The sequence below is a fragment of the Castanea sativa genome, chromosome 3 (genome assembly GCF_040712315.1).
Source record: "Castanea sativa cultivar Marrone di Chiusa Pesio chromosome 3, ASM4071231v1".
Taxonomy (NCBI): Eukaryota; Viridiplantae; Streptophyta; class Magnoliopsida; order Fagales; family Fagaceae; genus Castanea; species Castanea sativa.
In genome coordinates this window covers 18649767-18721855 of record NC_134015.1, presented here as the reverse complement: position 1 = coordinate 18721855, position 72089 = coordinate 18649767, and the positions used below count along the sequence as shown (strand labels likewise).

The window sequence follows — 72089 nt, the reverse complement described above, 5'->3', positions numbered from 1 at the left end:
ACAAACAGTTTTCTTATCTTTTGTCCAAGATGAATCTAATAAACATATATAGTTCATCTTGAGGGAGAGTGTTAAAGATTGTTTAGTTTATAAATTGTTAGCTTGCAACATTGTGTACATCAACTACATGTAGTATAGTTTAGCTAATAGTAAAACTGTTTGTAGTTTAACTAATACTCAAAGTTAGTTTGTTAGTCACTGTTGTTGACACGTGTAAGGCAGTTGTAGATTCAATAGTTAATTAGATTTCTGTTATTACTTTCCCGCTTCTGTACTTGCTATATAAAGAACTGAGGAAGATATTTATCAATATAGAAGATTCATTTTCACAATCTTTGTTTCTTGCTCTCTGCCTTTCTTCTTCATGTGCTTTGCAATCCACCATTGTAGGAGCTTAGGTCTGAGAGTAAATTTCAACAACTTTCTTATTGTTTTCCCTGAGATTGATTGTTGGGTTTTTGAACATTAAGTAATTACTTGTTTAATGTGTTAATTCTGGGATCTAAGTTGTTGTTTTTAAGCTTTTTTTTTGTTCCATTGTTGTTGGGAAAGCAGAATAAAGGAAAAGAAAATGGCTTCCATTAGCCACGTTATCAAATCCTGTATCTTAGATGACACTAAGGTTGCATTTGGTATTAGTTGAAAAAGACAACTTTTTTTTTACTATTTAGCTTATTTTTGCTACTATTCATGAGTCTTATTGCATTTTTTGTACTATTCATGAGTTTCACTGTATTATTTTAGCTAGCTTTTAGCTTTAAGTTTTATTTATAGTAATTTTAGCCAAATGCTTTCAATTTCAGTTAAATAAACTATTCCCAAACAGATTCTAACAACCAAAATAAAAACACCCCCTAATATAGGGATTAAAAGTAAAATTTTCCCTTTTTTAAAATGTTATTCGGCAATCTTAAGTCAATGACGTAGACAATGAAATGGACCAAAATTATTCTCTCTCTCCTCAACTGTATCTGAACTTGGACACTGTCGGACTTGCATGGACCTTGGAAAGACACAGGCTTCAATAGGAATTTCTTCGTTGGTACTATAAGCATTGGTTTACCATAAGCTGCTTCAACTCCGCATAATGCTTTCCAAGCTTTTAAAAGGGCCTTCAAATTCACATAATTATTAGCCCAGGACAAATTTATAATAGTATAATAATACCCTCCTCTCTTTTTTATTCTTTAAAGGTGGAAAAAAATGTTAAGTTGCAAACTACACCCTTAAAATTTGAAGTGTTTAGATTTTACATCATGAAGTTTAATATTTGGATTTTGCTTCCTACAATTTTGAAGTGTTTGAACTTTACACTTTGAAGTTATAAAGTTTAGATTTTACTCTCCTAAAGTTTGGGGCTGTTCATATTTTACCTCCTAAAGTTTGGATGTATTTAGATTTTACAACCTTAAGTTTAAGAATTTGGATCCTTGAAGTTCTTTTTTGTTTGTATCAACAATCCCTTTGCATATATTTTTTGTTAAGTGCCACATAAACTTGTCACGTGTGTTTAATTAATTTAATAAAATGATGTTATGTCATTTTTATTATGTCATACCAATTTTAATTATTTAATTTTTTTAGGCTAAAAAAATGATGTGACATCATTTTATTGGATAAACTAAACACATTTGACTAGTTTATGTGGAACTTAACAAAAAAATATGAATGGATGAAGGATTGCTCATGCAAACAGAATAGAACTTCAAGGAGTAAAATTCAAATTCTAAAATATTAGGGTGCAAATTCTAAACACCCTCAATTTTAACTTTAGGGCTAAGATCCAAATTTTGAAATTGCATGGTGTAAAATCCAAACATCCCCAAACTTTAAGGAGTAAAATAGAACTTTTGAAAATTTATGGTGTAAAATCCAAACACCCTCAAACTTTAGGGGTGTAGTTTGTAATTTACCCAAAAAAGAAAATGCAAGCACAAACAAATAAACGAAATGTTGAGAGGTTTACCTTGGGAGTCATCAGTTTTGCCATCTCCAACAGCACCATAACTAATCACGTTAAAATGCTTTGAGGCTTCACTCACAAGGCTATTGCCTAAACCAGTTGAAAAAATAGAAAGTACCAAGACAATGCTAAGTAGTTCCTGCATATTTAACAAAACCAACTTTTTCTCAAAAAAAAAAAAAAAAAAAAACTTTAGAATACACAATAGCGCTCACGTAACCCTTTGGAGATTTGTAGTAGAAAGGGTGGCTATTCAATGTAAAGTAAAAACCGTGGATGACTCACCATTTTGACCATATTGTACTATAAGAAAGATACAAAAAAAGAATTATGATTCAAACCCAATAGATATTTTGTAATATGCATTTTGCCTCAATCATTGTGTTGCCAAATATATCATCAAAATTCAAAACCAATATCTTTGTGAAATGTGAAACCCAATTTACTCTTGTTAAAGAAGTTATCTTTTCGTAATAGTCAATATTTAAAACCTTATCTGGATGTCAACAATCTCTTCAAATCATGAGATCAGGGGGCGGTGCTACATGTTTATCAGGGAACCCACTGACTTGAAAAAAAAAAAAAAAACTTATATATATTTTATTAATTTAAATTATCTTAATTTACAAATATTTTTGAATAGTCTAACTTAAATCATACACACTCTATCTTTCTGATCTTATTCTCATCTCATCTCCCCTCTTTATTTGATTAAAGAGTGAGTGTAGATTTATATGAGAAAACATAAGTAAACGAGTCTCCACTTGAGCCTCCAAAGATAAAGGTATATCAACCGCCATTTGATCCCTATCAAAATCTGCATTGAATACCTTACAAACTAATGGAATGCCTATATGCCTAATCTATGCAAAGTAGGTGCTCTATTCAGCAATATGGGGTGCCCTTGCATAACTTCTTGAAGTATTTTGTGAGTCATGTGAGTATCTCTCTCTATACTATAAGTTTATATTATAGAGAAATGATATGTCTACAACATTTTCACAATATTTTTACAACAAATCTTAAGTGACAGATTGTTACTGGTTGTTATTGTTGGGGGCAAAAAAGTAATCTTAGTGTTAAGTTCAAATTTGAACCAATAACAACTAACCACCTGTGATTTGTTGTAAAAATGTTGTGGACATAGCATCCCTCTTATATTATATGTGTGTCTATCTGATATTGATTGTGTGTGTTATTGTTGTTTTAATTTTATTTGTGTGATTTGTAATGTGTTTGTATAGTATAAATATAGTATAATTTTCTATAATTTAATAATTAGAAAATACAAAATTTTTGTTATATATATATATATATATATATATATATATATATATAAACCTAATTTGTGTGTTATTGGCCATTTGATCTTTCTTTGGTCTGGTGCTGGTCTATCCTAGGTGCTGACTTCTAGGTCAAATCCCTTTATTTTATTGTTGTTTTAGTTTTGTTGTGGTTGTCCTGCATTAGTTTTGGTATCAGAGCAAACATCGATCTGTTTGTAGCATCCTCGCAGTCAATCCAAAACCAGAAAAATCACAAAAAAAAAAACCATCACTGCGGTGTTTTCCACCACTATAACGTTATCTTTGTCATTTTTCTACTTAGTACTAGAAAGCTATCATATAGTTGTGTTACTGAACTGAAAACCAAATATTCAAGCCAACCAGAAACCTCCAATCCAAAACCCACAATCAAGTCTCCAAATCCCTTGCAACCACAAAGACAAAGAAAGAAGAGAGATAAGAGCTCATCGTTGTTGTCACACCACACCACCGTCAACAAATTCCCACAGTTAGATCTGGTCAAATTCTTTGCACACCACCACCATCCCTTTCTAGATGTTGCACCGACATTGCCCTCACTTGCCCAGTGCTACCGCCACCGACGCAATCCCACCAGCAGCCTTATAAGGTAATCGTAACCAAGCTTTTTTTGTTTTAAAAACCAAGCGCATTTACCTCTCAAAATTCTACCTGACCCATTAACTACTTGAACACAATTTTACCTAGCCCAAATAAAGACCCCAACACAGCCCATTATAAACTTAGCTCAATCCAATAGCCTAGCACCCAATAAAAAAAAAGTCATCCTATTGCAAAATCCACAGCCCAATCCACGTTGATGCATTGGTTTTTATATTGGTGTTCAAACAGTAAAGCTTTATTTGGTTAATGCCATGACAATCCCTTCTTTAGTGGGCCGTACTTAGCAAGTCAAATAGGTAAAATCTTTTTGCCTAGTGAGGTATGGTAATATTAGAAGCACCTTATTTTGATGGTTGTAAAAATAGCCCAAAATATTTTGTCAACTGGATGAATGGGATGGAGCAATTCTTTGAGCAAGCGAATTTTGTAGATAACAAAAAGGTTTGGTATGCAAAGTTGAAGTTAAGAGGTGGAGCACAAATGTTTTGGGAGGATCTTCAATATTTCCACTATCTAAAGTATGAACCTACCATTAGTGTGTGGGAAGATATGAAAGAAAAGCTTTGTGATGAGTATTTGTCACCATACTTTCAAGGGATCCGGATCCTCTCCATTTCCCTTTGAAATGGAGAGTGTCCATTTCACGGACAGGATCATTTTGAAGAAAGATCACCGCTCAAAAACGTGCCACGTCATAACTTAACCCATACCACACTTAACTATGGTTAACACTTAAACTAGAGGCTCTCTCACCAAACCCATCTGAATATTTCAAACTCTCCTTCTCACTCTCTTCTCCAATGTTCGACTTTCTCTCTCTTTCTCAACCAACATCACGACCACCATCAACAAAAAAAAGCTCAACCACCTAGCCACCACTTCCACCCCAGCCACCATCAAACCCACCACCAAACAACCATCACTAAGACCCACCCAAACAACCATCACCCAATTCCAGCAAGCACCGATCCAAATTCTAGAAAGCACTGATCCAGCAACCAAACCAGCAAGAACCGAAACCCACCACCTAAATCTGACCCAAACACCACCAAACCCACTGATCATTGCACCATGGCCTTGTGGACCTGTGCCTCCGCCAGCAGACTGAAGCTTTCTTCTGTCCACTACGTGTTCTGGTAGATCTTCGATTTGGCAGTAGTTATGTTGCAGAGAGAGAAAAGAAAGAAGCAAAAGAAAAAACCCAGAAAATTTGCTATTGAAGCTGTCATCCAAACCCAGGAAAAAAAATTAAAAAGAACTTTGGCCGTTGTGTGCAAACCCAAACCTAGAAAAATTGCTAATGAAGCTGTCATCCAAACCCAGAAAAGAAAAACCCGCAATCGTTTGCTAAAAAAAAACCCAAGAACTCATTCTCATTACACTTCTAAAAAAAATAACAAATCCTGTGCAAAAAAAAACCAGGAAGAGAGAGATGTACTCTTTGAGAGCACATTTCTTTTTTTCTTTTTTTCTAATCAGTGATGTTGGATTTTCTTTGATGAAGAAAATTGGGTTTGATGTTTGGGTTTTTGATTTTCTTTGAGAGAGAAGGATCAGACAAAACAGAGATGAATGTGTGATAAATAAAGTGGGGTTGACGTGGTTTTATTTTTGACCATTGGATTTGTCATTTGACAGGTGTCTCATATCTATTTTAAAACGGGAGGTGATGAGAGGGTTCTTAACGGGGGTGAGCCGGTCCTTTTTTGTTTTCCAGTAGTTGTTGTATCCCTCTAGTTTAAGTCTTTAACCATAGTTGAGTGTGAGTTTACATTTTAATTGAGGTGGCATCATTTTGACCGTTGATGATTTTTAAACAAATCCGGACCCTCAAATGGACACTCTCCATTTCAAAGGGAAATGGAGAGGATCCGGATCCACTTTCAAGCTAAGTATCTACCACAATCTCAGTGTGGTACTTTTCAAGTTGAAGAAAATAAAATGAATTCTCATCCCATTTCATGTCCTCTAAGCACTTTTGAACAATCTACCAAGGAATTAAAGAAATTATCTAAAAAGCTCATGAAAGATGTTCAGGACATGATTGCTCAGATAAAGCAAATGAAGACTCAAACTGGTTCAATAGGGAAACCAAGGATGATAGGTTCGTAGTGGAGAAACCTCAAGTGACACCAAAGCCTAATGTTGACAAAGACGTACATGCCTCGACAAGTGTTGCTTTAACATGTGTGCAAGGAAACGAATCTATTGAAGAGCAACAAGGTGAAGAGATGGTTTCTAAAGAGAGTATTATGTTAGAGGGTGCACATGATGTGATATTGGAAGCTAATGAATCTGCTTTTGATCAGCCTTCCATGGTGCATGAAGACAAACAATTTGCTAAAGTAGAGAAAATAGATAACATAGTGCTTCCAATGGTTCAAGATAAGATTGTGTTGATTCCACACATTAATTTTGTTATTCCAGAAGAGTTTGACATGGTGAAATTTAAGGTTTTTCTTTTCTCTGTGCTCCATAAGGTGATTCCAGACTTGAAGTAAGTGTTATTTGTCGGCATTCTAATCCTTCAATGCTTTAGAACTCGAGGTCAACTTTTCTCCAACCAGAGGAGAGTGATGCTGGAGACGTAAGAAAATTATTATTTAGTATTATTTATGTTTACAAGTCAATTGTATTTTTATATTTTAGGTCCTAGTAGTTTATTAGGCTATTAGTATTTTAATTCGGAAGCAAGGTTATTTTCGTAATAAGGCAATTAAGGTTTTCTACCCAACTAGAGTTAGGGTTTAGCAATCCTTTATAAGCAACCTATTGTACTCTTTGAGGAGATAGTTGATATTTTGATGAAGGAAAAAAAAAATGGTCGTTTGATATTTCTTTGGTCTGGTGCTGACTCTAGGTCTACCCTATGTGCTGACTCCTAGTGGTTTCCCACTTGCTGCTGACTCCAAGCTAGGCCGAGCTGTTGACTCCTAGGCCATATCCCTTTATTTTATTGTTGTTTCAGTTTTACGGAGTCGAGTTATTTTCAAAGGGGGAGAGTTGATGGTGGAATCATTACATGGTTAAAGAAATGATATTCTCTTTGGAAGCCTAAGGATAAGACAAAGCCCAAGAATAAGTGTCCATGGTAGTTAATTAAGTTTTAATATTTTAATTTGGTTATTCTTAAGTCAAGGGTATTTTAGTAATTTTACAATTGTTAGGTATGGGCCATAGTTACAGGCCATAGGTTTTATTAATGAGTTTTATTTAATTATGAGTTTTTATGTATGGGCTTTGGTTTAATTTATTAGGGTTAAATAGTAGTCCTTGTACAATTAGGAATCCTAATACTACTAGTACAAGTAAGAGTCTTTATATATATAGGGTGCTCAATGTATTGAAGGAGTAGAATGATTTGATTAATCAAATTGAGCGTTTTGAGCAATAGGCACGTTGGCCTTTGTTGTTTGTTTCTCTTTTCTCTCTTTTCTTTATTTTCTCTTCTTTCTTTCTAGGGTTATTGTTCACGGTACCATTCACACAGCCCCTAAACAGCCTTAACTTTTTTCTAATGCTTCTTCTTTCCTACCCTAAATCCACCCCAACTAAAAGTAGACAAATCTCTAATTTGCCATGCATCAATTTATATATATAGGTAAATTACAAGTTTGGTCCTTAAGCTTTATACTAAATGTCAATTTAGTCTTTAACGTTTCAAATGTATTAATTTAGTCTCTAACTTTTTGGTATTGTGTCAAAATAGTCCCTACCGTTATGTGATGGATGAAAAAATATTGACGTAGTTAATGGTTAAAATAAAAAAATTATTTTATGCCACATCATATGACCCACGTGGAATAAACAATAATTAAAAAGAAAAAAGCCAGTTTAGAAAAAAATTGCATCTCAAAATCCCAAACATCCACAAGAGCTTCATACTACTGCCACCAAGGATTCCGATTTCCAAATTCTATATTTTTGCAAAATCGAATAAGAACCCAAAAATTATATATCCAAGATAATCACAATCAAACTAATATCCCAAGCAAAACAAAAGGAAAACGATATTTATAGCAAAATAATTTTTTACTGACACCAACAATTGACACATGATGAGCCACTCTCCCCTAGTCTAGCAAAATAAAAAACCAGCTAAACATGCCAAGGAATTTCATCATATAAACATATTAATTTAGACCCTAAATTATTTAACTGAATCCTAAAGAGTAGTCTTGCAATTTCCAAAAATTTCATTGCATAGCCACCTAAAGAAACCAATACCTAAATCATTAACACATTGAAAATTTAAGATAAATAGATGCCCAATTAATCTTTGAAGCGTGCTTTTGCAACAAATAATTATTCGAAGTAGCAATATCCCACTTTGGCTCATTGGCTTGTACCTTTGTGTCCACCGGGGAATGAAGAGGTTGGTACTCACTGAAGCTATTCAGGGTATTTGAGATTTTTACTTTTGAGATCCAATTTTATCATAAACTGTTTTTTTTAATAGTTTTTTAAATTTTATTTTATGTGGCATTACACGTGTCATTTGATGTGGCATAAAATAATTATTTTATTTAGGCCATTAGTCACGTTAATTTTTCATCTATCACTTAATGGTAGAGACTATTTTAACAAAATACTAAAAGGTTAGGGATTAGATTGACACATTCAAAATGTTAGGAACTATTGACATTCAGTGTAAAGGTTAGGGACCAAACTTGTAATTTATCATATATGTGTGTGTGTGTTTGCGCATGCGCATATATTGTTATCATGTTATAATAACTTTTAATTTGAAAATTAATGATTCAAGCAAAAAAATAGAAAAGTTAGTGATTGTTCAAGAATTTAATTGGTTAAGTAGATACTTATTTTCTCCAAAAAAAAGAAAGAAGAAGAAGTAGATACTTGATGTATTATTTTTGTATGGGTGGGTATAGCTGTGTGGGTTAATAATTAATACAATGGATTGAGTTTTGTCATTTAGTTTAAAATATTTTTATAAAAACAATATCAAGTAGATAATGACAGTTATATAAAAAAATATCAAGTCCACATTGACAATACACAATGACAATTAACAAAAAAAAAAAAAGATAATGACAACTGATAATGAACTATCATGTAACAATTTCAAAATATGAAAACTCGTAAAGAAAATTATGAAACTCAATGTATATTTGCATGTGTTTATTTATTTTTGTCGATAACTTGATATATTCCAATTATGTTTTATTAAATTATATTAAATTTACGTTTCTTAGTTACTCCTTAAAAAAAATTCTTGGAGCCGTTGTTAGGAACCCCTATAAGCATAGAGATAATAATTATTGCAATGTTGCATTTAGTAAGTTAGATGGTTGTTTAGTTACAATTCCAAGCATGCTCATCACATGTAAAATAAGTTAGAATTATTAATTCACATGAGAATAATAGAACCAATAAAATAAAGTCATGTAGACAATAAAATAGTTTATGGTTCTATAAATATATAATTGTAATCACATTCGTTTCATTGATTAATACTACAATTTTTTTCCTCAGTGTATTTTCTCTCAATTTCTTAATCTTTCTAATGGAGGGTGACTACCTCAAATCTAGTCAAAATCTTATACAATTCCCACTCATTTCAATATATACACTCCTCATCCATTCCCTTCGAAACTAGTTAGTTGGTTCCTAACACTGCCATTCCATGAGATGAAATTTCCAAAACACAAAGAACTTATAAATGCTCATAAAGGAAAAACAATACTAAAGCACACTCTATCATATAAGTGCATAGTTTAAATTCTACATTGTATTCTCAATCACATTACTAGGCGAAAATGGGCTTTTGCCCATTTCGTTCAAAAAAATTAGCGTGTTGCCTCATTTCCTAAACTAATTAGAGAAATGCTCCTCTTTTGAACCTTAATTTTTTCAAAATAGAGTCAAGCCCTATAGTGGCGTTTTAAGGAGCTTATAGTGACGTTTTGGAACTCGAGCTCCATGAAATCGAGTTATAGGTAAAAAAAAAACTTGCATGGAACTCGAGTTCATGGAGCTCGAGTTCCAAAACGCCACTATAGGGCTCCAGTATTTTTTTTTTTGAAACTCGATTTTGAGAAAATCGTGTTTCAAAAGAGAGACATTTTCCTAATTAGTTTGGGAAAGGGAACAACATGCTAATTTTTTTTGCATGAAATGGGCAAAAGCACATTTTCGCCCACATTACTACATATTGTCTCATCAACTATTCAAATAATTAATAACAGTTTCTCATGAGGATACACAGCCACTAATCAAGCTCAAACTTGGTGCAATGATATGTATCTCCCTCAACATCATTTGTAGCCCATGACACGAAACATTTTCCCCCTTATAATCAAAAGCATAATCCAATATAAATACATCCTAAAATAGATGACAAGAAAGCTTTCTATATAACTTTATCATCCAAGTAAAACTTTAACCGTTGTATTTTCCAAAAATACCATAGCCAAGAAGGATTGTCATTGCCAAAGTTCCCTATCAGCAACAAAATAACAAATTTTTCATCTCTATCTTGCCGCCACTTTCCGCAAGTGCATGCATGAATTTCCCTCCATCTTATGTGACTATCAACAGCGACATGCAATATAGTTGCTACAAGGCACCTTATTTTGGCTACAAGTATGCATGACACACAAGGTCGTCACTAAGAGGTCCCTATCTTGATGACAATGGTTGTTGCTGATGGAAATCTATCTTATTTTAGCGACGAATGTATCGTCTCTAATATCTTCCTGCAACTTCTCACTGGTGAAAAAAAATTCACTCCCTCGTATTAACAACAACTTATAATCGACGACATTATTAATAAAAATATTTTTTGGGGGCCTTTAGCAAGGATCATGAATTTTTGTCATTTAATGCATACTTGGTCACAAGCGACTCAAATATTTTGGTGACAAACGACCAAAATTTTTGTAGTGACTGTAGTTTTACACAAAATGCAGTTATTGTAGTTTATAAAGGAAATGTGCCAAAATCAAGGTAGTGAATCTCGTACCGTACCGGCCGGTATGACCGGTAATTTTCGTACCGGCACCTACTCCGGTACAGAAATGCCTCTGTTTCGTGCCGGATTAAATACCGGGTTGATCCGGTCATACCGGAGCAAATACCGGATTCCGGCCGATAAATGCATACCGGACCGAAACAAAAAAGAGTTAACTATCAGATCTAAAACTAAAAGTCGCTCTCCCTCCTCTCAATAACTTACTAGATTAGCGCCGATCACGTTGCCTACGCAGTAAACATGCTTCTTTGTCACCCTCACCTTGTTGATCCATCTCTCTTCTTCGTCATCGTCTTTTTCTTATTCATTTGCTCTGCTCCTCTGGTTTATTTTCTTCTTTATTTTTGTTTTACATGGGTCTTAATTTAAGTGCTGGTTGCTGTGTGAGTGTGTGACTGGCAGACTCACTGACCCCTCACGTGATGGGTAATTATTTTTGAATTGAAGTGAATAGTTAAAAAGCTTTCTTGGAACTATAAGAAATTGTACAAATAGTCAAACATTACTCCAATAGCTGTCAGCCACTCTTGTTCTATGGGAAATTGTTTATCATTCAATATCAATGCTGTGCTCTGAAATTTTTATTGGGTAGTCAAATAAAATATTGGGCTTGGATAGAGGTTTAAAATAGCTTGGACATGGGCTAGTAGCATAAACAAAATAAATAGGAATTTAAGTTTTAATTAAATATATTAAGTTATGTTTTAAGATAATAAGTTCTAATTATTTATATAAATTCATATATATATAAATTGCGGTAAATCCGAAACGGTACACCGATATTGACCGGTATCCGAAATATATCGTACCGCTGGCCAAACCGGTACAGTCTCCGGTACGGTATTGACTTCCTTGGCCAAAATACTAGATGGCAATTGATTTAAGGTCAAATTGATACTAAATTGTCTTCTCAAAAAAATTGATACTACTTTGAACCATGCATTAAAATATATTACATTTTGCACATCTTTTTAGTTACCACACTGAAGAAAATTGAGTCAGCTTCTTTTATGCTAAACCAATTGCTCCACTTGTAAATCACACTACAAAGCAACATTTACAACCAAAGAAATACTTAACCGTGTGTTTGGATGAAGAAATTGTTGAATACATACATACATACATACATACATATATATATATATATATATATATTATGAGATTTACGTTCTCAATATTTAATGTCTCTTAAATCACAAATTTTCATTGCTAGGACATAACACTTTGTTTTTTTGTTTTGTTTTGTTTTGTTTTTTTTTTTTTGTTGATACCAAACGCTCTAGTATTGTAAACTTTAATGCTTTATTTTTTTTTAATATTTATTTATTTCCATATTACTCTCAATAAACAAAAGTTGCTCTAAGTTGGTGAGCGCGCCTTCGGGCAACGGTAAACGAGTGTTAGCAAACCACTGATTTTCATGGCACTTATTGTCGAGGATTCACTTTTGGGCTAACTGCAAGCGCAAACACAAACGCGCATGGGAGGCCAACTTCTGCCTTGCCAAACTCTAGTTCAAGGAACAACAATGCGTGACACCCAGATTAACGTGCCTTGGCCAAATGGCTTTCGGCTTCCCAAAGAAAAATCTCAAGCCATAGCAAAATCTTCAAAGCTTGTTGCATCAAGTCAAAGGACTTTTGAGGGTGGGACCAAACATTGAACTTAGATCTCCTTCTCTTATGTGTCATCTAAAATTATGACATCAAAGCTAGACTTGGTTTCATGTGGGCACATTTTAATTGGATCATATAGAGAAATTATAGGTTTAGTTGTCATTTAACAGCCACATCACTGAAGGGAATTAACGAAATTGTGACACTAAATGCTATGTCAAACGATGAGGACTAAAATAAGAAAATTGATTGACATGTCTTTTGGACCTGGATTTAAGTTAATTGGGAGAGTCACTTCCCATTCAACATTAGAGATGATGATGGCCATCTTCAAATCCCAAACTCTACTATTGTAAGGAAATTATACATGATTTGTCTAAGCAATAGAAAGGTTTTTTTGAAATTCAACGATCCATTACCAGGCTGTCCCTTTCTTTAGTAATTGAGAAAATACTACTTTTCTAGTTTCTAGGCCAGGGATGGATCTTTGTATGTATGAGATACTGCCCAATGCATTTCATTTTAATTTTTTCTTTTGTTGAACTAAATTACTAATTAATGACTCAAGTGGACTAAATAGCTTCCAAACTAGTCCACGCACGAAAGAGAAAAAAAATGGAAATTTACTTCAACCATATGAAAGAATTCAACATTTGGTGAATCTCTTTTGTTAAAAAAGAGAATTGTTACATCCATAATATTTTCAGAATAAAATTACAAGTGGTAAATTGTTACTTGTTATTGGTAATAGATGAACTGTTACATCCACAATACTTGCAAAATAGAATTACAAGTGTTAAATTATTACTCGTTATTGGTAATAGATGAATTGCTACATTCATAACACTTTCAAAATAAAATTATAGGTGGTAAACTATTATTCATTGTTATTGGTGAAGAAAAAATAAGTAATTTTAGTAATGGGTTTGAATTAGACATCCTCATTTTAATAGGCGAGTCGGGATTTGACTCATGATCTCTTACTCTAATATCAATATTAAATTACCAATTGTCCTAAAAAGTTAAGCCGATAGGAAATAGTAAATTTAATAATTTAACCATATAATTCTAACATTAATTCACCATTGGAGGGGGAAATAGGTTTATGTTTTTTTTTTTTTTTTCTTATGTATTCATCAACAATGATCATAATGGAAAAAAATGACAGAACGATTCTGATCTAGGATTTTAGAACAACATGAGTAAGCATGAGAGACAAGGCAGACTTGTTGTAGCATATCTTCATATCTTCGATGGAGATCATTGCTAGAGGCAATTATCTTACTCTCGATTATCACATTCATCAACGGTTAAGCAGGGCACTTCCGGTATGGTGCATTCGCTATTTCCCTCGGCGTTTTCGCAACTGGCGACGACTGATTTTTCAGGGTCAGATGATGTTATGTTGATGTGCTTCATTGTAATGTTAGTGCACATTATTTCATCACAGTTGAAAGTAATCGCATCCAAACCAACACAAGTTCCTTCAATACCTATATATGTCACATTGCTCACTTGTACTGACGATGTCTACCTCATCATTGCAAAATAAAAATTGAATGACTGGTAAAATTGTTTGATTGAATAAAATTTTGAGACATAAGTTGTATCTTCTAATAGGACTTTAAGAAAAAATTCAATTACCTCACTGTCGCAATCGTGTTTACCATTGCAGTAAAACTGATCTATAATTATTGGGTTTTTGACATCCACGAGTGTGATTTGCTCAAAGAAAATATTTCTTGCATAACCCGAACCCCCCTAAGAAAATATAGAGATTATTTAAAGGGGGGAAAAAAGAAAAAGAAAGCCATTGAAATATTGAATAGGTTAATTTTAATTGAAAGCCTTTTACTCTTTATAATGTCTAAGCACTTTACCTGCCATGTCTTGATCCTTGCTCCATTCAAAGTTCCATTAAAGCTACAATTGTTCACATATACCTCTTCTACTGTGGCATATGGTCCATTTGCTCCCAGGCTTCCCACGCTATATGAGCCATGAGGTTCACATCAATAAGTATTAATTTGTAGTATATCTTCAATGGTAAAAAATGTTTGAGTTGATCTCCAAAGTGTTTTCCTTTTCTTCTGTGGCATGGATATTTAATATTTTTCATTGGGTGTTTTCATAAGATGAAATTTTTTTAATTGTAGATTTTCATTTTTTTTTTCTTTTTGTTATTCTAAATACTCTAGTATTTTTTGGTATTGTGCCATAATGTGCCCAAGTAAATGAATTGTACTACAAAATGTGGATTTCAACAAACCTTATACCATGACCAGGTCCACAAACAATTCGAGTGATGTTGATACTAGTCGTTTTATCATTGACGGCAATACAATCATCTCCTATAAGCATTGCAAAGCAAATGCATATATGAAAGGCATAAAACACAATTAGGAGTACATGAATTTTTCATTTTAATCGAGGTTTTAGGAAATGTGGTAAGAATCTAATACAAAAACCAAAAAGAAGTTCATTTATATTCGAATAAGAATTTCATAACTAAAATCATTAAAAAAAATCATGGTTATACATGCTATATTATATGTTTTACTAGATGTCGATTTAATAACAAATAAACTAATTAATGTAATCTTACTACAATCTCGTATGATATTTTCAAATATAAAATAATATTAATTCAGTACTTTTCTATGCAATTTCATGTAAAGCAACAAATTGAAAATGTACTATTTAATATCAAATTATTATAATTTAAAGTACTTATATTTTTTATTTATGTTTAATATGATCAACAAAACTTGGAATTTAAAACTATTTTTTGTATGAATAATAAAGAATTTTTTTTTACGCGCATTATATTAATTCTTAAATATAAATCCTTTATTTTGTAAATGATTTGAGTTATGAATGGTAACAATTAAGATAGGTAAATATAGCAAAAAAAAAAAGTATATACGTAAGGTAGAATTCTCTCAATATAATAATGAAAATGAAGATAATGTGAAAAGGTGTATTAATGATAAATAAATAAAATTACCAGTTCCAATATAACTATCGTGGATGCTAACATTGGTTGAAGAAGAAATATCAACTCCATCAGTGTTAGGACTAGATTCGGGAGCAGATATGTTTAGATAAGAGAGAGTTGCATTATCACAAAAAATTATACTAATATGGTTTCTTGGACTATCAAGATGAGTAAGTCCACTGTGCTGAAGATTACTGCAATTATAAAAACGTAGTGCCTGCAATTTTATAACTCAATTAGTTAGATAATTAATGAAATTAAAAGTTGAACAGCATCAGTAACTTTTTTTTTTCTTAATTTTCAAATGTTATATATATATATATATATATAACATTTGAAAAAAAAAAAAAAACAATTCCTCCAACCATAATCATTAATTAAGAGACACACACTCCCTCTCATTCAAGTACATGACAAATTATGTAGCTTTAAAGCCTCCTAGAGTCCTAGTACATTATTTACTACCATAATCAACATTTTGTGCACATCAGTTTCCCCAATATTTTATTTATGAAAATAATCATAATTTCTTCGAGTTGAAAAGTTTTCAATGTCGGAGTCTTACCGTGGGTTTATAGCAGTGTGGCCGATACCGTACCGGTACCGGCCGTACCGGCCGGTACGTACCGTACCGGTCAGTGCACCGGTACCGGTACACTTCTATATTGTACCGGAAAAAATACCGGCCGTACCGGCCGCGTACCGGCCATACCGGCCAATTTCGGGTAATACCGGCCGGTACCGGGCGTACCGGCCGGTACAGAGAAAAGCTTTTTTTTTTTTTTTTTTTTTTTTAGTTTTGTAATTTTTGAATTTTTGTAAAGGCATAATGGTAACTTATTTACATTAACTTCTTAGTATTTTTTTTTTCTTAGTATGCAATGAACAACTAAGCTTTCTATTTTTTATATTGTGTTTTTTTTTCTTTTATTTGATACTAAAGTCTAAAACTATGAATAATTTATTCTGAATTGAGGTAATGTTTTATAATAAACTTTTATATTTACTATAATATAAGTAAAATATTATATTTTTATAAACATAGTTCTAGAGATTTTGGTATGTGTGTGTGTGTGTGTGTGTGTGTATATATATATATAAAATAGCGGTAAACCCGAAACGGTACACCGGTATTGACCGGTATCCGAAATATATCGTACCGGTGGCCAAACCGGTACAGCCTCCGGTACGGTATTGACTTCCTTGGTTTATAGCAGTTTGCATTCCCCTGTCAAAAAAGAGTTTAATTTCTAATTTATTTTTTGAGCTTTCAAGAAAATCCTAAAAAAAAAAGTATATAATATGTCTGCACAATCTGATACTTCTCAGTATACATAATAGGTCAAAAGAGGTTCTTAAATATTCCATTATTTTTCATACCAAGAAAAGTATAATAAAGATAAAAAACGAAATCAATATATCCCAATCTCAAAGAACTAAAAATTCCCTTTTCCATCCACTTTAATGCCTTAATTGGCTAGTAAATGGAAATTATTGTGGATCTAGGAGAAAGAACGTTTAATTCTCATGCATATATGTGTTAAACAATAATAATTATACGAAGATCTTATAGATTAGTGGCATTACTTAATTTTTCCAATAAAGTGAACTAAGGTCAATTCATAGTCCCATCCCCACTTATTGTGAGGAAAATACATAATCAGAAAATTTTGGACCATCGTTTGATGAGTGATCTTCAAGGAGTCAATTGAAAATGATATTGAGACAAAAAGTCATCAATATCCTGTATTAATTATATATACCTAGACCGATCCAGCCGATTAGACTAAAAATTCAATGACCTAGCACTTAGACCAATTTGGGTGTTTAAATAGATCATTTCTGCATATGATCCAGTTAAATTTAGCAGGTTTGTGGCGACTCGAGCAGGATAGGTTTATATAAACTGGTTGGGTTTGTGAAATTTGTAAAACTACATCTATAGATCAACTTTGTTGACTTCTTTACAGTTTAATGTGTTATAATTTGGTAATTTAAAAAAGAAAAAACCTAAATATTTTTTTTTAGATGCACTTATCAAAAGACTCCCATTTTATCAAAAGACTACAATTTTATTGTGAGACCTTGATTTCAAAATATAATTTCTGGTTTAATTTGGGCATATGCCTATTTTTTTAATTTACATATTTATATTATTATTTTTCAAACTTATTTATATATTATTTATTCTATAAAAATTTTTATTTAACCCTGCCGTTCGACTTGTAACCCACTGGTTGAACAAATGACCTATTTTATAAACTGGGTTAATGTCGGGACCAGGTTTAATAACTATATATGTGTGTGTTAACATAGAAAGAATTCCATACTTGAACACTGAAATTGTTCCACCAAATTGAACCACTGCCGTTGATCTCTCCTGTACCGTTGACAATGAGATTACTCACATTCCAGAAGCCTAACCAGGTATTTGCATAACAGTTTGTCCATCCTTCTGTGGTATTGGGTGCTAAAATTGTCCCCAAAACCTGTCCTCCACAAAAACTAATTAATTAGAAGTGTATTAATCACGTAGACAAAGAAATCAAAGCAAAATTCTGTCTCACAACTGTACCTGAACTTGGACACTGTCGGAATTGCATGGACCTTCGAAAGCCACTGGCTTTAATAGGAATTTCTTCTCCATTGGTACTATAAGCATTGGAATGTCAGAAGCTGCTTCAACTTCACATAAAGCTTTCCAAGCTTTTAAAAAGGCCTTCAGATTCACATAATTATTAGTCCATAGCAATCAAATATGATACCCTCATCCTATTAATTTTATTCTTTAAATGCGCAAGAAAAAAAAATATAAACAAAAACAAATAAATGAAATGTTGAGATATTAATTTATATACTTCGGAGTCATCAGTTTCTCCATCTCCTATAGCACCATAACAAGTCACATCTCCAACTGCACCTTCACAAGTCTCGTTAAAACCCTCTGATGCTTCATTCACAAGGCCATGGCCTAGTCCAGTTGAAAAAACTGAAAGTACCAAAACAATGCTAAGTAGTTCCTGCATAAACGTACATATAACAAAAAAACTTTTAGAATACAGACTAATCCATTAGCAACCTCACAGAAAGTGCAAGAATCGACCTACATTGTTGTCTAAAATAGAGTGTAGTAGTTAACGGTAGCTATTTTTAAGGTATAAAATCATGCATGAATTACCATTTTGAACATGCTACAGTACTATATGAAAGACATAGAGGAAAACATTTTTATGACTCACATCGTATTTTCCATTTTCTTTATATAATAGGGAAAATTATTAGATACTCTCGGAATACCATAAATACGTACTTCTTCCTCTCACATGAATGGTGGGTCCCACCATGAATTTAATTAGTGGGATCTACCATTCATGTAAGAGGAGGGAGTACGCATTTATGGTACTCTGGGAGTACACAATAATTTCTCTTATAATAGATATTCTGAAAAATACATCTTCCTCAATCACTTTCTTGCCAAATATATCATCAAAACCAATCTCTGTTATGTATGTGTCAAATATGGGAGTCTTAAATAATATGTTCTTGTTGACTTTATAGAACGAGAGTGTAATGAATGCCAAATACAATAAATATTTTACATTAATTAATTGAGATTTGAACTTTAGATATCTCTATTGAAAACACCAAAATGTACTAATTGATCAGACACAAAGCTTTTAACTAAGGAAATATGGATACTTCATTTGGGGTATTGTACCCATATTGGACACTTAACACTCTACGGACACTTCTGCATGCATGTCCTAGCTATGTCATTTTTTAAACATTAAAAAAACAAATATTAGACACAGCTAGGACACAAGAACCCTAGCCCTTGCCCCCCTAACCCTACACCCCACAGACACTTATATCTGTAGAGTGACCATTGTACCAAGATGGTGTAGTAGTAATAAATATCTTTATTCTTGATTTGTATTTTAATATCTGAACATCATTTAATAGCAATGAATGTGCTTTATTTTCCATTATTACTCTTAATTTGATTAAAAAAATGATTAATAATATATAGAAATAAAATATTCATTATTTCTCTTAAATTGATATAGGATAAATAAATGCTTAACCATATATAGGATAAATAAATAAAAATATATTTAATAATTAATTAATATACATATACCCACCGTACCCATGTCCTACTTTTCAAAAATTGTTCTGTCGCCACATCATATCCATACACATATCCTACACCTCACAAACACTTATACTTGTAGAATGACTATTGTAGCAATGGAGTGCAGTAGTAATAAATATCTTTATTCTTGATTTGTATTCTAATATATGAACATCCTTTAATAGCAATGAATGTGCTTTATTATCCATTATTACTCTTAATTTGATAAAAAAATGATTAATAATATATAGAAATAAAATATTCATTATTTCTCTTAAATTGATATAGGATAAATAAATGCTTAACCAGATATAAAAATATAAATAAAAATATATTTAATAATTAATTAATATACATATACCTTCCGTACCCATGTCCTACTTTTCAAAAATTGTTGTGTCGCCATATCATATCCATACCCATAGCCGTGTCTATATACATGCAAGTGCTTCCTAGCTCTTAACTAATCGGTTATGATTTTATTGGCACTTGTGGATGAATTTTGGATCAACAATAACCAAACCAGATCAATTATGGAATTCATGCATCCATTTGTTAGAGCAGTTTTTTGTTGCCAATAAAAATTTGGGAAACCGAGACCGAGACTCAACATGGGCTTAGAATATGGTCCAAAGGCTATCGATAAAATGTGAAAGGCACATTTTTAGTTCAAGGTCCGGTTTGCACCCAACAAAAATTATAATAAGGCCCCAAGAATATCTCTTGCAAAGATATTCCAGCAGTGAAACAAGAGAAATGTCTAGCAGTTAGTTATTTGACAAAGCAATAAATGTGTTTACATCAGAAAAATCATGTATTTCATTCATTATTATTAAGTTAACATGAGGTAAGAACTCCATATATAGTTACAAATACATTATAAGTTCAAAAAAAAAAAAAACACTATAGCCTTCAATGGAAAAGTAATAAACAATTATTAAAGGCTCCATAATTACAAGTAAAATAATAAAAATTTGGATGGAATAAAGGGCGAAAAAGAGTATCCAACTAGTGTAGCAAATGCTTAAACAAGATTTATATGTGCCATGTCATGCCCATAATGATGAATATATGTTTTTTTTTTTTTGAGAAGAATGAATATATGTATATATTAAATGGTGGAAGTGATGTTATGGAAAGGTATGAGTGAATATATGGAAGTATGGAAGAGAGGTGGAGTATATTTAGCTACTTTTAGTTATAGTGTAAAAGGAGCTATTTATGGTGTTGGGATTTTATGAGGAAATGAAAGGGAGCATTTGTGGGTAGGTGTACATGGACATTTATGAACTAAAAGCTAATTTTTGAACTAAAAGGCTTACTTATGAGCTGAAAATGGCATGATTGGTGAGGAATTTTATGAGAAGATGGTGTCTTGAAGAGTTGGTGGAGAGTTCCTTTTATAATGAACTTTAAGGGAGTAATTAGCAAAATCAAAGAGGATTAGTTTTGATTAGTAAGGGAATATCATTATATCTATCCTAGGATTTGAATAAAAATGGTGTGATTCGCTTTTAAAGTTTTTTTCTTCTTAGTAAATGGGATAAGGACATGGGTTAAGGCTAGAGATCTTGTTAGCTATAACTAGGATCAGAGCTCCAAAGTCTAGTTATGTTACCCTATTAAGACCATTACAAGAAACTCTATTGGACAGCTCCTTATACTCCCCAAACCACTTCTCCTAAATTTCCCCTTTTTACATTCATGGGCTTCATTCATGAATTAATTAAAATACATTTTTAGTAGGAAAAAGTAGATTAGTTGAAGCTCAAGTGGCATGGTGTGAGGACCGGGTGTCCTAAGGAACAGTATGAGTTCCAAGCGGTACATCCCTCTTCAAAGCCATGCCATCCTCACCCTCGTGTTTCCTAAAAGCCTTTGCCGAATGATTTGTTCAAAATCAACATTGATGGAGCCATCTTCACATCCATGAATAAATTCGGGATTGTGGTGGTTATAAGAAATAACCAAGGTTTGGTGATTGCATCTCTCTCGAAACAACTCCCACAAGCTTACTATCTCGAGAAAATTGAAGCCTTAGCTACTGCTCAAGCACTCCAATTTGCTTCAGAAATCGAAAACAATCAAGCTGTCTAGTAGGGAGACTCTCAGGTGATAATGAGAGCTTTGATAATATTATTATTGTTGTTGTTGTTATTATTTCAATTGATTCAGTTTTATTTATTTGAAATCTCATATATATATATATTTATGAAAAAGATCTAATTATTCAAATTATAGAAATATTCAAAAATTGCAAGATTATAATAAACATGTAAATAGTAAAACATAGAGCTAAAAATATTGGTTTTGATGTTTTCAATGCAAGTATAAAATTTCTATCAAGTTTAATAATATTTTTACAATTATAATACAGAAAAAATTTAATATTTGTTTAATAAGTTTAACTAGAAAAGTGTATTTTTAAAATATTTTGTTGAGTACAGTAAACAGGAAATTTTCAAATGAAGGGAAAATACATACACACTTGCAAATATATGGTATTGTAGACATTTTATTAAATTATTTTATATTACCGTATTTTATTACTATATAAAGCATAACTAAGTATTGTACCTAAGTTTTGCTCTTTTTATTTTGTCCTCTCAAAAAACAAACTTTTAACTCCACCAAGGCTCACATATGTGTACATAAGTGATCATAAAGGGAGCAAAAAAGAGTTAAAAGATCATGATCCTAGATTTAAAACTAATTAACATGGATTTTGAGACACATGGCACAATATTATTGGCTCAGTGCAGCTTCATCTTCAATGGAGATAATAATTGGTAGGAGCAAATATGTTCCTTTTTTTATTATCACAATATCATTGATGTTGTTACTGCTTAGGCAAGGCACTTCAGGTGTGGTGCAGCTAGACTGTCCCTTGACATTTTTGCAAGTGACCGAAACGTTACCTCCATTGGACGATCTTATGTTGATGTGGTCCATTATAATGTTAGTGCACACTTCTTGGTCACAATTGAAAATAATCCCTTGCTGATTACCGCTTGTTCCTTTGATATCCAGGTATGTCACATCGCTCACTTGTACTGCTGATGAATGCCTCATTATACAAAAATAAAAACAAAATGACTATTAAAATTTGTTTTGCTTGAATATAGATTTTAAATTGTATGGACTTTGAAAGTAAAAGTAGAGTGAGATAATAAGCTTGGAAAGTGTTCGGGAAAAACCCCCACACACTAAGATCAATCCCTACTAAGTACTAATACCTTTGTAAGGTTGAGATAACGGTTATGGTCTATAAGTTCTTCTGTTTTTGCAGGCTCTGAACCGATAAGTAAGGTGCTCTATTATGGTAACGTCCAAGTAGAAAAATTATTTAGCCGCTCTTTCTCCTAACCTTTTATTTATTTAAAAAAACAAAGGCCAAATATAATTGCATTACCTTTCCTGTGCAGCCTTGGCCACCATCGCAGTAAAACTGGTCAATAATGATGGGGTTGGAGGTTTGCTCAAGTTGGATATGCTGAAAGTAGATATACCTTGCATAACCCGAACCCCCCTAAGAAACACATGGAGATCATTTAGTAATTGTTTCACTAACTTTTTTTTTTATACAATTGTTTCACTAACTATTTAAAACATAATTAAGTACATTATTATTATTAACGATGGAAGAAATTATGAAAGGTTATAAGAATGAATGCTCAGAATTACCAGTTGCAATGTCACTGTCATGGATGTTAATATTGGTTGAGGAAGAAATATCAATTCCATCAGTGTTTGGACTTGATGCAGGAGCGGATATGTGCAGATAAGAGAGAGATGCACCATTGCAAGCGATTAGACTAATATGGTTTCTTGGACTATTAAGATGAGTCAATCCACTTAGCTGAAGGTTATTGCAATAATTAAACTGTAATGCCTGTCATTTTATAACACAAATTATTAGATAATTAAAATCTGATTTTACTTTTAAAATTCTCTCAAAAAAATATTTTAAAAATTTTCTCAAGTTTTGTCATAATTATTACAGTACATTTTTCTTTTTATAAATAGTTTTTCTAATGTTTGCAATAAAATTAAGGAGTCCAAAAAATTTCTCCAACTTCTAAAATGCTTTTTGAAGGAAGAAATAAATTACTTTTTTTCTTTTTCATAAAATAATTCTATTATTATCCTTTAAAAGTAAACTTTCAGCCCACCATGTCAAGGAAAGAATTTTATATATCCTTCCTTTTTTTTTTCAAATTTAAAAAGTTCAAACTAAAGGCAAATTTGTAATCCTGAAAAAAAAATTAAATGAATTACAAACATTTAAGAGCAGGATTTCCCACAAAATATATTTTTGTAAACTTCAGATATATCTTGTTTCTTAGGTTCAAGATCAACTTATATCTAAGGTAACTCTTGCTTAATATTACATCAATTAATAATTTTTAATTAATTAGATTAATTTTTTTTTTTAAGTCTCACTATCAAATTTCATGTTTCCTCCATCTTAACATGCACATTAAATTTCTTTTCAATAAGATATTTTATATTTAATTCATAAACTTATTTTCTTATTCAGTTTTAAAGTTCATAAAACTTAAAAAATATTCCTAAAAAAACCTTAAAATTTTAAAATATTTTTTAGATGAGACAATTAATAGTTGATGATCTTAATATTTTGCAAGTATGTAGGATATAAAAAAACAATGTAATTCATTGGTAAAATTGTTAAAAAAATGTGTCTAACAAAAATTTATAGAGTGATATAATATTAATAAAAATTACACAAAAAATAACTTGAGTATTCCAGATTTATAATAATCACCAATCATTAAATTAGAAGTACGTTTTCAATATACAGTTGTCTTGCCGTGGGTTTGTTGCAGCTTGACATATCCTGTAAAAAAAAAAAAAAATTTTAAAAATTTAAAAAAGTTAAATTTCTAATTTAAATTTTTTGAGCTTTTATATGCACAACCCAAAAAATGTATAATGCCTGTGTACTAAGTCAGAAACAAACACGTACATTTCTTTGTAAATTCGTGTGTTTATGAATATAAATACATTATCGACAACATCCCCTCCATGTTAACACTCATTTTATGCAAAAAGCAGGTTCAACATAATCTTACAAGAGAAAGAAAAAAAGAAGAAGGAAAATCAAAATAATTATGGATGAAAAAAAATTATGTTCCTTTATTTGTTTAACAAATAACCTGAATTCTTCATGATGAATTATTTAACTAATAATCAAACTCAACATTGATTCTTCAATTATTTAGCACATAATAACCCAAAGATGTGAGATAAATGGATTGTTAGATGATGAAGAGATTTATTGGGGGCAGCATTCCAAGGTGCATTGGCTTAGGGAGGGAGACAGAAACACGAAATTTTTTCATGCCAGAGCGTCTGAAAGAAGGAAGCAAAAACACAATTTCTGGGATTTGGGACAAGTATGGGAGGTGGTGTGAGGACAGTAGTAGTATCGCCAATGCTGCAATTGCTTACTTTGAAGACATTTACTCCACCTCTAATCCAAGTCTGATTGAGGAGGTTATAGCAACTATTCCTACCAGGGTTATTGATGAAATGAACATGGAGCTGACAAAGAATTTCACTAGGGAGGAAGTAGTGACTGCTCTCAAACAGATCCATCCCACAAAATCCCCAGGGCCCGACGGTATGTCAGCTGTCTTCTTTCAAAAATATTGAAATATTGTTAGTACTAGTGTCTCAAATATGGTCCTAAATGTTCTTAACTCTGGCATGTCTTTAGCTGCTATTGATAAAATCAATATTGCCCTCATCCCTAAGACAAACAACCCTAAAAGAATGACTGACTTCAGACCGATTAGCCTATGTAATGTAATTTATAAACTTATTTCAAAAACCTTAGCTAATTGCCTCAAAGTTTTTCTTCCTCTTATTATCACAGAAAATCAGAATGCTTTTACTGCTGATAGGCTCATCATGGATAATGTTCTTATAGCTTGAGTTAATGCACTACCTAAAGCATAAAAGAGAGGGGAGAGATTACTATATGGCAACAAAGCTCGATATGAGCAAAGCCTTTGATAGGGTTGAGTGGGGCTTCATTGAAGGGGTCATGAGGAAGTTGGGTTTTAATGAGAGGTCGATTAACTTGGTTATGAGATGTATCTCCTCTGTTTCATATTCTGTCATTATTAACGGTGATACTTTTGGAAACATTGTTCCTACCAGAGGTCTTAGGCAAGGCGACCCCCTTTCCTCCTACATTTTTCTTCTTTGTGCCAAGGCCTTTCGGCCCTTCTTCATGAAGCTACAAGAAATCAACTTTTAAATGACATATCAATAAGCAGAGAGTGCCCAAAGATCACCCATCTTTTCTTTACTGATGACGATCTCCTTTTTTGTAAGGCTAACAGCGAAGAATGCAGGAAGCTTAAGGAAATCCTTGGAAAATATGAAGCAGCATCTGGGCAAAAGGTAAACTCAGATAAGTCTTCTATTTACCTCAGTCCAAACACCCCTCTAGGTCTAAAGGAGGCAATCTTTAATACTCTAAGGCCTATGCAGGACTCGAGGCACACAAAATACCTTGGGCTTCCTTCCATCATTGGAAGATCTAAGAAACAAGTCTTTGCGGAAATCAAAGAAAGGGTGGGGTTGAAATTGGCTGTTGGAAAGGAAAATTGCTCTCTTCGGGTGGTAAGGAGATTCTCATTAAGGCAGTGGCCCAAGCCATCCCCACCTACAGAATGAGCTGCTTCCAACTTTCGAAAAGCCTTTGTGATAAGCTTGAAAGAATGATTAGGAATTTTTTGGTGAGGGCAGAAAAATCAAGAGTCGAAAATTGCCTGGATTAGTTGGAGAAGAATGTGCAAGCCAAAATCTCTTGGGGGTTTAAGGTTTTGAATTTGCAAGCCTTCAATCTTACCCTTCTAGCTAAGCAAGTGTGGAGAATTCTCACAAATCCAAGCTCACTAGTAGCATGTAGTCTCAAGGCTAAATACTTTCCCTATTGTGATGTGCTCAGTGCTAACTTGGGCAGCAACCCTTCCTATACCTGGAGGAGTATCCATAATAGCCTTGAGGTCCTTAGAAGAGGCTCCCGTTGGAGAGTTGGGAATGGCCGAAGGATTCATATTTGGGATGATAAATGGCTCCCTACCCCCTCGACTTTTAAGGTCATTACCCCCCCCCCCCCTTAGGATTACTGATGACTATCTCATGGTTTCCTCACTCATTGATCTAGACACTAGGTGGTGGAAGGCCAATACCGTAAGAGATCTTTTCCTTCCCTTTGAAGCAGACACCATTCTTAAGATTCCTCTGAGCTAAAATCTACCCGAAGAAAAGATTATCTGGACTGGGAATAAAAATAGGCGAATTTTCTGTCAAAAATGCTTATTTCATTGCAACCAATCTCATTGAATCGCCCATGGAAGGTGAGTGCTCCTCTGGTGACCCTAATTCCCCTCTATGGAAGAGTCTATGGAAGCTAAAGCTCCCGGAGAAAGTTAAAATATTTGCTTGGAGAGCTTGTTTAAATGGCTTACCAACCTTAGACAATATGCAGATTCGGGGTCTTTGCACCAACTATACTTGCTCGGTCTGTGATGAGGAAGTTGAGTGTTTGTCTCATAGCCTAATAACTTGTGACTTTGCCCTCTCTATTTGGGCCCTCTGGCAGGACTGCCCGCTTAGTTTTTTGTTGGAAAAAAGAGATTTCAAAGACCTTGCTTTCCATTTCCACTCGAATTCCTCTTCGCAGCACCTAAAACTCTTCTTTGCCGTCTCTTGGTCGATCTAGCATAGTAGAAACCTGCTGATTCACAATGAGGGTTGCCTTACCCCTCTTCAAACTTGGGAGTTGGCAAAGAGAATGGTAGAGGACTTTCACAGCGCAATCATGTTGGATTTTCCCCCTAAGCAGCCCAACCAAAGGGGCTGGTCTGTTCCCCCTCCTAGAGTTTGTAAGGTAAATGTTGTTGGGGCTAGCTCCTTTGATTTGGGTGTGAATTCTGGGGTTGGAGTGGTGATTAGAGACGAAAATGGCAAGGTTATAGTAGCCCTCAGTAAGTCTCTCCCTGCTCCCTTTCCCCCTGATTGGACGGAGCTGTTTGCCTTAGAGCAAGGCCTCTTACTAGCGCAGGAAATGGAGCTCTCCCGGGTCATTTTTGAGTCTGATGCTCTCGCGGCCATCCAAGCTATCAATTAAGGTATTATTGGGAGTGAAGCTGGGCATTTGGTAGAAGGTATTTTGCAAGCTAAGACTTCTTTCTCTTGCTGCTCTTTTATTCATTTGAAAAGGGACTACAACAAGGTTGCTCATGAGCTTGCTCGGTTTGCCATGATCAATCACAGCACCCAAGTTTGGAAAGGTGTTTCCCCTCCTTTTGTATCTCATTTGATTCTCTCAGACTTAGAGCCTTCCTCTTAGTTGTTTGCTAGTGGCTCTCTGTTGTAATCCTTTTCTTGTTGAATGAATATATTTCCCTTTCAAAAAAAAAAAAAACCCCCAAAGATGTGATTCAATCGAAGGCATAACAACATGACATGCTTCTCATGTTTGAACAAGGTTTCATGATGAATTAAGAGGCACCACATCATAGAAAGCTTATACAAATTTGCTTTATATAATTCAATAATTTCTCTATTGAAAATATTAAAAATGTCAATTAAGTTACAAAATTTGTAGCAATACATGATACATTAATGTTAATTTTCATGTTCATGTAATAATATATATGCAAATTAAAAATCTCATACTTTATCATTGTAGACTTGGTTCCACCAAGTTGAACCCCTGCCGTCAATCGTTCCGGAACCACTGACAATGAGATTGCTCACACCTGAGAAGCGTGACCAGCAGTTTGTAGAACAGTTTGTCCATCCATCCATAGAATTGGGTGCTAACATTGTCCCTAAAATCTGTCCCCCATAAAGAACAATTAGAATTGTACATTTTACCTCATATATAGTTCAACTTTCTTTCTTTCTTTCAATCAATCTTTTCTTTTTCTTTTTTTAATTTTAATCTTTCTCTTTTCTAAAATAGTCAATAACGTATATATAAATATCTTTTTTCTTACTTTTAAGTGTTCCACATTATTATAATATCTAGAACTGTGATTTCTATGATCGTCAAGATGATCGTAGATATCTAGAGCTACGAATTTGGATCTAGAGTTTTCTGTGAGAAAGATGGTGAACAAAAACAAATTTGTGAAATTTGTGGGGTTTTACTCTTTTTAAAATAAAAAAAATTGTGGACTTTTTTTCTAGGCTTGAAAATTTTGGAATATTTTTATCAAGAGTTGTGATTTGGAGGGTTGGACATGTATACATTTTGGTGACAAAACTCACCCACCTTTTTTTTATTTGTTTACATTTATTTCAAATGTGTTTTAACTTAAGGAAATTAATAACCTTTGAGATTAAATTTAGTAATATAACCAAGCAACTTTGTAGGGGGAAAATGGGCTTTTCCCTTTTCGCGAAAAAAAATCAGCGTGTTGCCCTCTTTTTCCAAACTAATTAGGAAAATACCATTTTTTTAAACTCAATTTTCTCAAAATTGAGTTTAAAAAAAAAAAATTTGGAGCCCTACAACGGCGTTTTAAGAAGCCTATAGTGACGTTTTAAAACCTATAGTAGCATTTTGAAACTCAAGCTTCATGAACTCGAGTTTCATGCAATTTTTTTTTCCCATAACTCGATTTCATGGAGATCAAGTTCCAAAATGCCACTATAGGTTCATTAAAACGTCACTATAGACTCCTTAAAACGCCGCTATAGGGCTTATCTCGATTTTGAAAAAATCGAGTTTTAAAAGATGAGCATTTCCCTAATTAGTTTGGGAAAGAAATCAACATGCTGATTTTTTTTTTGCAAAAAGGGCAAAAGCCCATTTTCGCCAACTTTGTAGTTGCTTGGTTATATTACTAAATTTTATCCTAATCACAATAGATGCATGGTAGATTGTAATTAGCGGAGTATATACACAAGCAATCATTTCAAGATTGAGGGTGATAAAATGAACCAAAATTCTTTGTCTCACAACTAACTATACCTGAACTTGGACACTGTTGGACTGCCATGGTCCTTGGAACATCACTGCATCAATAGGAATTTCTTTCCCGATGGTACTATAAGCTGTGGGATGCCTTTAGTTTTACATAAAGCTGTCCATGCTTTAAAAAAAGCCTTCACATTCATATAATTATTATTAGTTCATAATAAACTAACCAATATACCCTCCTTTCCTTTTAATTTTTTAAGGTTGCGTTTGGGAACTTGGATTTAAATTTGGATTTGAATTTGAAATTAATAGAGTTATTTCAAATCCATTGATTTTAAGAGTTATTTCAAATTCAAGTATTTTAAAGGTTTAAAATCCTAGGTGGATTTGTCAAATTTCAATCCTTGACATTTTTAAAACTTTCCAAACAAGTTATTTGGATTTTAATAACTCAAATCCAAATCTAAATGCCCAAATCATATCATCCAAACACACCATAAAGGCGTGCATAAGAAACTAAAACACAAACACAAAGAAATAAATGAAATGTTGAGAGTAATTCATATACTTGGGAATCATCAGTTTGACCATCTCCAACTGCCCCGTAGTCAAGGCTGTCAAGCACGTTGAATCCACCTGATGTGTCTTCCACAAGGCCACGGCAAAGACATGTTGAGGAAATAGAAAGTATTAAAACAAAGGTAAGTAGTTCCTGCATATATTCAGAAAAAGAAAACAACGTTAATTTAGAATATAAGCTAATGTACACTTGCACATACGTACATTCAAAGTGAAAAAAAAAAAAAAAAAAAAAAAAAGTGCTTTTTTTTATAAAAAAATTCTTCTTCTTTCTCTCACCCCTCTGCCCTCTTTTGGGAAAAGCATCTTCTCCGTTTGAATAGATTCATTTTATGATTTGAATTAGATATTACAAATTTAACGATGAAATATTTAATATCATATCATTTAAAATATTAAATGATTTAACAGTTTGTACAGTATTTTTAGATCCAAAAAAAAAAGATATATAACTGTGAAATGTTGTGGGAGCTAGTATGGGAATTGATCTACATTTTATGGTAGACTTAATTTGGATGTAAATAGTATGGGAATTTATCTACATTTTGGTCTCACGCAACCTCTTAAAGATTGCAGTAGAAAGTAGAAAGAACAGGAAAATGGTAGCTATTCGAGGTAAGGTGAGATCATGTCTCACCATTTTGAACATGCAGCCCAAAGAATGACAAAGGTACATAAAATAATTTTATGAGTAAGACCCTATTTGCGATCTTCTTTATATAGATATTCTGAAATTGACATTCTAACCACATTAACATTCTTACCAAATATATCATCACAACCTATACCTATCATATTTATGTATTAATTGAAACTACAAATATAGAGATAGGCCTACATATTTTATAATTATTCTTGATATAATTATATTTTCTTAAAACTTAATATGTGAAAAAACTAGCCGGAAAGTCAACTTGCAATTCAAAACATCAAATGAAGTTTTTCCAAGCAATTTGAAATTCTGATAGTTTTTCTTATAATTTTTACAACAAATAAAGGAAGAGGGATTCAAATCTTAATTTTCCTCGTAATGAAGATTAGGTACTACTTGTAAATACTTAATATTTTGCATTATAAATACCAAGGTCTGAAATGTTTTAAATATTATTATATTTATTATTTGATTTATTTTTATATCAAATAATTATTAAAATAATTATGATGTCATCATAGTTCAGCCTTGGTCGAACCTTGATCCAACCTCAGAAATCTTGAACTTTTTCCTGCTTGAATGGTCCGGGTTTCAAGAAACCTTGAAATTTTTCCATTTAAAAAAGTATATACTATGTCATTTCAAAAAAATCAATATTCTTGTATATTAAATAGTAACATATATAAACTACAAATATAAACCTCGGTTTCCCTATTTACCTAAAAAGCACAAATCAATTAATAATAGTTTAATACTAATAAATGTATAATAAAATAGATGCTTAAAAAAAAGGGGTCCAGTTAATGGGTACTCTTAGGGCATTTGTTAATGGACCATTTTAAGAAAATTTCTATATCATTTTCATTGAAAATATTAAATACTTTATTATTAAAAATATTATTGCAATTGAAAATAATTTATTGCAACAAAAAATAATATTATTAAAAATACTTTATAGCAGCAAAAAATATTTTTGCTATAATTTATTGCAACAAAATTTTTTGTTGCGATAGGTTACTACAATAGTTATATATGTTACAATAAATTACCTTTTGAAACTTGTTGGCCTGTTTTGGCTCCGTTTTGGCTTGTTTCAATTCTTTATAATATATGGTATATGATTATTCCATTCTTTTTCAAAACAGTTTTGAGACTCGATGAATAACATCCTAAACTATAGGGTATAATTAACGATATCTCTACTAGGGACATTGCAATTGATTTTGAAAGATAATACAATTAATTTTTTTAGTCACATCAAACACAATTAGAGGTATTTGTTTATTTATTTTATTGACTTACATGTTACCTGAAGAGATTTCTACATGGTTGCCTCATTCCGACCTAGGATTTTTAGGAGTGTCGCCCTTGAGCCTTGACTTCCTTCAAACAATTCTCCAAGCTTGCAATATAAGCATTCTTCATTATTATTTGGCTTTCCTGCACAAAGACACAAATTTTATGAAATATACATAAATAAAATCTACAGTTAGAGACAGACGGGAAAAAAGAAACCCACCAGCACAGCTTGAGTTATATAAATATATATATATATATATATATATATATATATATATATATATATATATATATATATATATATCTGTGTGTGTGTTAATTAATTGTTCGTATATAGCTTGTCAATAGGCTGAAATCATTGCCAAACTCTTGTCAAGAAGAATACTCCAAACCTGCACAAAATTTTTTTTTGACAATTAGAAATTTTTTAGGCAAATGCATAGGGACAAATTCGTTCACAGAAATCTGAATTAGCGCCATGAACTAATAGTTGTTTATTTTTGCAAGTTTGGAGTATTCTTCTTGACAAGAGCTTGACAATGATTTCAACCAATCAACAAGCTATATACGAACAATTAGTTAACATATATATAACTCAAGCTATGCTGGTAGGTTTCTTTTTTCTCGTCTGTCTCTAATTGTAGTGTGCAGGAAAGCCAAATAAAAATGAATGATGCTTATAATCATTGTCTTCAGTGTTCTATTATTGTGCTGTCACCAAACAAATGAATTATAATATATATATATATCACATTACAACATCTTGTATTCCTTGTAATACCTATTTTTATTCCTATGTAATTACCGTTACAGTCTACCAAACGTGCCCTAAGTTTCCAAACGTAATTAGGCCCTTTTGTAGTGAAATTTTTGCAACAAATATTATTGTTGCAACAAAAATTTTGTTGCAATAATTTATAGCAACAATATTTTTTGTTGCAATAATTTTTAGCAAAAATATTTTTTGTTGCAATAAAGTATTTTTAATAATAATAAAAATATTTTATTGTAACAAAATGCTATTGCAATGAAATTTTTGTTGTGATCACCTATTACCATAGACTTTTTTGCAACAGTGTGCTACGAAATTTGTTTGTTGTAATAGGGGTTTATTGCAACATTTTTGAGTTTATTGCAACAATATATTTTTTTACAATAGAGTTTTTTCTTGTAGTGTTTTGATGTTTTGGACAAAGTTAGATTAGATGAGATTTTTGTTCAAAAACTTGTCCTTGCTGACCTTTGCAAAATATCCAAGTTTGATCGAAGTCTTTTTTGTACTTTTTAGAAAATTTAAATTTTAGGGTTTTAAATTCTTATTTTTAGTTGCTTTTGAGGTTTTCTAGCCAAATTGGACCTTTATATGTGGTAGTATAAATTTATAATAATCACAGTATCATCGTTAGGAATATTATTCCTTGAGAATTTTGTTTTATGGAGTTTATAAATTGGCTCTAAACTAATATTTAAGTCTGTTATCAATAAAATTTTAATCAGTTTATTTTCTTCTATCTTGTGTATTTTAAAGTTCTTTCTTTTGTACTCAAGCATATAGCTAAAACGAAGTTTATCCATTTCATACTTTACCTTATACATTAACTGATTTTAGATCTTGTTAGCATCTCAATAGGAGGAAAACGAAGATGAAAGCAAGCACCTTATTAACAGTCACTGTAGGGTGCAAGCTCTTATGGTGCTGTTCAAGGTAATTGGGAGGAAAGATCTATGATTATGAACTGTGGGGGTAAAATAGATAAAATGTTTATTTGGGCCTTGGGCATGATTTGGTGGTGTAAGTTTGTCCGAGCAGAGCTTTTGAGGCCCACAAGCCAGTGCACACTACGAGAGGTGGAGGAGTCGTCCGAGGAAGAGTACCTCTTCGGACGGGCCCAGTAAAGGTCATGGGACATACCAAGGAATTTAGAGACAGAATTCCGGAAGATCTATTGGGTAAAGGCGTGATCCACGCAGTAGTTAGAGGGAAGAACGTGTGAGAAATATCAGAGGAGAAAAAGCTGCTACCACCGCATTAAAGACCCTGCACCTACCTCTCTAGCCTTATTAATGGGGAAATGACCTCTGAGCAATGAGGTTTAGCTTTCCAGCTGGTATTTGGAGGTTTAAAGAAGGTGCTGGATGGGACAAGTATCTAAGGAGGAGATTGGTGATACACGTGGAAGAAAGAAGGAAGAAGAAGATGGATACAAGAGAAGAAGAAAGATATAAAAGGTAGAGGAAGGCAGAAGGAAGTGGGGGATCGAATACTTGAATTGTAATTGTAATATTATTCTTAAAGAAAAGAAAGGCAATACAGGTTGTCCTCGGCTTACGTCTGAGGAGAGATTCTTTACTGTTCTCATCTATTGAACACGCGAATAATGACAATCTAGCCTGTTTTTCCCTTGTCCAACATCCACAGTCTAAATTTCAAGTTCACACTCTACAAATTTTTATTGTATAAGGCTCTTTGGGCCTGATTCCACCTAGTGATTGGACTGGGTACAAATTGTGCACTTACAATGAACACTATGAGATTCAAAACATGCTTTCTTCTTCTTTTTTTCTTTTGCTAGACTGAGATTCAAAACATGCTTATCAATCTATCTTTGTTTGAATGCTGAAAGAGAGAGTGAAGATGATAGGGAAACTAGTCTTGCTAGAGATTGCACTCGTAGACAACTTGTTGATCAATGCACTCTTAATTTAAAGGCGTAAATGCACTTTTAGTCCCTATATTTTGGCCCTATTTCTATTTTGGTCCTTACATTTTCATTTTACCACTTTTAGTCCCTAAACCAATTGACGCGTGTTATTTTAGTCCTTACCATTACCCAGCTAACAGAAAATGCTGACGTGGCTAACAGAGGGATTAAAATAATAATTAAAAATTCTATTTTGGCATTAAAAAATTGCCACGTCAGCATTTAAATTAAAAAAATTATTAATTTTAACTAAATGAAAAAAATTAAAAACAAAAAATCACATGAATGGAGATCTAAGAGTGCCTTGAACAAGAACAACAAGAACACAACCTAGATCTAGGAACACAAACCCAGAAATTAAAAAAAAAAAAAAAAAAAAACACACACACACACACACACAACACAACACAACAACAACAACAACAAACAACCATTCAAGACCGAATTCTCCAGCAAATCACTAATCCACATGATTTTCACAAATCAAACCCATAAACCCAGTAAACAGATCAATCCCCAACAAACCCATAAACCTATATTTTCTTAGGAAACAAACACAAAATAAACCCAAAAAATTTAGTCTAGGATCTGAGTTTGTTGTTTGAATTGTGTTAGGGCTCTGCAATCGAGTTCCAAACCCCTATCCCAAATCTCCAACTCCAAAATATTCTATACTCCGGAGCTAAAGCTTAACGAAGCAGCCAGCCGTGACTCATCTCAGATCCTTTTCTACAATCTCATACACAAGCAAAAACAGAGTCTAGCTCTGATTCCAGCTAGCCAAAATGATGCCATCGGAGCTCCAACCTCGCTCCTTCTGCCCTTACATCTCTTCCTCCATTAGCGCTCCTTCTTTCTCCTCCTCCTTCAACAATGGCTCCCCTTCTCCGTACTCCTCTCCCGACTCTAACCCTAATCAAAGATTCCCCACCACCTCTTCCAGATCGTTCAAAAACTCTCGATTCTCAGCAACATCCTTCGCCTACAACGCTCGAATGGAATGGTTGTTTGAATTAACATTCAAAACCAAAGTGGGTTTTTCTTTCCGATTTGGGTAGTCTTGGATCCAAACGATTACTTCGATGGGTATTCTTGTGGGTGTGGGGTTTCTTTAGCTAGTGTGTTTGGATTCGAAGATGGGTTTGGTCTTGACGTGCTTTGGAATCTCGCCCACTGCAGAGCAGCTTTTTTTCAGTGATGGGGATTTGGAGCTTGGATTCTTGGTTATTTTGGCCTTTGAGATTTGATGATTGATGAGTTTTTTGGTTTGTTTTTCTTATGGGTATTTTAGATCTTTTGGGTTTGCTAGATTCTTGGTTATTTGTGATGTGGGTAATGGAAAAAGGTTAAGTTTTTGTGAGGTTGATGTTAGAGCTGGGTAATGGTTGATGTTAAGTTTTTGAAAATTGGAATGTTAGAGCTGGGTTTTTGGTTATTGTGATGTGCTTTTGATTTTGTTTTCTCTTCTTACTTGTGTGTTCTTCATTTAGATTAAGAAATAATTAATTAAGATCAAAGGATTCAAAAGTCCACCGAGATGTGAATTTTTCTGGTTTTGAAATTTTCTGGGCTTGAGCATGTAGGTTCTTATGGAAAAAAAAAATGAAAAGTAAAAAAAAAAAATTAGATTAATGTTTATTTTAAAATTTTTATTTATTTTCTGACCTAGCTTTTTATTTTTTGGGCTTTTTATTTTTTTTTTATTAATTAAAATGCTGACGTGCTGATGTGTCATGGGTGATGTGGCATTTTTTATAATATTTTAATCCCTCCGTTAGCCACGTCAGCATTTTCTGTTAGTTGGATGACGGTAATGACTAAAATAACACGCGTTAATTGGTTTAGGGACTAAAAGTGGTAAAATGAAAATATAAGAACCAAAATAGAAATAGGGTCAAAATGTAAGGACTAAAAGTGCATTTACGCCTAATTTAAATATATATTCAATACTTTGATGGTATATCATACAAAGAGAAAATTGCAAATTAGAAATTAAAAAGGTTTATCAAGGATGCGGTAGATTGGTGGAACGTTTTTCACCTTCACAACGCATAAAATTAAATAACAATTCACAAAAGCTAATTTAAAACCAATATCATCAATCAATCATCAATCCATATATATATATATATATAAAAGCAGAGATCTCATGCGAGAGAACATGAGGTTCTGCCATGTGGCGTACTCTATAAAGAGAATTGAGATACTCTTAAGCCATATTAGAGATAAGAACAAATTTAAAAGTGGAGACTCTTTATTTCCTTTGGTTCAATGTTTCAAGACTAATTTTTGTTACATTTTGTATTCAATGTTTTAAGATTACTATTTATTTCATTTGGTTCAATGTCTCAAGACCTTCCATCTCTCACACACACAAAAAACTCTTTGCCTTTTTATTCATCCTTTTCGCTTTTACTCCTTTATATACACATGTTCATAGCCTTTCATATCATCCTATCTCAAATACACTTAGACAAAAAATGATGTCATTTAGCATCGACCTTTCAATGATATCTACATAACTCCAATGTTACGTATGAATAGGCTATGACCAAGGAAAGGGGCTTGCGTTTTTATTCAGTGATGGTAGCTTACGATTTTGATGTTGAAGTCAGACATTGTAGATTTTGTGAAAGTTATGATTCGCTTGGAGTCTTTGAGTGTTTGTGATTTTGGTTTGGGAAAGTTATAACTGTATTTTATTCTAGAACTAAAGAAAAAGAAAAAGAAACCTTCTAATTGATTATTTACGAAGTTAGCTTTTTTTTGTGTTAGAATTCATAATTTGTAGGTTTTTGTATGTAGCCATAGTGGTAAAAACAAAAATTGATGGTGACTTAAAAGTATTTTTCGCTTTTTTTAAAGGATATAGAAGCCCAACTAAAGTCAATTGAATTTTAATAAATGAATATATTTTTAGCAAATTTCTCTTTGTTTAGTCACGTTCTCTTTATGTTGATACTTACAAATGATTTCATTAATTCCATTGAGATAATTAATTGGGTGTTTATGATCAAGGTCTCCATATTTGATTATGAGAATAGAGTGATTGAGAAAGTGTTTGGTAGGTTGCTTAAATTTATGTAATTTTAGGATATAAAAGTATTTTATATTTTAAATTCATATTTGTAGATTTCACAATCATTTAATCAGTTTGAAAAATAAAATCTACTTTTAACGGTAAATATTATAATATATTATAATCTTACAATGTTATACAATTTTTCAAAATAAATTATGAATTAAAAAAAAATCAAGTTTCAAAGTATTTAACAATATTGTGGGCAGACATAAATATTATACAACAAAATAAGTATTAAGTATTATATGTAGATTTTAATATACATAAAAATGATTTTAAATGAAATTCTAAAGTAGTTCGCGTATCGCGCGAAATATCATCTAGTTAAAAAAAAAAAAAAAAAAGATAGATATCATTAACCTAAGGGCACAGGTTAATGATTAATAAATACTTAATAATAAGCTTTAATGCACATTTTTCAAAAAAGATTACTCTTTTTTTTTTTTTTTTTTTGCCAAGACTCTTGTTAATGATATATTGGTTTATACGCACAAATTTAATATAATTAAGTGTTTTTCTTGGATATATATATATATATATATATATATATATATGTGTACACACACAATTTATTTTTTTAATATATAAATATAAACATTAAATACAACTTAACCATTGTTCTTGGGCATTCGTTTACAAAATCATAAAAAAATTCACACATTTGCTGCTCAATCAATCACTCCATTTTCAATTCAAATGTAGTGTAGCTACCCATCCATGCATCTAACATTAGGAATTCCAAACAAATCAATTGCTTCACTGTTGTTGGAGAGGGAAAAAATTTAAGTAGTCCTGGAGCATTGCTCCGGGCTCTCACAAGGAGAGTGGAGCCCCACCCATATGTGAGAGCCCGGAGCACTACTCGAAGACTGTAAGAATTGTCTATTGGAAAGAAGCTAATTGCTTAATTCTTTCTTCTTCTTCTTCTTCTTTTTTCTTCTTTTTATTGAAAGCTGTATAATTTATATACCCATTATCTTATCCCTTTCATGTCATAATCATGCTCGAAAAAATTGTTTGGGATATTCTTCCCACCAAAATAGCTCTTAATAAAAGATGGCCCCAATTTGATCTACAATGTGTGTTGCGTAACCAGTTCCAAGAGTCAGCTAAGCACATATTCATTTGCCCCTACGCTACAATCGTCTGGTCTCTAAGAGCTTGGCCATTTAACAGAGCTTCTCTCAAGCTCTTATCTACAAGTGATTTATAAAATGTCATTTTCCCTCAACCAAAAATGCATGTTTTCAAGGAAGACATCCACAAGCTCACTTTGTGCTCAGTTCTCTTCAAAACTTTTGGAGAAGAAGGGATCAAACTATTTTTGCAAATCACAAACCTGATTCTAGAAAGGATGTTGGAGCAATCAACAAAGCATAAAAGCATATTAAGAACATCTCTCTGTCTGGTTTGCTCGGTCACATGATCTGGTCTCGAAATGGATTCCTCCTCCAACTAGTTGGTTTTCAATAAAATTTGATGCTGCTATCAGGCCCTATTCTACTTTCACTACTGCTGTGGTAAGAAATGCATCTGGTGAGGCTCCAAGCACAAGCACAAGTTTTCCGACCCAAGCACAAGCAACAGTTCAGGCAATCAAACTGGTTGTTTTCCGTAAGTTTTCCTTTATTCTCTTTGAAGGAAACTTTTAACGGCGTCATTGAGGCTCCAAGACCTCCCTTCCTGCCCTCCCTGGTTCCTTGCACCTTTTCTCCCAAAATTGAAGGCTGACCTAAACTCGATTTCTTATTGGAGCTTCTCTTTTGGTTAAAGGGATGTAAATTTTTTATCTTATAATTTAACCCATTGGGCTGCTTTTTAACTGGTATGGGTCCATTTCCATCTCCTCTCTTCTCTTCTCTCTCGGGTTTTTTCCCTGGAATATTGAGGATGGGTTGAAAGTTGGAACCATCATTTAACCGAATACTGATTTGGAATGCCATACATCCCAATGAATATCTTCTATTACCTGTGACTGTGAATGAGTAGTCAATGTGCATAATCTCCTTGTTCAATGCTGAGATTTGAATTCCAATACATTCATCTTTCAATAGGATCCCTTTCAGGAGCCGCAGACAGTGATATCCCCCTTCTCTCCGTTTCCTCCTATCCACACACATTGCTAGTACATCTAATGTTCACCAATACTCAAACTATCCAAATGCAGCATAACACTCTTTTCAGAGTCTATACATCAAGGTTCACTATAGAAAATGCAGAATGCATCACATATAAGGACACAAGGTGATACAGTGAGGAATGGTTAACGTTTTCAGGCAAGGCAACTCAGCTATTGCAAATGGTTAACGTTATAAACAACAGGGAAAAAAAATGGCAATCTGCAGATATGACCAGACAACTTCAGAACAAGTTCAAGGAGAGATTTAAAAATGTGGAAGACAAGCAACGCATCTTGAAAATTATTAAAAAATAATAATAATAAGATAAAATAAAAAGAATGGTGGTCTTCCCAAAATCTCCTACTCCACACACACACACACCAAAGGAAGAGAGAGAGAGAGAGAGAGATCATTGCAAAGAAACTGTAGAAGTAATCCCCACTTCTCTATTACTGTTGTGGAATTATGTGTGATAAAAATCAACTTACACACCCTCGTATGGCATTAAATATAACCTAGAACCAACACAAAATTTATACCAAAAAAAAAGAAAAAAATTTGATGATTTCCTTAAAAAAAAAAAGAAAAAAAAAGAGAACTGATATTGCACCAATAGTTCTTTCATACAAACTCGTTATGTTACAGATATCAAATCATTACACATCTATGATCTAACTCCAAAACATGGATAATGGCTGTGGACTCAAAGAATGTCACCTGACACCTCAACTCATATAATCATTAATCAAATATTGCCTAAAGAGATAAAATACAAGAAAAATGTTTATAAAATAGATAAAACCCTAAAAAATGGTAAGAGTAAGATATAACACCAGTCAACAATTGAACTGAACCTTATTTTGGTTTGCTTGTCATGGCCACACTTGTGGCTGAGCATCTCTGCTTCGCATTTGACTTGATTATTGAATCCTTCTTGCATAGAAATGTATTGCTTTAACTCATGATTTTTAACAGGGTTTCTCTATACATCATGAAAGAGCCTCCTTATATGGTCACCGGTTGCAGGCATTAATGTGATTGGGCACCGTTTATACTGCCAAGAACAAAAGCCCAAAAAACAAATTTGTTAAAAGAGACAATATTTTCACCCATGAAACTGTCCAGTGCAAAAACTTTTAAAAAATGGTTAAAATTAACAATTTTTTCACCCAATAAAAGGCCAAACTATAATTTTGGTCCTCATACATTTGTCACAGTTTCAATTTCGCCCTAATACACATGATTGTGTCAATGTTTTCCTTCAACTTTCAGAATCCAGGATCCTCAACTATAAATTGGAGTCAATTTCATCTCTCAAATTTCAAAATCAAGTCAAACTCATCCCTCAAATTTCAAATTCAAGTCAATTTTATCCTTAGAAGTTTACTTGATTAAGGATAAGATCGACTTGATTTTGAAAGTAGAGAACAAATTTGACACAATTAAATGTAAAGGGATGAAATTATAATGGCCTACATTGTTGGAGAACCAAAAGTGTAGTTTGGCTCCAAGGAAGACAGTATTGAGTAGAATAACCAAGCTGGAAGGATGTATGACAATTACAAAACAGTCCACCTAAGATAATGCAAAATCATAAATTTTTCTCAAATATATGTATATTTCAGGTGCATTTCCTAGCTTTAAACCAGATTTGATCTTAATATAATACTACTTTGGTGAATAGAAGTGTAAGGATGCACAAAACAAATCTAAGCATTCACAGTGCTACATGGAAACAGGTTTCCTCAAATTCAAACAGGTTTCCAAGCTGTTTTGAAACTGATTAGTGCTAACACAGGAAGTAGGACTTGCATGGAGAACATTACCTACGGAAGAGACAGATTCACATGTGGTATTACAAATTAGCTTTGCTGACATGAACCAAAGATATGCTGAGGTTCAGAAATACAAAGTAAATTATAGAAAAACTAAAATAAAATTGTTTGTTCACTACAAAGTACATGATTATTCTACAATAAATAGAGGCTAGGGTTATTGAAAGTCTTTTTTGAAATAGCTACAAAGAAAACCTAGATGTAATGAATCAGTTCTGTGACATGTTAACCTTCTCCTCTGAGACAATTTCCATGCCTCAAGCCCTTCCAGAATACTTCCCCTAAAAAACATAACAATCACTTCTATCTTTCAAGTTCCAAGCTTTTTTGAAACTGATAAGTGATAACACAGGATGTAGGACTTGCATGGAGAACATTAACTATGGAAGAGACAGATTCATAGTTGGTGTTACAAATTAGCTTTGCTGACATGAACCAAATATATGCTAAGGTTCAGAAATACAAAATAAATTATAGAAAAACTAATATAAAATTGTTTGTTCACTACTAAGTATATGATTATTCTACAATAAATAGAGGCTAGGGTTATTAAAAAGTCTATATTGAAATAGCTACAAAGAAAACCTAGATGTAATGAATCAGTTCTGTGACATATTAACCTTGTCCTCTGAGACAATTTTCATGCCTCAAGCCCGTCTAGAATACTTCCCCTAAAAAACATAACAATCACTTCTATCTTTCAAGTCAATAGTCAACGAGTTTGGAGGCCTCACCTGAGAAACATACTTAAATATGCATGCGTAACAGAAGACAAACCCTGAAACTGTAACTACAGATGGATTCGCACGCTTCTGTGAGCACAAAGGACAAATTGTTCTGTCAGGTGGCAGTGGAATACCCTCTTCAGCAACCTGTTTGTAATGGCAAATTTGACTTAACTATTTAAGCAACATAGCAACAATAACAAAAATTGCTTCAATTCAATTACATCTTTCCCCTTTTTCCATGTACTTCAATTTGATAGTATTGGGCACCATACACAGGTATATACATGTGTGCACACATAGAACAGGGTAAGCAAAGATAAACTGAAAATTTTCTTCACCTTTGGTGGAGGAGGAGGAGGTGGTGGGGGGTACACAGTTGGAGCTGACATTCTCTCCTCAGCAGATTGGTACCACCATTCCATCATCTATTAGCAATCAACATCAACGAAGTATTTGTCAATTGATGTCTTATAAATAAATAAAATATTAAATGACAATCAATATAATAAAGAGACAAGAATAGGATCATAAAAAGATCTAAAGTTCAGAAGCAAAAGAGTAGTTATCTGCTTTCAAGATATAACAATGAACACAAGAAGACATTTAGCTCCCTAACAATACAGATAAGAGATTTAGGCAGTTCAGCAAAGAATAATGTCTGAAAGAGGAACATGACAGAATATTATGAAGTGTCACGTGCATTTCAAATTCAGAGAGCAAACCCAAAATACAAAGGTAAAATTTTAATGCCAGAATTATATAACTAACATTCTGCAAGAATGCCAATTTCAAGCAAACAGAAAGAATTTTGGACTATTATACTCATACATCCATTCTTTTTCTGAATATTCTTTAAATTCTTGATGGGCTTTGCACCCAAAAGAAAAAGGGGGGGGGGGGGGGGGGAGGTGTGGATCTCATGTTTTGTCTGTTTAAAGTTTTCAATTAATGTAAGTAAAAACACGGTTCAGAAAACTCCATGATTTACTCCCAATTAGCTCTTTTTTCTATTCAATTCCTCTCCTTTTCCAAGTTTTCTAATCCTACAATTAGTACAGCATAAAAACACAGATGACAAGATGATGATAATAATAATGACAACACAACATATCAATACCATTTCTTTTTCTTAGTATGAATGAAGGCATTATGAAAGTCTGCATTATTAAGAATTTTTAAAAAATAACTATTAATTACCCAAGGCCATAACATTGCATATGTGTAAATCAGACTCACTTTAAAGAAGAACACTGCTGCAATTAATCCTGTTTGTGCATAATCAAGTGCAGTATACATACAGCTGAGCAGTGCACCCTGTACCACCTGTATCATAAAATATGTCAAAAACAGGGAGAATAAACAATCAATTAAAAAATGATAGAAAATCTTACATTTCAACTTAGGTTAACATTAGCCATTTGTCTGAACTCTAAAGAGAATAAACAATCAATTAAAAATTAAGATATAGTACAATTACAAACTTAGGTCAAATTTTCAAAGTTTACTCACACAATCTGATCAAGTGCTTGAGTGTAACAATATTTTTACATTTTACAGGTAACTTGCATTTTACTGGGCAAAATACAAACAATATGTACAATTAGGAACAAGAGAGCTGTATGTACAATGCATCTTCTTTTGCAAAGGAACTATGACATCATTTAAATGCATTCAACCATGAAAGAGAATAATAGAAAGCTTTTCATTGAACATGTTATCACCATGACTGGCTTATTAAGTGAAACCAATCACCTAATCTTGAACTAGAGTGACACTACCACATCAAAGAACTAGGAACACTTCTTTTATTGGTAACTTACATACACACCTGGTGGGTCTTGACCCATGATCTCACCCTCCACCTTGCTCTTACAAGAGGAAAAGATTTCTCTTTGAGCTTTGAGGTAGAGCTCATTGGCATTTAATTTCTCATAGCCATTTCTTTTTTATAAGTTTTGGCCCCAAAGGGAGAAGGGGAGATTCAAACTACTCCTCAAAAGCATTGAAAAGCCCACTCATCACCCTTTAAGCTATATTTTAAATTAATTTGTCGAAATCTTTTCTTTAAGTAAAACAGATTAATATGCCACTACTTGTATATGTACTACTGCGGCCTAAATTATCAGTAGTATTATTTTGTGCAAATATATAGTAAAAGCTACCAACCAAACTAACCAAATGACTTTTATACCTTCAGCCATGGTGGCCCACGAAGTCTTTCACGTTCACGGCTTCTTATCTTTGAAATTCTAGAAGAAGTATCCATCTACCTTGACAACAAAAAAGTGAATTCAAAAGTACTGAGAAATGTAAAACAAGATATTTAAATTTTATATATATCCTTCTTTGATCATACAAATTATAATATTCAAAAGATTATGTTGACACAATAAGTCACGAACATGATTGGCTATATCTATGAGTGCAAATTCTGAGTCTGTTAGCAATGTCCTCATTTTTTGTTGAGGCAAAGGCCCTCTCTCTATCTCTCTCTCAGTAAAGATGACAGTAGTGTCATGAGGATTAACAACATTAATTAGTATAATAAATAAATAAAAACTTAACAACAGGATCACCTGTAATCTAAAGGATGACGGCATTTGTCATTGACTCATTGTTTGGAGCAAGAAGTGATGACATATACTAAACTTGTTTAGCTGACACAAAAATGTACTTTTATCCCAAATAAAAATAATAATAAAACCACACCCAAATACCTACCCATTGACAACATATGTATAATTCACACATATCTACCCATGACCTTCTTATTATACACTCAACATAATATAGTAATTTTTTTTTATTTTTTTATTTTTTTGATAAGTAATAAGATATATTGATACCAAAAAGGAAGCACCCTAGTACATAGGGAGTGAACAAGGGTACAGCAAATCAAATACAAAAATTGCAAGAATCTAGGAAATCAATAAAAGAAGGGAATGATTGATTTTGCAAAGCAAACAACCAAGTGGAGACAATGGATTTCCTTTTGCCTATCCACACTTATATGCATAAAGACAATAAATTATTGCATGCTTGATAAGGTGCAAGAGAGATTATTGCACTATGTGCTCATGACTAAAAGAAATACAATATTAAACAGTTTTCTAAGCGACTTTAAAGACAATTTATATAAGAAAATGACAAATGAGACAGGCTTACATGTCAGCTATTTGACACCAATATATAGCCCATAGCAATATACATGACAAATCAGACAGAAAATCGTATGCTCATATAATAATGTAAATTTTATTTTGAAGGTAACTTTTGGCCTCAAGAGGATGGGGAAGGGGAGATTCAATCTAGTGACCTCCCCTTCATGAGGCATGGTCCCCAACAGCTTGTGCTACCATTTATGGTTCTCATATAAAAATGTAAATGTACTCGCCACTAAATATTCCAAAGAAACCTTGCTAAATTATACCAGCTCTTGCCCTGTAGCTCGGCAAACTTGAATCCCAAGTGCATGTAGTCCTAACGAATAGAATCCAGTAGCATCCAACAAATATAACAGCTGATAAGCAAAAGATACTCCTGCATTGCACACCAAAAAGGAAAATATATTATAATGGATGATTATACCACAGGTTCTTAGAGAGAATTGTCAGTTACAACTGAAGGGCATTCAATAGCCCCACCCTGAAGACATAACATCATATATTAAAAATGCCACAAACATTAATCCTGAGACTAATGATGAGTTTACTTGCTAGCGTAAGGGAAAACATAATTTAATCACACACATACAATTCATCAAATTTTTGTTTGTTAACTATGCAGGAGACAATTATCTAACTTCTAATTGAGAGACAGAGAAAGTCTGAGAGTTCTGCTTATTAGAAATTCACAGATAACATAAAGAAAGCCATAGAGTTTCATGAATAATGTACAATCATATTTTAAGAACATGTAAAATATAAAATAAAATAAAAATTGATTGGTAAAATTTGTTTATTTATTATTAAACTTATTTAATAGTGTAATCCAATGTCAGTATTAATACATATATATACACACACACACACTTAAATGAAGAACAGACAAACAGCATTGCTTTGCAAATAGAAACCTACAACTAGATTGAAACATACACATACCTTCACTACTAGCATGTATCCATGGATAGCAAGTGCCTACAATTTTCTGAATCCTCGTTGTCAAGCGTGTCCTAATTGATGCTTCTGCTTCCAAATTTCCGCTTGAAGCAAGAGAATCCTCCCCTCCTATATACTCAGTATCATCAAATCTTTCATCATCATGTCCCCATAAACTTGCTTGAAGCCTGGCTTCCCTTTCTTTATTGTATATTGAATGCAACTTTGACTTAAAATATGGCAGCACAACCTATACATATTAACTTCACAAATCATTACCCCTTCATCTACCTACAGCTCTAACACCATGTTTGGCAAAACTGAGGGGGAGGGGAGAGGAGAGAGGAAGAGCATAGAAAGGGAAACGAGAATAGTTTTCCCTGCATTGTGTTCGGTTTGCAAGGTACAAAAGAAGGGAAAGAGATGAGGCTCATGTGCAACTCTCTCTTTTTACTCATTACCTTCCAATTTGGAAGGAAAGATAAATGGTGGGTCCCGTGGAAAATAATTCCCTCCATTTTCCATTCCCTCTCTCAATTTCTCTCCAACCAAACAAAGGATTTTTCTTCTCTTCCTCCCTTCTTTCCGTCTTCCCTCCAACCAAACATAGCCTAAGTGAGAATAAATTGATATAGCACAAGAAACTGTGTCTAACATACACACTCATGGTCTACAGACACTATCTTTTACTTTTTATTACTTTATTATTTTTGTTGCTTTTCACGAAAATGAACACATAACATGATTGTATAAGATATCTTTGGCAATGAGCTCCTTTCCTTGCATAGTAGAGCAAGGTGGAGGTTGTTGCTATTATCTATGTATGTGTACACATTTTCACAGCCCACAAACACTATATTTTACACACACACAACCACCCCCGCCCCCTTTTTTTTTCCTTTCATGAAAATGAACACATAACATTATTGTGTTAGACATCTTCACCCATGAGCTTTAGCTCAATTGGCCTTTCCTTCCCTTGTATAAGCAAAATGGGAGGTGAGATCATGGGTTCAAGACCCACCAATAAAAAAAACCGCCTACTATTAGAGAGAGAGAGGAATGGATGAAGTCAGAGGCGAAGCCAAGGGACCTCACTCAAAGCTCCTTTGTATTAGCGTAAGCAATCCCAGTTTAAGCTTCACAAATATACCAAATCTCTTTGTGTTCAGATTGGTCGTGTACATGGAATTCAACAAAGCCATGCAAGGTGAAAAAATGGTCTCCCACCGTTAGGTAGGAATGGATTCTATGTACACATTTCATGCAAAGGAGTAAAATAATTTTCTATCTTTTTACTCAAAAAGACTTTCTTTTTCTTTTTTTTGATAAATAATGGAATTGTATTTAATGAGAAAAACCAGGTACACTGGGGGTGTACATGAAAAACAGTACTACTCAAAAAGACTATATTAATAGGACTTTAGTTTGTCCCCTTTGAAAAAAGATAAAGACATTATAAAAAAAAATTTTAAATTTAAAATAGAGATAAACATATAATGTTAATTTATACTTAAAAAATTTCCTTCAAGCTTAACCCATGGTACTTATGGTACTTCACAACAATTAAAATTAAAATTTTCCCATATCACATCACTTTTTAATTTCATATCAAATTCATTTTTCTCATGGCATTTAAACTCAAAGTAACTGGTTAAATCTAAAGAATTATTTAATTACACACACACGCAAACACACACACATATTATTTATGTCTAATTTCTAATGCCCTGATCCTTCCACTAATCTTTTTTCCTTCAATATCTTCACTCTTTCATAGTTTCAAATTTTAGGTTTTTACTATAAGGTCTTTGTGTAAATAATTAAAAGAATAGAGGAAGAACATTGAATTCCACATAAAATTTAGAGGCAATCAAGGCAATGAGATAATATAAGACTTTCTAGGTATATTTCTATACTTTTAAAAATAAATTAACTTAGGTATGAAAAATACATTATACTTTACATTATAGTACATTTTCTACGATGATTACATTATTATATATATTTCTTACTTTTATTAATGTCAAATTAATATTTTTGGGATTAATTTTGCTTCCAATATTGCCCCTCCTAAACTAAAATCCTAGCTCTGCCACTAGATAAAGCTCATATTGGGTATGCTTAAAGATTATGTTGATGAGCTTCATTCACTCCTCTCCTTCTCTAATTAATTTTTTTTATAAGTAATAAAAATATATTAAAAAGAAGAAGGGTGTCACTTGAGTATACAGGAAGTATGCATCAAGGACAAATACAAATCAAGTACATAAAGTACAAAAGTCCATGAAACCATGGACTGAAGAAAAAGAACAAAAGCCTTACACTACAACCCAATCTAGAAGAGTCTTAAGGAAGAAGAGTTTAAGATCTGAATCTGATCTCTCTAAATCCTCAAAATGTCGGTTATTCCTCTCCCGCCAAATGCACCACATCAAACAATGGGGCACAGCCATCCAAATAGCAGAATTCCGATGCTGGTTATACTTAGAATTTTATAAACTACTAATTCAGACAACAATGCAAAGAAGACAAAGTCAATGAGATCGAACTCAAATTGTACCTCCTCCCACAAAAAACGGATGGAGAGTGAGGTGGTGGATTCAAAACTCAATGGGGGTATGTGTGTGTAACTTACCAATCAAAATATAATAATAACATAGATAAGCAAGCACAAGTACTATCTGCTCCAGAATGAAAAGAAATGTTTACTGGAGTTTCAAAATTAATAAAAAGAAGCAGATGATTGTACCAGAAACACAACTGAAAGAACTTTTTGGCGCTTCTCTAACCCAGAGTGATTAATCCCATCACCTGACATCAATCGAGCATCATCTTTCTTCACTTTTATCTTCACAGCTCTCCTCCGTAAGCCATATAGAGATTCAGAAAAAGATGCATCTGAAGATTAGGTAAAGGAAAAAAATATGCAATGAGTCCCAAGTAAAGATTTAAAGCAGGCTAACTCTACATCAAACACACAAAAATGCTGCAGCGGTATGAGAAACTTAGTACAAGAGATTCAAAATGCATATAAGGTGGGCAATATAAGCAGATCTTAGGACCAAAAGGTGGAGTCTCTTTTTAAAAAAATTTATCTTCCAATCATCAACAATCTCACATCTACATGTTTCTTTTTCTTTTTGGATAAATCGATAGTTGGCTGAGGGGAGATTTCAACAGACATCTCCGTTGGAAATACCAAGAAGTGCTAATTGAACTACAAGACTCTTTGCTAAAGGCTGATTGATGAAAACAATCTCACATGTACATTGAATTACATATTATTATTTTCACAATAAAATTCCCTTCCTCCATCTTGCTTCATTAGATTTAAGTGCTACCGCTGCATAAAAGCAGCTTTACCACTAATTCCAAACTCCAAACATGCAGAGACCAGAGACCATCAACTCAAGCTTTACCTTCATTTAGCTCACCCATATCACATTCTTACAATATACACACTCACCATGCATTATTTTCAAAATTTTATCTCAAGCATCTCCCTTACAGCCCCTGCACCTCCTCTTTCTGCTTATCCTCATAGATAGCATTATGTTTTACTGCATCAAGGGGGCAAATTCACATAGCCAATAATAGCTGCTCACTTGATAACATGTAGAACCTTATTATTCACTACAAATACAAACCAAATCCCCTACACCCACAAAATGTTCTTTTCTATCAAATGGTTATAGTGGGATCTAATTTTAAGTCTTTTGAACAACACCTCAGAGACATTCTGAGCTAATCTAGCCAGAAATTTCAACTTTTGCAGGTACTTAAAACTCAAAATAACTTAAGACAAGTTCCAAATAAAAAAAATTTTTGATAAGTTCCAAATAAAATGTTAATAAAATATTATAACAGAGTATTCTTAACTAGTATTTCCACCTTCAAAAACTCCTCAGACTGGCTCTCCAAATAAAACTAGGGGTAAGGTAAGGCCGCCTACCAATCACCTCTCTTAGACCCTGCAAAAGTGGGAGCTTTGTGCACTAGGTACAACATTCTTCGTAACTCACACAAACACCAATGGGTCTTACACTAGTCTCACAAGTATAAGAAGTGCCATTTCATCTAAAGCCCATGGCCCCAATGACCCCAGTTTGAAAAAACGAGACATGGGTTTGAGGGTATTCGATTCCAACGAAATTCTTCTTGATTTTTAGCTTAAGGGATGAAATTGACAACATCAATACACAAATGATAACATTGTATTAATGCTGCCTATCTCCCAAAACAAATACACAATACGAATCAACACATCCGGGCGCCTTGTATGGCTTTTATCTTAGATTTTTCTCCATATGCCTTATCTAAATTGTATACAACTCTAGGACAAAGGTTGGCATTGGCAACCAAAACAGCTATACAACTCTACATATTAATATATCCTAGAAAAGCAATAATACTCAGTAGCATGTAGTTATTGATAGTGAATTCATCAAAAAATATATACATTAATGGAAAACAAGCAAAAAAAAAAAAAAGGGGGTAAAAGGAAAAAAAGGGTTCCACCTGTGGTACGTAAGCTGTGAGTTTCGAGAATGAGCATGAGGAAAGCAAAGAATTCATCTTCATAGTCTAAAACCCTGTGGAACATCGGTCTTCTTAAAGCCAATACCTGTAGTAGTTGTAGCAGTTGTTCTACAATTAAATAACCATATATACATAATAATAATAATAATAATCAGAAATGAAAGAGAAGAGAGTTACGCCGAAAGAATAGGTGAGAGCGGCGCGGAGGCTGGCGGGGAGCTGCTGAGCCGCCGACATCTCGAAGAAGGTCGGCCGGCTCCCTTGCCCTCCTACTTGAAACAACATCCTCTCTCTCTCTCTCTCTCTCTCTCTCTCTCGAGACCCCTCTTTGGTTTTGGTTTTGGTTTTACAATCTTCTCTTATTTAAGTCTTATTATCTTCTAACTACTGGAATTCGGAAAGAAAGGATGATGATGAGTTTTGTTTGTTTTATGTATCATTAGGCAATGCTCCTACTCTTATTCCTATTCCTAATGGGGACCGGACGCTTTATAAATAACTTGTCCTATAATGTATTAGCTTTCTATAAGATCCGGGTAAGAGTCGGAGTTTAAATTTTTAAGGAAAAACTTCAATACAAATACCTATAAACTTAGATTAATATAAAAATTCTATCATATATATTTAAAAAAATATATATACTTGATTCCCATGGCTCATATTAATATTGGGCCCACTCCCACACACCATGTTTTTGTTTACTTGCTTTTGCTATTACTAATTACTATTACATCTTTCTCTAAAAAAAACCATCAAACCATTCTCATCCAAACTAGTAATGATTAGACTGGTAAACTCTTTTGTCTTCTAATAATTTCGGGTATTTTATTTGTATTTATAATAAAAATAAATAAATCATTAATGATTTTGGACTTTTTTTTTTTTTTTTCGGGGCAAGTTCTAAGTGGACTTGGGTATCATGCTTTATAGTAGTTTTGTCATTTGTGGACAAACAATAGTCCTTATCCATTTGGACTTGGGTCTTGGAGGAATATGTGCGGGCTTTCATTATTTAGTGCAAATGGTTTCATTTAACTCATAATTAGGCACCTATTAAAATCTAAGATAGCGACGCCTATTGTAATTGAATTGGCCCGTGATCATATACACAGTGCTTGGGGTCTAAGGGGAAAGGAGTTCAAGTTACGGAGTTAGTAGCATGTTATAATTATCTCTCTAAAAAAAAAAATCTAAGATAGCGACATAGTGTGTTATTTTGTGTGCATAAAATGATAGAACATAAAAAAATCAATATAGGCAACCCATTTTTCCCTTAAATAAAAAAATAAAAAAAACAACCCATTTGCTTCCAAAAATACACCGAATGCGAATTTCTTATCAATCCAATCTGAGTGGCATCTTTGACAACAAAAATGAATTACTTCTTATAAAAGCTGAAAAGAAATTTAGAGCGAGACAAATAGAACACACAAAAAGGCATACATTCAAGAAAAGAGTAAAAAATTTCCAATATTCTGAGGTTGCAATCAGCGTACTATGTGCCCGTTAAGTACGAGCAATACGCAACAAAAAATAATTTCATAACTTTTTTTGCAACATGTTAGTATAGTATGTCATACAATGTCACTTACGAGAAATTGTGTCACCAGATTTATTGCTTTTTGTACATACAAACTCATTCATGAGTATCCTCGATATTAATGTAGCCATCAAAATTATAGCACCAATTTACCTACCCATATGCTGTTTCATTTGTGTAAAGCTTTCTGACTTGGTACACTAGGCTGCCATCATCATCCAGATCAAGATGTTGCTCATACCACTTTACTTCCTACACAGAATTCCAAGTGCCTACTTCAACCTCCAAGGGTTGTCCTTTCTAATGAAAGCACAACCAAATGCATCTTGTAGTGGGAAACAGCATCTCTACATGTAACTTAAAGCTAGAATAAAGCACGTGCTCTAGAGATATACAAATGAAGATCACATAATTTACACTTTGTTAAAGTTAAGAAAATCTACATAATGACTATTATGGTTCAGGTAAAACATTGCTCGATCGTGCCATATTCCTACAAGTTCCTACTAATAAGCATTCCACCAGGATATGCAGCAGATTTTTTTTTTTTTTTTTTAATGATTAATACATTTACAGGAAATCCAAATTTTTTAAGTTCCATTTTCCAATGCGTTCAGCCCTTTGCTGGGGACAGAAAACAAGATACTAGAAAACTAGATCATCCAAACTGGAACTTTGTATCTTCGCCAAATGAAGCAAACTTAAAATGCTACACAAAGGAAAAATAATGCCCAAGCCCCAAAAACATCTCCTGGTTTCCTATGGCGCATTCCATCCTATTTCGCACCCATGCTTCATAGCTTTGCTCGTTTTGTTGGTGGAGCATTAGACTCACCATCACCTGGTTTATCTGCCCTTTGTTCCTGACTTATGTCCCAAAAACCTTCTTCAGGTGTGGGGTTGGCGTTACTAGCTCCAATTCCTGCTTTGGGTTGATCCAATTTTAAGGTTTCTGTTTTGACATCTGCAACGGCATTTGATAGTGGAACAGAAGGATCATCCAGGGCAGATGTGGAGGTCTTACTTTTTCCATCTTCAATCATTTTTTGTGCCTCAAACATCTCTTGAAGATACTGCCCCTGTCGTTCAATTTGCAACTGCAACTTTTTTTGAATCTGTGGGAACATAATAACCAACATGTCAGAACATGTTAAAAACTATAGCTCTCTCCCTCCTTTTTCCTGTCCATTTTAATGTACATTTCTCACAAAACATTAAGGCTACCAACTTCTAATTGCAATAGATAGTATCATAGCTAGAAAGAAGGTGATGAAAGAGGAGAGAAGAGCAGTTATAAATTCAAATCAAACAAGCACAATAATTGTAATCTAAGTTGAGTTTATTGGTAAGAAAACAATTAAAGTAACAACATGATTGGAAATTGCATTGCTTCAATATATTCAATAAGCAAATGGTGCTACACCATAACTCTCATGTTCCTTGCGAGTTGCAACTCAACATTTACTTTTAACGGTTGAACAGACTAAAGGTTCTCAACTACTGAAATTAGAAAAGAAATTCCTCATCATGAAGACCTTGTGAAATACTTTTTAAAAAATTATGTTTTAAATTCCTAGAATGAAAAGATATTTATATGGGTTATCAACATTTTATATTATAAATATCCTAAGTGAATCTTTAACAACCAACTTTAAACATATAAGGAAGACAATATATCAACACTTCATATAGGCCTATAGCATTTTGATCAGACAGCAGCTCAACCAAAGTAGGAGAAAGCAGAGTTCTGCAACAAGCTGCCTACCTCTAACTGTTCATGAAGCCGCTTCTGAAGTTCCATCTGCAACCTCAATGCTTCTGTGATATCAATACTCCTGTGATAAAAAATCAGATGTAAAACAAATAGAACATTTGAAGGAGAAATTTGGAGAGCTACAACTTAATTATGGATCCCAATTCTACAGAGCCTAATGGACAGTGGCATTCCTGATAACTCAAGAGAAATGTCTATTGTGAACCAAAAGAAAATGGAACAAATTATTGTTTAGAAAGTTCCAATCAAAACCTGTTTGATAAAATACTCATGATTCAATACTTTCTTTACTTTGGATACCAATCGAAAAAATTTCCTTCATAAGACTACAGATGTCCTATCCTATATCCTAAGTGGGAACAGATCTCCTATCAGGGAATTTATATGTCAGACACCTGTTGATACAATGCTCACTAGTCACATCCACCCATGTGCTCACTACTTCAATAAATAGGCTAATTCACCATGTTGTAGAGAAGCCAGCTAAAATCAAGGTTCTCATGATTGTCTTAGTTTCTGGCTTCTTTGCAAAACAATTAGATAACTTACCTGTACTGAAGTTGGAAAATGCAGGAGTATAACCTATTATCTTATCAATAGTACTCACACTAAGACAAGATAATGAAAAAAACACAACTACTAAATCTGTAAGGAAGTTTAGCATAAAACTATATGGTGACAAGCAAAGCAAATGGACGATAACAACCATGACAAAATATTTTCATAAAGATAATGAAATGAGAGAGAAAAGTAATTTGAACCGTTACTCCCCTCCATTGTCAATAATAATTCTACAAAATCTAGAAATCTAATTATTTTTTAACATCTTTGGCTTGAAGGTTTGAAACTGTTCCATCACAAACTAGTAAGATGATGCAAGTCATTGATAAATGATAAACAGGGAAATCAACAAGCTATAACAGTTGAAGTTGCACTGTTTAAAAGTTAAGACACGCTAGCATAGATACAATATTCATCCTCAAAAGGAAAATAAAAATACAAAAGAGAGACAATAGTATGAATATATTCTGGAATTTTAGGTACAATGAAATGCTTACGTTTTTATGTCTGCAGATTTTGCTTCTTCAATAGAAGTAAATTTTTTCTCTGAAGTTCCTGCATACAAAAGAAAAGAATAGTTTCATCTAATAATCTTACTGCACTCTACTTATATATATTGAGAACCCTGGAAAGATAGGTTAACAAGATTGTATAAATGGTGAATTATTCTTCCACACCATAGTATAAGTTGACAAGATAAGGATAAGAAAATGCATATACCAAAGATTAAACATCAAACATGCCTATGAAACACAAGAAATAGAAAAATGGAGGCAGCCATCATTACCTTCTGATGTTGACTCTGGTTTGTGTCTTGCTGTTCGATATTTCTGAAAGAAAAAAAAAATCGCAGATGATTCAATGCAACAAACACCTGGCTTCCAAAAGGGAGCAAATTAAAAAAATGTAAAATTTTTCAGCACCTGCAGGTGGCTTTTAACATGATATATGGTCAGGCCTTCAACATTCATGAGATTTTTGACACCCTTTGGAGTAGCATGTTCACTACCACCAAGCCGATTGACAGCTTCCACAAAGGCCTCGTGAAGTTCTGGTGTCCAACGCATTCGGGACTTCGTTGGAGGTGCAGTGGACAATGTATTAGCAACATTGCGAAATTCTGCAGATGGTACAGGAGGCTGCTGGTGGATCTGGGTTTGCTGCATCAAGATATCAGAAGATCGATCAACAAGAGGTACTTTGTTAATTTTCTAGGCATCAAGGCTGTTAAATTACAGATTCTCCCAAAAACTTAAGCTATTAGAATATGGTAAATTTAATCATTCAACCACACAATTCTAACATTCTCCCTCACGTGTGGGCCAAGACTATCTTTTAATAGGTGAGGCCCAATACATGGGAATTTAAATAGGAGGTAGGGTGGAGGAGATGGTAATCGAACGCAGGACCTCCTACTCTGATACCATATTAAATTACCGATTATCCCAAAAGCTTAAACTATTGGGATATAGTAAATTTAATCATTCAACTACACAATTTTAACAAATGCATGAATTTATTCCAGATGCACTAGATAATTTAATGTGAGCTAGACAGGCCTATTCAGACATCAAGGCAACTGTGTACATATATTAGTGAATTGAAGTACAAACCTCTGATATGGGATCAATTACATTAACATCGGGAAGGTCACTCCAGTCCGGGTCCAGCTCGGAAATTAACCCATCAGCCCACTGCCAATCATTTCTCCTTGTATGGTCCTCAGATGTTACGACACCAGTAGCGCCTTCCACCTGACCAGTCTGAACAGGGACATTATCTGGAAAATCAAGGAAATCTGTACACCAGGAGATATCCTGACTTCCTTCATATTGATTAATCAATACTGGGGATTGCAAATCCTGATGGGAGGAATGGCTAGGCGGAAATGATGCCCCATCAGTTGATGACTGAGAAATAAATGGAGAATTTTGGGGAAGCCTTCCATGCGGAGAAACTGTGGGAAAAATCAAATCGTTTGCGAATCCAGGAGATGATGTCAACAAGCGCCCGTCAATATTGCTGTTGGACACTATTGCAGAAGCTTGTGTTGAAATGGAATTTGTGACCGTTTCCCTTCCTGAGGAAACGTGAAAAGAATCTGGATATCTGGAATAATCAAGAGCAGAAGCAAAAGCTGGTAAAGATGAAGACATAGCTCCAGCCCCCATGTCTCTCAGCTGCTTTCCACCTGATCTCTGAACAGATAAAGCAGGGTGCATGTTCATTATTGTTTATGCATTGAGAGTGCCAGCTGTCTGATTTGAACTACTCCTACAAGCTTAATTCACTGCCAACAAAATGGGAATGATAAGCACGGTAAAAATTTCTTAAGCCACTTTTTGCTAGTTCTTAAGTTCACCGCTACTCAAGGGCCTTTCTTAGTGTGTCTGTGAAAAAAAAATAATGCAGAAAAGCCATCAATAAAATTTTAATACCACACAATCAAGATCGCTCTATGCTGAGAAATCTTAATGGAGGAAAGTATTTACCACACTTAAAGAAACAACATGCCTAAAGTCATTCTCAAGGCTTTACCATTCAAAGAACTTAAATTTTATATCAATGCATTTACAAAACTAGGAAATAGGAAGGTGACTTGAACAACAAATTCCATACATTCAGAGCTCTTATGAGATCATCCTCAAAATAACGCAACATATAAAACATCAGAGGGTGCAAAAATGAGTCCAAATGACATTTTGATCTCGTAGATATGTTTGCAGGGGAAAAAAATGAAAAAAAAAATTTCAACTAAGAATCAACCAGAAACTGTTCAAAAGATGGCTAAGTTATTAGAGTCCTAAACATTACCAAAATTTTGAATACACATAATCGTACTTTCATACCACCAAGACATACGTTACTATTTTACATGAAGAATAAGTAAAATTATAGAATTTTCAAATTGTAAACTTTGGGACACATGTAGCACAAAACATCATTTGGAGTACAATGTGGTAGAAGCTTTATTGCTTTTGGGTTCAGTGGTTCTAATCCAAAGTAAAAGCTTCATATGAGTAACATAGGAGAGAAACTTTATACTAACATCTAAAGAGGGATTTCAAAATTATCACCATACATTTTTTATTTATTTGGAAATTTTACACAGGCACCTAATAGGTTTTGAACACGACCCTACCCTCCACCCTTATGCAGGGTGAAGGTGCTGTTTGAGCTGGAGCTAAATGGCAAGTTATCACACCATACATATTCTAGACTATACTACCCATGTACGTAGAAAAGCAGTCACTTGGCCATGGATGTACAACAAAAGATAAATGACAAATTATGTGAAACCAAAACCATTGCAAATGATTGCTTTGATCTCATCCAAACACAACAAGAGTGTCGTCTTGTGAGAAAAACTGAGTGAAAACAAAATGAAGGTTGGACCTTGTAAGTACAGTATTAAAGTCATACATACTTTAGCACACAGCTCAAAATCTTTGCTATGTACCTCATTCTGCATCTCTCACTACCTTTTTCATTGCACGTCCATAATGACAAATAATGAATGTACAATTCTATCTTTTCATGATTTCACTTCATGAGATCTCTTCCGACAATTCACCAATGTATGGTATTTGTTTCTCTTCATTTGGGCTGCCTGAAAATTGCTCAAATTATGCTCCCTCTCTCTCTCTCTCTCTCTCTCTCAAAAGTTCACTAGTAATGAACTTGAAAAGTATTATGGTTCTCCAATTAAGTATGGATCACAATACTCTTACTCTTACTATTCATTACCCCCAGCACCAGGCCTGAGATGAGCTTTAAACTAGTTCCAACATAAAACTGGACCCTCTAATACAAATTTAAGCTTAGAAACTTTATAATCATACTAGCCAAATTAAGGTTCTTTAATTAGCAAAAAGTCAAAACTCATGATTGAAATAGAAAAAATTAACTGAAGGCAACAAATTTACCAATTCAAGTATAGATATAACTTGTTTACAGATCAGAATCAACCCAAAGGAACGGAGCTAGAGTAATAAAATCATGTTGAATCAACCAAAATCAACCATCCAAGTCAACTAGTATTATGATTTACACACAAAAAAAAAAAAAAAAACCATATCCAAGCCCAATCATTACTTACAGATATTTTAAAAAGTGAAGAAAAGTAACAGTAACAAAGATTGCAAATTTAAAACAAAACAAACAATTCTTCTGTAGTTCAGCGGCTAACAACCATCAAAAGCTCAATTTTGCTTTCTTACACCATAAGCTCAAAACCATATTGAAATCCAACACTTAGCACATAATCATGTCCGACCAAGCCAATCAAGAAAGTCTCACCTAGAGACAAATTTTTTCTTTAAAAAAAAAATAAATAAAAAAAGAAAAAGAGCAAAGCACATAAAACTAATCAACAAAGGCGAAGAAATTGAGAAGCACAATACCACATATCTTCAAACTCAAGTCTCAAAATTAAAGGAAACCCATTTGAAAACAGGAAGAAAGGAACACACTGAATTCTAAAATTTGAAGGAAAAAGACAGAATTTTGAAATGGGTATTGCAAATTATTCACAATATAATATTAATAAAATAAAATAAAAGTCATACAGATGCATAGAAGACTCAAAAACTCGAAGTGGGTATTGAGAAATCTCACCAAGGAATGAAGGAAAGTCGGTCAGTAAACTTCTGTTAATCCAACAAGCTCGGAATTGGACAAAACAACTTCGATGGTTACTGAGAGAAGAGGCGGCTGAAAGCTGAAAGCTGAAACGAAGGCAAAAGAAAGGAATAGAAAAGCAACTCGTTTGAGAATGGAAAAAAAAAATGACTAATAAAGATTCTGATAAGACACAAATATAAGATGTATACTACGATGGGGTTTCTTTGTCGTCTTGACTTAACCAATCTCTCTCCCACACTCCGAGGAGAGAGAAATCGTATTTGGCTTTATTTGTATCTCTCTCTCTCTCTATGACTGACTCTGTTATGCATGTATGATCACATGTGATTCATTCATAGGAAAGGGAGAAATGATACGCTGCATGCGGTTACAAAAATTTGATTTGTGTGTGATTTGGTGTTTTGATAACTATTTGTTGATGTTGACTTCATGGCTTGAATATAGAAAGTGTGTGATAAAGTTTTTTTTGGATGGTGGCTTTTTTTGATTTTTTTTTTTATGGGCTTTTTTAGATTTTGAAAGGCTGTTATGTAAAGTGTAAACTTAGGTGGGTCCAAGCCACGTAGGCTTAATTATTTTTTAAATTTTTTTTTGGGGTTTTACAAAGTCCACTAGGGTTCTTCTTCCTTGATATTATCCAAATTTAGTCAAATAGTTTATTGCTTCTTCCACCGGGAAATTCTAACAGCAAGTGCGACCTGTAATTTAGCATTAATAGAAACAACAGCTTAACTTTCCTTAATCTTCTATAATAGGAGGAGAAAAAATTCCTGGAGTATATTCCTAGTTTTCATATTTAGTAGTATTTATATTTATATTATCTCACACTATAAGTTTTGTTAGGTTAATTAAGTAGTACTTGTGTTCAATAGATTTAAGTTTGTCAAGAAATTTCTTTCTCAAAAAAAAAGTTTCTCGGGAAATTTCAGTCTTGGTTCCGGAAAGTTTCAAGTTGTATTTTTTTTTTTGGCTATAAAATTTATTGTCTCTATCAAAATTTTTAAAAAATAAAAACAAAGAACATATCAATAAACCCCCATGTAGTTTTCAGTTTGGAAATATATTAAAAAAATAAGTCTTCAAGTCGTGTTTATAGACGACAAAACTCTTTTAATGGTTCTTTTTATAATAACTAATAAAAAATCTCTCTTTCTTTCCCCTTCTATTTTTCTTTCCATTGTCAAATTTTATCACCCCCCCCCCTCTCTCTCTCTCCCTAAAACAATTAGGAATTTCGAAATTTTATATTCAAATATAATTTCTAATTTTAATAGTAACAAATATATCACATTGCATTGTGATAGTAATCTAATTAAAAAAGTTTACAAATTGGACCCAGCACTGATATAAATGAAAGAAGAAGAAAAAAAAAAAAAAGAGTTTTTAGATGTTAAAAATTAGGGGTTATTTGGTAGTGTATTTTAAATAATTGTTTTGAGTATATAAATAATATTATATGTATTTTCACAAATTTTTTTCAGTCACACGTATTTTCAAAAAATACAAACAATGTTGCTAGAATAATATTACCAAACGTGCCCTAAGAGCACTTGTAGCAGTGGTTGTAAGAAGCTAAAAAGCTATTTTTATAGCTATAAACTGAAAAATTAGAGCTACATCAATGGAGGCATATCTAAAAATTTTAGCTTTTGAGCTACAGTGCACATCTAAAGATAAATGTGCACTGTAGCTCAAAGTTATACCAAAATAATAATATTTTATTTATCTTTTCAATTAAATAAAATTTACCCCGTACATAGCTCTTCTCCCTTTTTCTTTTCTTTTTTTCCCTCTCTCCCTCCATGGAGAGATCAAAGATGGACAGTATTGATGATTTCCGTGAGGATCTCGGTGCCTCCATTTCGCTGCTGGGTTATGGATTGTGCTCCGGCCTCGTAGATCGAAGTGGCTTTCCGTGGATTGGAGTGCTTTCTTGTGGATCAGAGTGGTTATTGCTCGTGGTTGTGCTTGCTCGTGGATAGGAGTGGTGGGTTTCAGCGTACCGGCGTGGGTTTTGGCGTATCGGCGTGGTAGGTTTCAGCGTATCGGCGTGGGTTTCGGCGTATTGGCGTGGTGGGTTTCGGCGTACCGGCTTGGGTTTCGGCTACCAGCGTGGTGGGTTTCAATTTTGGGTTGCTGGATTTTCGGGTTCCTATGGGTTTGGTTTGTGTTAATTGGGGATTTGTATTATTTTATTGTAGGAGATGTATTATTTTATTGTGATGTTTATATTATTTTATTGTGTTGAAAGCTAAAATAGATCCACTGCTGCAGCATGTTTTGTAAAATGAGTAGCTAAGAGCATCCACAGCAGTGGAGCTAAAAATTTAGCAATTTAGCTTCACCAAAAGTTACTTTATCTATTTTACCTACACACATGCTGCAACAGTGGATCTATTTTAGCTTTCAACACAATAGAATAATATATATATCACAATAAAATAATATATCTACCACAATAAAATAATACATCTCACTACAATAAAAACACCACAATAAAAAGGTAATGTGAACACAAAATAAAAAATTAATTTTTTTTAGCTCTCATGAACAGTGCACATCTATCTATAGATGTGCACTGTAGCAATGAGCTAAAAAAATATAGATTTAGCTCCACTGCTGCATGCTTCTTTTTGGTGTTTTGGTGGAGGTAAAATAGTTATATAGCTATTTAGCTCCACTGCTGCAAGTGCTCTAAAATAGATAAAGTAACTTTTTGTGGAGCTAAAAAGCTAAATTTTTAGCTCCACTGCTGTGGATGCTCTAAGAGTCCATTTGGTAATGTTATTATAGTAACGTTATTTAAGTTTTTTGGATAAAAAAGTGTTGTAAAAATGTGTGTTGTGTTATTTAAATAACGAAAACTGTTATTTAAATACCCCTACCAAACACCCCCTAAGAGTTCAAAATACTTCCAGTCCTAAAATATATCAATCGGGACTGTGACTAAATTCTTTAATAAAGCTTGTGATTATCTCTCCTCGAAGCATATGATTGTTTCAGAGGATCCTTTCCATTTCAAGTGTTTGGAGCTTTTTTTTTTTTTTTTTTGAGAGAAGTGTTTGGAGCATTTAAATATTAAGTTAGCAAATTTATTGAAGAGATATTGTGCTTTTTAATATGGTAAATGAAGAGTTGGTGTGTTATCAAATTTAAAATCCCTCAATTATAAGAAGAGAGCGTCCTAATTAGTTTATGAGTATGGTACTGATTTATTACTACTAGGCTTAAATATATTGTATGAGAAAATGAATGCAAAATTATGTACCACTTTTTTGTGTTTCATGTTATATTTCATCAATCACAACTTGTCATGTATTTAATTTTACTTTCCTTATAAAATAGCTAAAGTTTAAAATGGAAAAAAATTAGACACATGACATACCATAATTGGTGAAACATACTTATAAAATAAATAAAGTTTAAAATGTAAAAAAAAAAAAATTAGACTCATAACATACCTTAAAAGATTTGTATTGAGAAAAAAATGGTTGACAACTGAGAATGTTTGAATCTTTTTAAAGAGGGCGAGATATATGCATCTCAATCCAATTTTGTTCTTTATATATCAAGAACAAAATATTATAATTTTTATTTGGTTTCTCTTGTATTTTAATTGTATTAGAAATGGAAGGAGTCCAGAGAATCCCAATTCGTTGGGATTTCAAGAGTTGGATAATACATTTCATTGTAATCATATGTTGTTGTGGGTTACATTTGTAATGGGTTGAAGAGATTAGTCGCTGAAATTTGGAATTTAAATTTGTAATGGGTAGAAGAGATTAGCTGCTAATGTTTGGAATTGCAGGCTGAAGAAATTTGAATGAGCAACGCATTATGATTTTGAGAGTTTGAATTATAAATTTCATTGTAATCATGTAAGTGAAGTCAGAAGGTCAAGCGAATTTGTCAAGCGAATTTGCATTCACATGTTTGAAAATTAGTTGAGGCAGCAATTTTGCCTCTCAATTTCAAGATGCTGGCTAGATCAAAATTGTTAGAACAGAACTCTATTATGAATATTCTTAATAATTATCAATATTGAAATTTATACCAAACAAATTTCCAAATAGATGTTTCTCAAAAAAAAAAAAAAAGTTCCAAATAGATAAAGATATATACCAAAATCATCTACCAATAAAACTTATCATAAATCATCCTAATCCAAATAATTTATTTGAATAAATAAAAGATAATTCCATAATTATTTATCTAATACTAATTAAAATAAGCACAAATTTTGGTTACAAAATGGGTTATAGTTCATGGCTACAACTTTTACTAAAAAAATTGATATAATTACATATTTTGAAAAATCTAACTGATGAATTATATATTCTTTATGTTATTAACACTTATGTCAAATTTTAAGTCCATCGGATGTTATTTACTATTTGATCTATAAACTTATTGTTTATACTTAATTTATACTACAAAAACTTGAAATTTAAACATTTAATTGATGACATAGCTATTAATTTTTAATTTTTTAGAAATTTTGCAATCATGGAAGATTTAAGAAGAAAATTTTTTCTAATAGTAAATTTGTCAAAATTTCAATCTAATAAAAAGATATTGAATAAAGTTGTAGCCATTGACTACAGCTTAGTTTTTAGTCAAACTTTGTCTTTAAAATAAAATAATTAGCAACATATTCAGTGATATAACATATAATAAGATAGGTAGAACAAGTGATATGTTAATAAAACCGATCGATATCTTAATTTGATGATAAAAAGCAAAAATCATAGAAGAGGACACATAGTTTGAGACTCTATAAAAAAAATTTTTAAAAAATTGTTATTGAGGCGATTCCTAAATAAAAGAAGAAAGAAAAAAAAAATTTGAGGCTATAGTTGCAAGTGTAACTTGATCTCCCCATATTAGCAAAAATAAAAATAAAAAATCTTGATCTCCCCGTATCATCTACGCTAAATTGCTTAAACTCATTAATTAATTTTGGAGCAACTTGACTGGTGACCAATGACTGCCACATAATTGGATAAACCATATATGGCCATTCTTACTCCCTTCAAACAATATTATCTTTGCATTGATTTCCAACCATAACGAACATTCACTCTACATTGTTTATAGATTAAATAAATTATGTGTACTTTGACTACCACTAGACCAAGAAAATGCTTGGAAACTGCTTAGTCCCTTAAATAGCATCAGCCGTGATTAATTTTAATCTAGTACGAGCATTAACTCTATGTTCTTAATTAATTTTATGGGGCCTTTTTATTAAGGAAACATGTGTCATACTTGGACATTTTGGAACTTAAGATTCGAATATTCATTTTATCCTTCTAAGATCTATAGGATCATCCGCACACATTATTTAAAAAAGTCATATGACAGGCCTAGAAAACGTGCTTAAATGCACGTTTGGGCCTTGGACCTGGTTAGTTGGTATAAGTCTGTTCAATCAGAGTCTTCTAGGCCCACAGGCCAGTCCACACTACAAGGGGCCGAGGAGTTGTCCGAGAAGGAGTATCTCCTCGGACAGACCCAGAAAAGGTCATGGGACTTGCTAAAGGGTTTAGAGATAGAATTTTGGAAGATCTGTTGGGTAAAGGCGTGATCCAAGCACCCGTTAGAAGCAGGAACGTGTGAGAAATATCTGAGGAAAAAGCTGCTACCACGGCATTAAAGGTCCTGCATCTACCTCCCTAGCCGCATTAATGGAGAAATGACATCTGAACAGTAGTATTCAGACTTCCAGCTATTATTTGAAGACTTTAAGAATGTGGTGAATGGGACAAGTATCCAGGAGAAAGATCTATGTTACACGTGAATGAAACAAGGAAGAAGAAGAAGGATATAAGAAGACGAGAGAGGAAAGAAGAAGGGGATCTCTTTTTGGAAACTAAAAATTGTAATCTATTGCTTTGAGAAAGAAATGCTATACAAATTGTCTTCGGCTTACGTTCGATGAGGGTTTTTTGTCATATTCATTTATTACTTGCATAGACTGCGGCATTCTAGCTTGTTTATCAACTTTCCAATATCCCTAGCCTAGGTTTCAAACTCATACTCTACAAATTTCATTGTATAAGGCTCTTTGGGCCTGAGCCTATCACTCATTTAGGTCTGGGTACAAATTGTGCACTTACAATTAGCGTTGTCTATGAAAAATCGAGTGTTGAAGGAATTGGAACATGATGGCAAACTTAGGTTCACGTCATGCAGAGTCTTAGGGGTGCCAGCGCGAAGATCATTTTGAGCGTCTCGAGCGTCAAAGGGATCGAGAGGGAAGTGTGCATACGCCACACCCTAATGCAAGCCACTCACGTGGTGGGAGCGGGGCCACTCATAAGGATGATGCTGAGGCCATGCAGAGGGAGATTGGCCACCTCAAGAAAAAGCTACGCCGTGTCAGACGAAGGCGGGCTTCACCTCCGTCTAATTCTTCCTCTAGGGGGTCACGGGGAAGCTGTTATAGTCCAAGGTCCAAGACTCCTCCTAGCGAAACCTCCTCTTACGAGAAGGATGATCTTCCAAGTCGTAAGCATAAGAAGTTTCCCTCCAGGAGCTTGGAGAACGATGCTATGAGCCGAGTGTTGCACCAACTCTCCAAACCCCCCTTCTCACACAGGATCGAGAAGGGAAGGCTACCACGGCGGTTCACTTAGCCCACCTTCACCATCTATAATGGCAGGACAGACCTAGTCGAACACGTGAGCCATTTTAATCAGAGGATGGTGGTACATTCTCAGAACAAAGCCTTGATGTGCAAAGTCTTTCCCTCTAGCCTGGGACCTGTTGCTATGAGATAGTTTAACGGACTAAAGCCGGAGTCTGTCGATTCTTTCATGGAACTCACCAAGGCATTCGCGTCTTGATTCATTACATGCAGCAGAGTCCTTCAGCCTTTGAACTCATTGTTATCTATGGCCATGAGGGAGGGTAAGACTTTAAAAGCATATTCTGACAAGTACTAGGAAATGTTTAATGAAATCAACGGAGATTTTGATGAAGTGGTGATTAACACTTTCAAAGTGGGCCTCCCAACTGATCATAATTTAAGGAAATCTTTGACCAAAAAGCCCGTGCGAAGTGTACGTCACCTCATGGATCGCATCGACGAGTACAAAAGGGTTGGGGGAGATCAACAACAAGGTAAGGGTAAGGCGAAGGTTATCCCGCAGGAGAGAAGGGATTTCAGGTCGGACAGGTACCATAACAATAAGCCGATGAGAGATTTCTCTAGGCAATCTGGTTCAACCAATCCTCAAATATTTAATACCGTATTCCGAGAACCAGTGCACCTACTGCTGGAGAAAGTCCGTTAGGAACCCTACTTCAAGTGGCCTAGTAAGATGGCGGGGGACCCTGCGAAACGGAATCAGAACCTTTTTTGCCAGTATCATCAGGATGTGGGTCATACCACTGAGAATTGTCGAACCCTTTGAAACCATTTAGAGCAACTTGTTAGCGAGGAAAAATTAAAGCAGCACCTGTATCAATCCAACGGACAAGGAAATCATTCAGGTTCAAATAATCAGAAGAACAACTCATCTCAGCCACCCTTGAGAACGATTAATGTCATCTTCGCTACACCGGGCAGGACCGATTCCTATCCCACAAGGGTGATGGCGGTGTCACATTCCCAGGCCGAGGAGTCTGGCTCGAGGCCGAAGAGGATCAAAAGGAGTATGCCTATTTTGGGATTTTCTGATGAAGATAAGGTTAGGACTATTCAATCACACGACGATGCCCTGGTGGTCACATTGAGGATAAGGAATTATGACGTCAAGAGGGTGATGGTCGATCAAGGTAGCGGTGTGGATATTATGTACATTGACTTATTCAAGGGGCTTAAGTTAGGGTTGGAGGATCTCACTCCCTATGATTCATCGTTGATAAGCTTTGAACGGAAGGCTGTCATGCCAAAGGGACAAATTCAATTGCACGTACAATCGGGCTTGAAGATGGTCGATGTAGATTTCATTGTGGTTGACGCATATTCTCCATACACAGCCATCGTTGTCAGGCCTTGGCTGCATGCTTTGGGTGCTGTCTCCTTGACTTTACATGTTAAAGTGAAGTTTCCCTTGAGTGGATTGATTGAAGAAATTCTTGGTAGCCAATCAGTAGCAAGGCAATGCATATCGGCCGCAGTACTGCATCAAGTCGAGTCAGAATCCTCGGCTTTGGCTGTGGCAGACTTATAGCAATTAACAACTCTGGATGCGCTTGGTGTGGTGACAGCAGAGGAGGCCACGTGTGAAGATTTGGAAAGGTTTCTCATAAATGATGACTCCGAAAGGTTCTTTCAAGTTGGGATACGGTTATCACACCAAAAGAATATGGAATTGGTGATGTTTTTGAAAAACAATATCGATGTTTTTGCCTGGGATCCCTATGAGGCTCCGGGGGTTAACCTAAGTTTCATTTTTCATCATTTGAACGTCAACCCTGCCGTTGTTTCTAGGAGGCAACCACCTCGGCGTTCTTTGAAAGAGCATTTCAAGGCTGTCAAGAAAGAGGTGCTCAAGCTCAAAAGGGCTGGGGCTATTAAAGAAGTTTTCTACCCAGAATGGTTGGCGCACACTGTCGAAGTAAAAAAGAAGAGTGAAAAGTGGAGAGTATGTGTGGACTTCATAGACCTGAACAAAGCCTACCCAAAAGACTCATTCCCGATGCCTCGCATCGATCAGCTATGGATGCTACGGTCGGGCATTCTCGGATGAGTTTTTTAGATGTCTTCCAGGGTTATCACCAAATACCATTGGCGTTAGGTGATTAGGAAAAGATTGCCTTCATTACTTCTACGGGGAATTATCACTATAAAGTGATGCCATTTGGTTTGAAAAATGCAGGGGCTACTTAACAAAGGATGATGACCAGGATGTTCGAATCATAACTTGGGAAGACCATTGAGGTATATGTGGATGATATGGTAATGAAGAGTAAGACAGTACCTATGTATGTGAAAGATTTGGACGACACCTTTCAAACACTTAAGAAGTACAAGCTGCGCCTTAACGCCTCAAAGTGTTCTTTTGGGGTGGGCTCCGGAAAGTTCCTAGGCTACATGGTGACTCATAGAGAAATATAGGTGAATCTAGCACAGGTCAGAGCCATTTAGGGCTTGCAACCACCTCGGAATCCAAAGGAAGTTCAGAAATTGACCGGGATGACTGCTGCTCTCAGCAGATTTATCTCTCGGTCCGCTAATAGGTGTAGACCTTTTTTCCAACTATTAAATAAATGGAAAGGATTTCAATGGTCCGAGGAGTGCGCTTTAACTTTTCTGCAACTTAAGGAATATCTTTCCCGGCCACCCATTATGTCTCGACCGAAGGTCGATGAAATCCTATTTGCGTACCTAGCTGTAGCTATCCATGCAGTCAGTCTGGTTTTGATAAGGGACGACGGTGGGGTACAAAGATCGGTTTATTATGTCAGCAAATTTTTGAATGAAGCTGAGGTGAGTCATATCCTTTGGAAAAGGCAATCCTTGCCGTAGTCCATGCTACACGAAAGCTTCCTCACTACTTCCAATTCCACACCGTCGTGATTTTGACTCAGTTGCCTCTTAAGTCAGTGTTGCGAAATGCTAACTACTCGGGGAGGGTAGCCAAGTAGGGAACTATTCTGGGAGTTTTCGATATTAAATATATGCCGCGCACCTAGGTGAAGGGCCAAATTCTTGCTAATTTGGTGGCAGAATTCGCCAAACCATCGTTAGAAGAAACTGCGAAGAATCGCACATGGATGAAAATCAGTTGGTATGATCACAGGCAAAGGGCCTCCGATTTGGAAAGCGTATGTTAATGAGGCAGCAAACTAGAGGGGATCTGGCATTGGACTTGTTTTGGTATCCCCTGAGGGAATTACCTTTGAAAAATCACTGAGATTAGCGTTCTCGGCCAATAATAACGAGGCTGAGTACGAAGCTGTCTTAGTCGGTATGGATATGGTATGGAGAATAGGGGGAAAGGCAGTTCATATGTCCTCAGATTCTCAATTAGTTGTGGGCCAAGTGACGGGGACCATGGAAGATAGGGATCCAAGAATGCAAGAATACCTAACCTAGGTAAAATGTTTACAATCCGAGTTTGATTCTTTCATCCTTTTGCATGTTTCTAGAAGTGAAAACACGCATGTAGACTCGTTCGCCACTTTGGCGACGTCCTCGGCTCAGTGTTTGCCTAGGATTATCCTCGTCGAAGACTTGTTGAAACCAACTTTAACTACCACATATGCCGCTCATATCCATCTAATAAGGTCCGGACCTAGTTGGATGGACCCCGTGGTTTCTTTTCTAAAAAGCGATATTCTGCCCAAGGAGAAGTCTGAAGCAGATAAAATTCGTCGAAAGGCGCCTCGATTCTAGTTGTCCGAGGATTAGAAGTTATATAAATGCTCATTTTCAGGACCATACCTACTGTGTGTACATCCTGAAGCGACGAAGGCACTTTTGAAAGAACTGCACGAGGGAATTTGTGGAAGCCATACTGAGGGAGATCCTTAGCCCATAGAGCTCTGACTCAGGGATATTGGTGGCCTAATATGCAGAGAGAGGCTCAGGACTACGCAAGAAAATGTGACCAATGACAGAGGTTTGCTCTCAATATTCATCAACCCGGTGGTGTCCTTAATCCTTTATCTAGTCCTTGGTCATTCCCTCAATGGGGACTGGATATAGTTGGGCCTTTTCCGAGGGCTGTGGGAAACAAAAGGTGGCTACTCGTGCAAACTGATTACTTCACCAAGTGGGTCGAAGCTAAACCTTTATCAAATATTAAGGATGTGGACTTCAAGAAATTTATCTGGAAGAACATTATCACAAGATTTAGGGTACCTCACACACTTATTTCAGATAATGGCGTGCAATTTGATAGTAAAGCTTTCAGGAAATATTGTAATGACTTAGGCATCACAAATAGATAATCCATTACTGCTTGTCCTCAGGGAAATGGGCAGGCCGAGGCTGTTAACAAAGTTATAGTCAGTGGACTTAAGAAGAGGCTGGATGACGCAAAGGGTAGATGGGTAAAAGAATTGCCACATGTTTTGTGGACATATCGGACTACGCCGCGAAGATCCACGGGAGAAATACCCTTTTCCATGATCTATGGGGCCAAGGCGGTAATACCTTTGGAATCTGGGTTTCCCACATTAAGGACAAATTCTTTCAGCCCAGGACATAACGATGGCCTCCTGGAAAGAAGCCTGGATCTGGTTGAGGAATGACAAGAGGCCGCCATGGTCCAAATGGCTTATTATCAGCAGAAGTTCAAATGAGGATATGATGCTCATGTGAAACTAAGGCCATTAGCGCCTGGGGATTTGGTGTGAGGAAAGTCATGGGTACTTCTAAAAATCCAGCGTGGGGAAAGCTAGCACCAAATTGAGAAGGACCATATCAGATCATTTTTGTAGCGGGAATAGGATCATATCGCTTAGCTAATCTAGATGAAAAAATTGTACATCGCCCTTGGAATGTAAACAGCCTACGAATGTATTATTATTAATAAAAAGCACTTTTGTCGTTCATTGTTCAAATTATCATTATGCATTTCAATTCACTATTTCTAGATGTCAAACAGAAACTTGGTCATGCATGGTCCTCGGACCACATACCTTGTGAAAATTGATATCCTATTGACTGTTAAACAGAACCTTAGTTATGTCGGGTCCTCAGACCTTCTACTTTGGGAAAATTAACATTTCAATTCACTATTTGTAAATATCAAACAGAAACTTGGTCGTGTATGGTCCTTGGACCACATACCTTGTGGAAATTGATATCCTATTGTTTATTAAATAGAACCTTACTTATGTCAGGTCCTTAGACCTTCTACTTTAGGAAAATTAACACTTCAATTCACTATTTCTAAATATCAAACAGAAACTTGGTCATGTATGGTCCTCGGACCACATACCTTGTAGAAATTGATATCCTATTGACTGTTAAACAAAACCTTAGTTATGTCGAGTCCTTAGATCTTCTACTTTGGGGAAATTAACACTTCAATTTACTATTTCTAAATATCAAACAGAAATTTGGTCATGTATGGTCCTTGGACCACATACCTTGTGGAAATTGATATCTTATTGACTGTTAATAGAACCTTAGTTATGTCGGGTCCTCAAACCTTCTACTTTGGAAAAATTAATATTTCAACTCACTATTGCTAGATGTCAAACAGAAACTTGGTCATGCATGGTCCTCGGACCACATACCTTGTGGAAATTGATATCCTATTGACTGTAAAACAGAACCTTAGTTATGTCGGGTCTTCGGACCCTCTACTTCAGTAAAATTAGCAAAAACCATACGACATGAGTGTTGATGTGTTGATGAGCCAC

General features: G+C 34.1%; 3 protein-coding genes across 8 annotated transcripts; all 3 read right to left on the bottom strand.

Moving 5' to 3' along the window:
- Positions 1-13782: 13782 nt before the first annotated feature.
- On the bottom strand, positions 13783-23339 carry LOC142628628 (putative polygalacturonase At3g15720). Its single transcript, XM_075802683.1, has 10 exons — positions 23319-23339; positions 23047-23163; positions 18358-18519; positions 18075-18218; positions 17830-17988; positions 15509-15716; positions 14771-14852; positions 14382-14490; positions 14146-14262; positions 13783-14031 (listed from the first exon to the last, which is right to left on the bottom strand). Exons 1-10 carry the CDS (start codon positions 23337-23339, stop codon positions 13783-13785), a joined length of 1368 nt encoding a protein of 455 aa, XP_075658798.1.
- A 17282-nt stretch (positions 23340-40621) lies between these two features.
- LOC142629278 (peroxisome biogenesis protein 12) lies at positions 40622-51745 on the bottom strand. The gene is made up of 10 exons (XM_075803229.1): positions 51421-51745; positions 51223-51328; positions 49454-49602; positions 46705-46951; positions 46032-46141; positions 44793-44867; positions 43838-43924; positions 42940-43026; positions 42608-42745; positions 40622-41092 (listed from the first exon to the last, which is right to left on the bottom strand). The coding sequence occupies exons 1-10, from the start codon at positions 51526-51528 to the stop codon at positions 41021-41023; spliced, it is 1179 nt and encodes a 392-aa protein (XP_075659344.1). The 5' UTR covers positions 51529-51745; the 3' UTR covers positions 40622-41020.
- Positions 51746-53181: 1436 nt separating this feature from the next.
- On the bottom strand, positions 53182-60087 carry LOC142628007 (protein PHR1-LIKE 1-like). 6 transcript variants are annotated; one of them, XM_075801930.1, is made up of 8 exons: positions 59951-60087; positions 59736-59845; positions 56732-57408; positions 56042-56278; positions 55906-55948; positions 55616-55673; positions 54549-54618; positions 53182-53898 (listed from the first exon to the last, which is right to left on the bottom strand). In XM_075801930.1, the coding sequence occupies exons 3-8, from the start codon at positions 57344-57346 to the stop codon at positions 53578-53580; spliced, it is 1344 nt and encodes a 447-aa protein (XP_075658045.1). In that variant the 5' UTR covers positions 57347-57408; positions 59736-59845; positions 59951-60087; the 3' UTR covers positions 53182-53577. The 6 variants fall into 6 exon arrangements, with proteins under 6 accessions (XP_075658045.1, XP_075658047.1, XP_075658049.1 ...); XM_075801932.1 differs by having other exon boundaries at positions 56732-57508; positions 59951-59969; XM_075801934.1 differs by having other exon boundaries at positions 56732-57316; positions 59951-59969.
- Positions 60088-72089: the final 12002 nt, after the last annotated feature.

Coding starts and splice junctions, on each gene's coding strand:
- LOC142628628 (XM_075802683.1), bottom strand. CDS start 23,339: ATGACAGTGACATTGCAACTG. Junction 18,219..18,357: donor GAGAAACTGATGACTCCGAA/GTATATAAATTA, acceptor GTGAATCTGAAG/GCCTTTTTAAAAGCTTGGAA. Junction 14,853..15,508: donor CGATAGTTATATTGGAACTG/GTAATTTTATTT, acceptor CAATGCTTATAG/GAGATGATTGTATTGCCGTC.
- LOC142629278 (XM_075803229.1), bottom strand. CDS start 51,528: ATGTTGTTTCAAGTAGGAGGGCAAGGGAGCCGGCCGACCTTCTTCGAG. Junction 46,142..46,704: donor GATACATGCTAGTAGTGAAG/GTATGTGTATGT, acceptor TGTGCAATGCAG/GAGTATCTTTTGCTTATCAG. Junction 44,868..46,031: donor GAGCTACAGGGCAAGAGCTG/GTATAATTTAGC, acceptor TTGTCAAGGTAG/ATGGATACTTCTTCTAGAAT.
- LOC142628007 (XM_075801930.1), bottom strand. CDS start 57,346: ATGAACATGCACCCTGCTTTATCTGTTCAGAGATCAGGTGGAAAGCAG. Junction 54,619..55,615: donor AAATCTGCAGACATAAAAAC/GTAAGCATTTCA, acceptor TTTTTATCACAG/GAGTATTGATATCACAGAAG. Junction 53,899..54,548: donor GGCTTCATGAACAGTTAGAG/GTAGGCAGCTTG, acceptor ATGTTCCCACAG/ATTCAAAAAAAGTTGCAGTT.